The following is a 71,480-nucleotide window of genomic DNA, read 5'->3' on the forward strand; positions in this document are numbered from 1 at the left end:
CAGCGATGGACGGCTAAGGGGTAGGGTAGGCTGTGGGGTGGGCCAGGCCAGGAGCAGAGGACCCCCCCCCCAAGGTGGGATCCAGGGGCAGGCGATTGGCTGCAGGGATCCTGTCTCTCCACGGATATCAGGGAGCCCGAGGCTGGCAGGACTGTAATTAGAAAGCCCAGGGAATGGGGCAGATGGGTGGGGACCTCCAGTGTCCAAGCGCTCCTGTCCAGCAGTGGAGAAAGTGGCCAGACAGGTCCCTTCCCCAGCCTGGCTGAGTTCTGACAGAGTCTCTGATAGGCAAGAAAAGCCCCTCAAAGTGGCACGCACCCGGTGGCACGAGGCCCGGTGGGATCGGAAGCTTGCCTCGGGCCAGACCCCCATGTTAGTGCTTCCTAGGTTAGAATGAAAACTAAAAGAAAAGAAAAGAAAGCAGACTGTACGTGTCCATCCCATCACTACGAATTCGGATCTCCTTTCTTCTGATTTCAGATTAATACTTGATCCACAAGTGGTGGTAGCCTGCACAGCTTCCCTGGGGCTGTCCCTCCATTAGGAACCCGACTCTGTGACGACCACTAACAGAGGGGTTCCTTCAAGGGGCACGGTGGTCCCTCTGCAGCTGGAGGAATCCCTGTGTAACGCTGACAGTCTCACCCTCTAATGCATCTGTTTGCAAGTGGGAGTTTTGAATTGATGTCCACAACCCCATAGAACTGTTTTGCAATTCTGAAACCCTAAAAGTTCTTAAATGGTAAGCTTTTCCCCATAACTTACTTAGGGGCAAAACCTGACCCAAAATGACATGAGGCTATTTACATTTTTTATTGATCCCCATTAACCTGACTATTCACATGTTTCTCTGCAGAAATATTCACGTGCTTGACGGGGGTTGGGATGTTCCAGAATCTGTCGGGGGTGGTGGGAAGGGAGCTGGTGTGTTAGGAGATATGCAATAAATAGATCAAATTATCTTTCTCAAATCTAAAGTTTCTGAGTTCAGTGACACGTCTGGCCCCAAGGATTTCAGAAAAAGGAATATGGAACAGAATGAGGTGAAAGTCTGCCAGTGTGTGCCAGTGTCAAGGAAGTGGGAGGGGGTTACAGTCAGGGAGGGCAGGCCTGGGAGATGCCTTTGGGCACCTGTCCTGCCCCAGAGGCCTCGGCCCAGCTGGGGGCACAATGGCCTTTCCATGCTGGGCTAGGGTCTGGCCACTCTCACTCCCATCCTGATGCTGCCCCTGGAAGGCCACAGTGTAAACACTTGGGGCACTAGATTTTTGAGGCAGGGGGTGGGGACCCAGAGGAAGTGTCCACCACGGTCCTGCTCCCTTGGCGAGCCCCTGCTCACCCAGATGGGGCCCACTGGGGCCCAGTCAGGTGGCTCCAGTGTGCCCTTACAGTGGGCAGCGGGCACTGCAAGGTGGGAACCACTATGCAGGAGTGCCCCAGCCTCCCCATCAGTATCTCCATCTGTACCCCACTCCCTGCTGTGCCAGGTGCCTGTGCCTACAGTGCTTTCTGTAACAGGAGGAGGGGCTGGCAGCCCTCAGAGCCTGCTGAGAAAAGCAGATGCGTTTTCAAAATAAATAATATTTTTAAAAATATCCCCTTTCCACCCCAAATCTGGGAAACGGCAGAAGAGAACATGTAAAGGTCCTTGTGCCCGAAGCTGCCTGGTGCAGACCTCACAGGGCCCCCCCTGGACTTCCCTGGAGGCTCCCGAGGGCTCACAGCTGCTGTGGGATGCCCTGCTCCTTGTAGCCTGCGAGGAAGAAGCAGAGGAGAGATGGTTAGACACCTGCTTCCTTCAGGATTTTTCTAGCATGTGCCCCCAGACCAGAATAGACTCATGGGACCTTATTCATACTAAGGTGTAAATGACTGCTACAGTCAGGGCCCAACTTTTCCCAACGACTGTGGCTTTTTAATAGGAAACGAATGAATGACTCGAGAATTGTGGAATATTGGGTTTATTGGAAATAGGTGAGAGGAGGGTATTTGGGGACAGGGCTGGAGGACTATCCATGTGCTCCTAAATCCATACCCTGGAAGCCACCAAACGTAAGTGGCCCCAGCACACGGGCTTGGTGTGATTTCCCAATGCAGAGCTTTGGAAGTGGGTACCAGGCAGACTTTCCCAAGTGTTGGGCATCTGTTGTGGGTGGATAGAGAGGAGGAAGGAAGTAGGAAGAGATAATACAGAAGGGAGTAGCCACGTGTTTGCTCCACCAGCTGGATGGCTGTGCTGGGAACAGGTGTCTGTGACTCTGTTGGTAAGTAAGAGACCTCTGGAAGAATTTGGACACTGCTGATATTAAGAAATTGTTGCTCGTTTATTTGGGAGCGAAAGGATATTGTGTTTTTTTATTGAATTTATTTTTTTAAAGACACCCACTGAAATATTTAGGGCTGAAATTGCTCGCAGAATTTGCTGAGTGGTTACCTCCTATGAGCTAGTTGACTTAGACCAAAGAGGAGCTTCAGTGAACTTAAATTTTTTTCTCTTTATTTAGCAGATTATTCATCAATTTTAGGTACTAATAATCCAGGGCTGGGGGAGGAGAGATGTCGGGAGGAATGGATAAAAAAGGGAACAGGAATTGATAACAGCTCACGCTAGTGTGGACATTTAGGGAGTCATTGTACTAGGCACTCTGCTCTTGTCTATGTTTAAACATTTTCCAAGATAAAATGTTAATGAAAGCCTGTTGACCAAGTGGGAGACTGGGGTGTTTGTGTGCAGGGGTGGGGGTCCCAGGGGAGGGGAGGCCCGGGCAGCCACCGACAGACTCACCTCGGGAAACTGCAGCAACACAGACATGAGGCGGCAGGAGGAGGGAGAGAGAGAGAGAAACAATCTGAATGCAGAGACCACAGGGAACGCCTGGGATATACAGGAGGGCAAGCCCCTGGTGGGGCCTGGGAGGTGGCACAGGTGCTGTGCCAGCAGCTACTCAGAGCCAGGTCCTCAAAGCCAAGGCAAGTTCTGTGTTCATGGTGACCAGCCACTGTGGCCAGTGGTCACCCCGGCAGGTGTGGGCGTGCTGGGGACCGCACAGCAAGGGGCCCCCGTACTGCTGAGAAGCTCTGCCTGTGCCTATGTGGCCCTCAGCATCTCAGCCCTGCTCACCCCCAGCCCACGCTTGCCTCGAGGTGAACTCTGGAAGGACCTCAACAGGGACAGCTACAGGACTGGTTTGACTGTGACAAAAAAAAAAGATGCTGAAGTGACCCATCCTAGCCCCAGCCCAGCTCTGTCTGGGCCATGCAGTTAGCCCTTTCTATGGATGGGAGCCTCTAGTCCTTTGGGAAAGACCCAGGCCCAAGGCTGGCAAAGAGGTTTTATCTCACAGACATCTTGGATCAATTGGTGGTGACTGCCTGAAGCCCTGTGCTGAGAAAACGTGAGATCGGTGGGCAGAAAGTGTCACGATTGATTAGCAATGTCATGTAGGAAGAGCCCACCATGCTCAGACCTGCCAGGTGTTTATTGATCCACGGCCAAGACAGGCTCCGGTGGATTGTTATTTGTTATTGTTAACATAAGCAGAGCAGCCTGCTTGTAAGTTCCTCATTTTACCTTCTCCTCTCATGACCTCTGATTTATAGCTCTCTGATTCCCCTCCTAGGTCCGTGACCTCTGCTCCTGGAGGACCCGCTGCTTCCAAGCAACCTGTCTGACCAACCCACTGGCTCTGCTGGACCTCACGCTGGCTCTGGTGCCTGCATCCTCTCTGTCCTGGTGGCTAGACTGGTCACTGACCCTGGTCCTGGCATTTGTGTGTGGCCTGGGTTGTGGATCTTCACAGGATCCTGAACTCAGGCTGGGTTGGCCACAGGTCATTCTACATCATTTTAGGTCCCCTGAACCCTGGGCTTCCCCTTCGGCCACTGCTGTTCTTACATGGCACATCTTACTGCTGGCACTGACGATTGCACCTGCAAATGGTTTTTCTGGCTATAGGACACAGCGAGGGGCATGGGGTGGGGGTGGGGTGTGGAGTGAAGTCCACAGTACCTAAGGAGATGTGGTCGAGGTCATTGAGGAACCGCAACCTAACGAGAGATGCAGGGAACAGCAGAGAGTGGTTCAGGGGGGCACACAGCTGCTTCAAACAGGTGATGTGTGTTTTCAGATTTTGCGAGGTCTCTTTAAAAACGGTAATCAATCAAGTTGCCTTTGGTAAACTTGACTGTGTATCTTGGAGCCCTTCACAAAACAGTTTTGTGTCTGAATCAAGTTTGCATGAAATGATTGATGATGGTCCACTCAGTACAAACGAGGGACAGAAAGGCCTTAGCACCAACGAGCAAAGAGCTTAGTTTAAATAAAGAGGAGTTGCACTGTACGAGCTGTAAAAAAACTCAGTTGTAAGGGCCGGTCTGTGGCTCACTTGGGAGAGCGTGGTGCTGACAACACCAAGTCAAGGGTTAGGATCCCCTTACCATTCATCTTTTAAAAAAAAACCACAAAACAAAACTCAGTGGTAGGGTTTCCTAGGGGCAAATACATTAAATTTCTTCCTGGAAGCTGTGTGATGGAGAGACAGAGCGTGGTGTGCAGGGAGACAGAGCTCCCCGAAGCCACGCCCACCGCTTGTCTGTTTCCTTGGCAGAGGCAGCAACTGACATGGTTTAGCTGCACCGGGCTCCCTCCCTCTCTTATTCACACCTGGGGGCTCAGGTCTCTACGGTGTGGTGGGGAGGGTCCCCTGCAGTGGGCACTGGTGAGGCGGGCAGTCTTTAAGCACGCTAGTCCTCAGGGGCGGGCAGGACCTCAGCCAGCCATGCAGGCCTCCCGAGTCCGGCCCGGCCTCGGCCCTCCCCCACCCTGCAGATGGCCAGCAGCTACTCACTGGCGAGAATGACCATGTCCATGCCCCAGAAGATACTCATGATCCAGCCCACCATGACGATGGCCGTGAGGATCTGGATGAGGGCTGCCGCGATGTTTAGCCAGAAGACACAGCACACATGCCTGTCCGGGAGGTCAGTGCGGGCCCCGCACAGCACGGTGAAGGCCGAGACGAACGTCCCTGTGGGAGGCCAGAGAGGACAGTCTGCAGAGGGCGCGGGGAGAGGAGCAGCCCATGTCCCACACCCGGTCCTGTCTCCAAGCAGGACGACTGCTCAGACCCCAGCCTGACTCTTATTGTCTCCATACTGGAGAGGCCAGTGGACCACCTGGAGGAGGGATGGCATGGGGCAGCCAAGGGCCCAACACAGTCCTGGGGCCTTTGGGGGGATGCAGAAGTCACAGGACAAGGAGTACCTGCTGGAAGGAGCAACAGTGCCGTCACCTGCAAGCACCACAGGCAGAAGTTGGAAAGGGCACCAGGTTAATGTGGCAAAGATTCCAAGATTCACAGGTAGGAGCCAGGGTCACTGGAGTGACATGGAAGCCAAACACAGAGGCAAATTCAGGAGCTGTCAAGGGCCAGGAAATGACCGCCCCCGGCACACATGCTAATTGCTAAGGGAAAGGATCTGAGACCACAGGTGCCTTTGGAGTGGAGCAAGGCAGACCAGGACAGATCTCCTAGAACCCCTACCTGACAGGGTTCCCCCAGACACGTAGGCCTGCAAGGGGAGGAACAGGGAGCCTAAGATATTGGGCATTTACAAGGTGCCAAGCAACGCAGTGGATACATCCACGTTGCTTATCCTGGTTAAGACTTACCCCTATGGTAATGTCACTACATGTACTGAGTTTCCACTCAAGTCAGGCTCTTCTCCCACGTGGGCTTTGAGCCTTGCTACAGCCCTGCAGCGGGGCAGCACTGTCTCTGTCTGTATCAGTTTCCTATGGCTGCTGTAACAACTTACCAGGAAGGTAGTGGCTTAAAGCTATATGAATATATTCTTTTACAGTTTCGGAGGTCACAAAAGTCTGAAATGGGTCCTCAGGGCTGATTCCTTCTGCAGGCTCGAAGGGGAGATCTGTTTCCTTGCCTTTTCCAGCTTCTAGAAGCCACCTACGTTTCTTGGCTGTGGCTCCTTCTTTGACCTCTGCTTCTGTCCTTACATCTTCTCTCTATATCTGGGTCCTCCTGCCTTCCTCTTATAAGGACCTTTGTGTTTACATTCAGGACCCACCTGGATAATCCTGAATAATCTCCCCATCTCTCAAGTTCATTAATGTAATCACATCTGCAAAGTCCCTTTTACCATAATAATCATGGGTTTGGGAATTAGGACGTGGGCGTCTTTGGGGGGCATTTTTGGTGTAAACATACTATCTTACACACAGAGAGAGGGTCAGGAATTAAGCACCTTGTCCAAGGACACAGTCACAGGTGCCGCCGTCTGCCCTGCCTCACAGGTGTAGGTGGCCTGTTAAAAGCAGGCCCAGCCAGAAAGCAGGACGTTCGGGAAGTCAGCCAATAGACCAGGGCCTCTCACATTGCTGATCCTCTCAGTTCCTGCTCCTTGAGGACACTGCCTGGTGGCCCATCTGCCTCCCCCTCTGAACTATGTTTTCTGGCCCTTTCCTGCCCAACCTGCTGGCTCGTACAGGCTTCCAGGTGTGGCCTTTGCTGTTACCCACGCCTTGCACCTGAGATCAAGGTCAAAGCTCATGTCCACATGCTGATTTCTGATATTGACTCCGCCCCATCCTCCTCCTCCTTAACAACTGCCACCAACTTGAGGTCCCAGGCTCATTTCACCCATCTTATGCCATCAGCCCCCAGCATGCCACCTTATACACAGTAGGTGGCCTGTGGGCTTCCAAAGGAACACAGCCAGCATCAGGTGTATCCTCAGACCCCCTGCATCCTCCCCTGTGGAATCTATGACAAATGCAGATGCCTAGGTCTCACCCGAGATTTACTAGATGTCCAAGAATTGGCCCAGGAATCTGCATTTCTAAACAAGTTTGCTCCTGCCTCCCAAGAAATGACAATGCTCACTAAAGTGTGAGAACCACGGATTCAAGACCCATCAAACTGACCCCTGTGTGTTCCTGGCACAGAGCCCGGGTGGCCCCACGGGAGATGCAGAGAGATGAAGCTGTTCTCCCAATCTCACTGGAGGGACAGGCCAGCTGGGGGCACAGAGCATTTATGGGACCCTCCTTTCTGGGGGGATGAGGCTGAGTTGCAACTCTTGACATTTCGGCAGAGGCTCAATCAGGAACCTAAGACAGTCCCTACCCTCAGGAGCTCACAGTGTCGTGGGGAACCTTGTCCCCATTTGACAGAGGAGAAGGGGGCTCAGGCTTACCCAGGTTTGCAGAGGTAAAGGGTGAGCCTCCTCTCAGGGGGCAAGGGCAGTGCAGTGGCAGAGTGGCAGAGTCAGTGTGGATAAAGGGAGAGGACTGACTTAGCCCATTTGTGGAGGGTTTTGAGTGCCTGGATAAGGGTTTGTCTCTAACCTGCAGGAAATGGAGCTGTCACAGAGTTTTGAGCAGGACGATAACCCAACAGGAGCAGTAATTTAAGAAAATTAATTTGTCAGCAGGGTGTTGGCTGGATTTAAAGTGTCTGAGATAGGGGGGCTGGGCGGTTAGCTCTGCTGGTTAAACACCAAGGTCAAGGGTTCGGTTCCTCAGACTGGCCAGCCACCAAACTAAATATTAAATTTTTAAAAAAAATCACTAAGTGTCTGAGATGGGAAAGACGAACCAGAAGGAGAAGGCAGCAACTGAGAAATGACGTGGACGTGGACTCAGGACTTGGCAGTGGACACAGGAGGACACAGGGGACTTAGGGGCCATGAGAAAGTGTGTGCCACTGTCCTTTGCATGTGGGATAGGAGATAAACACAGGTTGTGACACTATTAGAAAAGAAGAATGCTGCAGAAGTAGAAAGACGGGACAAGATGGTCAATATGTGGGGAAAATACCAAGTAAAAATAACACAGCTGCCATTTACCGCACACCTCCAGTGTGCAAAGCACCACGCCACCCTCTCCTACCTACACTACCTCTGACTCCTGAAACTGTGGGAGGGCGTTATTATTATCTCCATCTTACAGACGGGGAAACCGAAGCTTAGAGAGGCTAAATGACTGGCCCACATAGCAGAACTCGGATTTAAACCCAATCTGTCTAGTTCAGAAGCCTGAGTTCTTTTCAGTCTAGGACGCTGCAACCTTACATTAAAAAACAAGGAAACAAACTTCATCCTTAATGACTTTCACGCGTCCTTGAACTAATCCACCCACCCCTGCCCCGGCCAGCCTCCTTCACAGAAGGCCCTAAAGCACATGGGCCCTGATCTCTGGCCTGCAGTGTTCTGACTTGGTGAGATCTGGCTGAGATCCTAGGACCCCTCTGTCTCTTTCTCTCTCTGTTTTTAAAATATTATTAAATTATCTTCTATGTTTTTGTTATCTTATTTATTTTCTTCATGGCTGGCCGGTACAAGGAACCAAACCCTTAGACCTTGGTGTTACCAGGCTGCATGCTAACCAACTGAGCTAACCAGCAGCCATGGCCCTGCCTCAGTCTTCCTGCCTAGGAGATGGGAACTGTGGTCAATACTCTGTCATGGATTTATTAGGCTGAACCACATGAACTGGCACTTTTGTGAGTCAAGAACAGCTAAATAATAGCAATTTCATATGATCCAGCCTAATATGTAAATAAAGGTTTTGAGCATAAGGAAACTCTGTCCTTGAACTCAGAGATTCTTAGAGCTAGAAAGTCATCTAGTCTGTTTCCTGTCAACCGATGGAATCTCACCAGAATTGCCAAACCGATTAGAAGCCAATGGGCCTTTTCATGCACCTGCCTGCCAGCTGCAGGGAAGGGAGGCTCGGTGAGCCCCGCACTCTGCAGACTTGCAGGGTTGGGAGAGATGAACAGCATTAGCAAAGGCTTTGGCTTATATGTTAGGAGAATGGGGTTGGTCCACACTTTCTTTAAAAGAGGAGACAACCTTAGCATGTACGTGGTATAGGCGGACCTTCTGGTGACTCTTTTTTACCGATGCCGGCATGCTTGAGACAACTCTAAGGCGTGTATAAAAATATAAACACATTATGCACGTACTGATTTGTCCAATATGTACACATATTATCTGCAGTCACATTAATTTAGATGTCACTAATTAGGAGACAGTGATCATAGTTTCCTTTTGCCATATAAGGCAACATGCACTGTAGAAGGTGAGAACTGAGCAGATTTATAATATAAAAAACATTGTTTTATTCTCCTCAACAGTAAATTTTAAAAATGATTTTAGCACATTTTTATATGAAGAGGTGTTATTTATTTTAAACGAGTCTTACCCGTTGAAGGAAACTCTCTACCGAGCTGCAAGATGTCACTTCTAACTTACGCCATTGAGTGCCAGCCACATGCTGGGGGTCTGGGGATGTGCGGCCCGGGCAGGTGAGGGGCCCTTGCCCACCCCCTGGGGAGTTCACACTCTGGTAGTGACACTGGGTCACACAAGACACAGCGACAAATTCTTCACAGAAGAACAGGTGACCAAGTGGGGGTCTGGGAAGCTGATGCGGGCTCATCAAGGGAAGAGGGAGGAGGACAGCTCCCAGAGAATGCAGGGTGTCACATGTCATGTGTCACCCAGAGCTCAGGGGTGCGAGGGGGCCTCTGGGTGGGGAGCTAGGCACGGGGTGCCTGCAGGGAGAGATGAAGCATGTGGCTGGCTCTTCAGTAAAAATTTAGTAAGTTAAAAAAATGAGTTTGGAGGTGGGCAGGGGTCTGACCAGGGAGGGCTCTGAGGACCTTGCTCTGGAGTCTGGCCTCCTCTTCCAGGCAAGGGGCAGCCCCTGGGACAGGTTTAAATAGGGAATCATAGGGTCAGGCTTGAATTTTAGTACAAATGCTGTGACCCCCCCCAAGGGGGAGGATGGGTCAGAAGGAGTGAGGCTGAAGGCTGGGGAGGAGGCCTTGCAGAGACCCCAGTGGACAAAACGTGGTGGAGTGGAGCACAGTGGTGGGGCAGGGACAGGCAGGACCTATGGAGGACAAGCAGGTAGTGTCCCTGCATTAGGTGACCTGTGGGTGTGGGGGTAAGGGAGGAGAAGAGGCCCAAATGAGTCTGGATTTCTGGTTTTCCAAGCTTCATGATGACGGTGGAGCCATTAACCAGGGTGGGAAACCTGCAGGGGGGCCATGTCCATTGACTGACTGGGGTTTGGGAGGTGTCAATTCTGGGTAGTGGAATTCACTTGGAAGTGAATGAAGTCATCTGGAAGTGAATGAGGTCATCTGGAAGTGGGTAAGGTCATCTGGAAGTGAATGAGGTCACCTGGAAGTGAATGAGGTCATCTGGAAGTGAATGAGGTCATCTGGAAGTGGGTAAGGTCACCTGGAAGTGAATGAAGTCACCTGGAAGTGAATGAGGTCATCTGGAAGTGAATGAGGTCATCTGGAAGTGGGTAAGGTCACCTGGAAGTGAATGAAGTCACCTGGAAGTGAATGAGGTCATCTGGAAGTGGGTAAGATCACCTGAAAGTGAATGATGTCACTTGGAAGTGAATGACGTCACCTGGAAGTGAATGACGTCACCTGGAACTGAATGAGGTCACCCCAGCAGGGTGTGAAATTTAAGGAAAGAAGATCAGGGAAAAACCCTGGGAGATGTCACGATCTTAGAGGTGAGCAAGGAAAGAGAAGACCACAAAGAGCACGGAGGAGAGCGATTCAGAGAGGCCAGGAGATGGCATCCCAGACTCAGGAGAAGACAGTCTCCAGGAAGAGGAAGTGGGGACAGGTCACCTGCTGCAGCCATGTTCAGTGAGACAGGACCTGGTGGATCACAGCCATGATTAGGCCGTGCATGGCCTCAGCAGCGAGTCTGAGAGAATGAAAGGCTCAGAGCAGGATGTCGGAGGTCTGTGGAGAGAAGGGAGGTGTGCGCACCTGGCCGTGGGGGGAACCACTATCTTAAGTGGGAGGAACTTTATCTGCAGAGGAGGAGCTGCCGGGGCAGGAGAGGAGGAAGATAGAACCAGATAGGGGATAAGAGGACATCAAGGTTCTTGATAAAATGAGAAGGAGGTAGAGAGGCAAATCCAAAGCAAAGTTTTCCAAACCAGTTTGTGCATCAGAATTCTCAAACTGCAGTTCTTAACAATGCAGATCCCAGGGCGCCACCTCCAGACCCCGAAGGCCCAGGGATGAGTCCAGGAGTTGCTTGTTTAAAAAAATAAACATTCCCCCAGCTGATAAGAACAGTCCAGGTTTGAGAATCCTAGCGCTGAGGGGTGGAGGAATTAGCCTCACAGAAACAGAACCAGAAAATCACACAACCTTGTGGGAAACCATGATTCTGGCCTTTCACCGCAGCCAGCATGAGTCCAGCTGACAGGAGGAGGTTATCCTCTGCCGCAGAGGCCAGGAGACGGGGCCCTCCCTGGGCACGGTGCTGCTGGAGGGGACAAGGCCTGGCCAATGCCAGTTGCCCAAGGGGAAATAGTGGTCATGAACTGTACTGCCATCTATCCAACCCGGCGTGTTATAAGACACCTGGAACTCAGTCATCTCCATTTATCTCAGTCTAGCCTTGAACTAGTGGGACCTGTGCCTTCATACGTCCTACCATGACCCTGAGGAAGATCCTCCCATGAGAGTTACAGCCAAGACACAAGCCAAGCCAGGCTTTGTGATACAGGCCCCCTGTCCCCGGCCACCATTGCTCTTGCTGAGGTCTCTGTGTCCATGGCTTCCCCAAGGAACTCAGGGCTCAGGCCAGAGACAAGGCAGTGGGGAGGGGAAAGGGTCCCTCCACTTTAGTCCTGGAAGTCCCCAAAGGGCTTCTCTGGGCTTGTCCTCTGGGAAGAGTTCCTGGAATGTGACTTCTGCTCCCCTACCCTGCTCCTGTCAGCCAGAAGTGGACTGACACAGCCTCCCATCAGGAGAGGGGTGACTCCCCTCCCATGGGATAGAGCCTGGGGGCTGGAAATGTCCTTCGAGTCCTTGTGGGGCTTAGCTGTTCACATGACAAGGGATCTTTGGAAGACACTGGGTTGGGAAAGGGGACCTCAAGTCCTCTTAGAACTCAGGGGGTGAAGGGCAGAGCCGTCTTCTGAAACAGCTGCTCCCGATGAAAGGTGCCCCTGGGACCTAGGCCAGTCAGTCAAGTCTGATCCCAAACGTCACCTGCAGCTGGCACCAGTCATTAAGATGTGCTTCTTGTCAGTGGCCGTGACTTACACCTGGACACCCTCCGCCACTCCTCCAGGGAGGTTGGTTGAACACATCCTTCTTTCGGTCCCTACTCTAAACATGAACTCCAGGGACAGCGAGGAAATGTACAAGAAGCCCTGGGCTAGACTTACAGCCAATTTGGAAGGACAAGCCACACCCTAAGAAATGGGTCCCACTGCCAAGGTTAGGTTTGCTGCCTAACCTAGTTCAGGGCTAGAATGAGATAAATAGAAGATCACATTCAGGGTCAAACTCAACCCTAGGAAATTTCAATTCTCAAACCTTGGGGTTGGGGGTTGCAGAAGAAGCAACAGAGATTGTGCTAAAGATGCACCTTCCTGGACCCCGCCACCCTGAGATTCGAATCCAGCAGGCCCAGTCATCCTCTTTACATCACTGTGCAAAATTTCAACCAGGAAGGAAAAGGAAAGGAAAGAAAATAGACTACGGTAAGTTCACAAATGCTTCTAGACACAAGTCCTAGGCACACAGAATCAGTGTCGCCTTGAAAGTGAACAGGATCATGTGGCCGTGGCCTGAGTAAGCCAGAGTAGTCTGCAGAAGGCACTGTCCCCCCTTCAGCTTGGGCACTCCAGAACAGAGTACAAGGAGACTGTGCTAAGCGGAAGAGGTCGCATCAGACCAGGGTTCAAGGCCAAGAGGGTCTGTGGGAGCTCCCGTGTCCCGCCCTGGAACTGCATCGAGGCAGTCACACAGGAAGTGTTCTGTGGACCGGGCATCTGTCTGCAGCTTCTTGTCCTGGCCAGTAAGGAACTTGCACGGTCCCAGAATATCAATCTGATGGAGAATAGTGAAAGACAGAATATGGAACCTTCTAGAATTTTCATCATCCTGACCACCCTCTAAATTCTTTGGAGTGAATCTGCCTTCAATCCCTATATCCTGGACCAGCAGTAAAAAGGGTCTGGGAATGGTTTTCAGCATTCCAAAAAGCAGACACCGAGTGAGCTCACACTGGCCACTGGAACAGCAGGGTTATCAGTGTTTGGCTGGAATCCTGTCATCTCAGTGCAGTAACCAGGGGTTCCTCTCCTGCCATCGGCGGCTCCTTATACCCACTTTTGACCAACTAGAGACGTGGGATTGCTTTTATTATGACTGAAATCTTTCCAAGCATGGGTTTCATAAGAGAAAAATAAGAAAATAAGAAAGGGAGGACCAGTGGGCCTCCTGTCCCCCCAGCAGAGAGAAGGCCCACGGCAGCCCAAACCACTCTGCCATCAGCCCCTGCTGCTCTCCCACACCCAGGCCCCTGCTCTCCCCTTCTCCTGTCCCCACTCAGAAAGTGCCAGCTTGGGGCTAACACTCTTCCTCCTGGATCTAGGCAAATGCTGAGGGGGCCGCTTGGGGATCCGAGGACTGAGGGGGAAGGTAGTGGGGTGGGAGTCTTCAGACACACAAGGGATTTGCAGGGGAGGCCTCAGGAGCCACAGGTGGGCTTTGGTTGTCAGTGTGTGCCTTTGATTTTCCAACTGAAAAGGCTCCATGGAATAAAGAAAGGACAGGGAGCCTCCCTGGCTGGCACTGATAAATCTGCCCTCCTCCCCTCCCAGGATGGAGAAAATGAGACCGGCTGCACCCTCTGTCCCTCTCGATGCCTCCACCTGACATTGGGTTGATTATCCTGCGGGAGGCTAGGTCGCTGGAACTGAGGATTAAGTTTAATGGCGCTGGGCATTGCAGCAGCCTCCCTGTGCTTGTGAGCAACTCCTCTGCCCTCAAGCTCCCCCTCCTAGATGTCTTGTCTGGAGGGACTTTGGGGGTCTGGAGAGCAGCAGAACAAACTGAATACCTGAGGTCTCTCCAGGGGTCTCCTCGGGATGGTGAGCCTCAGCAGAAATGTAACCACATGGAATTTCTCGATTCCCTGGCTCTGAGCCTTGTCAGGACAGAGTCTGGGCTTAAATGCCACAAGGTGTGATAGGAAGGGTGGCTGGCTGTGTCATGACCAGGGTAGGGGGACCCAGCGCAGTGCTGAGGCCCTGGAGGACTCAGCTTTGCCCTTCCTACCTTCCAGCAGGTCCTGCATTAAGGGCAGCCAGTCAGGTGGAAAGATGGATCAGGGCAGCACTGGTGACATTCTCAGGAGAGGACGACACAGCTTCCATCTCTTTTAGATTTTGCAACCTGACAAGATGACATTTGCATGGATGGGTAGACATGGAGATGAAAAACAGAGAGGAGCTCTGCCCAAGGTTGCCGCAGCCAGGGAGCCTTTCTGAGGTCAAAGGAAGCAAAAGCCTGCAGACAAAGAAACCCTAAGGAGCTCTGCTGGGGACACTAAGGCAACTGAGAATGGGGATCTCCAAGTCCTGCATCGCCTGTTGCCTTAATGGTATATGTGATTGACAGGTGCTGGGCTGAATCATCCAGGTTCATGGCCCATATAACAACTCACATTTATCAAGTACCTACCAGGTGCTCAGCATTGAGCTTGTTAAGGTCAAGTCCCCCTCTCCCTATTGACTCAAGGCTGCTCAGGCCTCCGGCACCTAAGCATGCCAGGCACGGGTGACCACAGGATGGCTGGGGAGCGCTGTCCCCAGGTTCCCCATGCTGTGGCCACACACAATGGGCATGTGGGAGAACAGCGTGCCCAGCATCCTGCCCTTGAGCCATCAGTAACAGAGGCCTCGTGGGTGCTGACATGTATCACAGGTAGTAAGGGGATATGTCCAATCAGGTCCCCTAGACCTGGAAGCCTGCATCCCCAGGTACACAGTTGCCCTACTATGGACCAAATGCTTGTGTCCCCGCCCCCAAATTCTTATGTTGAAGCCTTGGTCTCAACGTGATGGTATTTGGAGATAGGCCTTTGGAAGATGATAAAGTTTGAATGGGGTCATGGGGTTAGAGCCCCCATAATGGTATTAGTGCCCTTATAAGGGGATGAAGAGACCCTAGTGCGTGGTTCGCTCTCTCTCTTTCTCTCTCTTTTTTTCTCTCTCTCTCTCTCTCTCCCAACCATGGGAGAAAACCAGGAAGAGGGCCCTCACCAGAACCCAACCACGCTGGCACACTGATCTCAAAAATCATACCCAGTTCATTTCATCCATTCGTTTTCCCATGTATTCAGCTAGCATTTGTGAAGTACCTGCTGGGTACCAAGAACTAGGCCAAATCCATGTGTCCCAAAACAAAAAGACAGTGTCCTAGCTGTCCAGGATCTCACAGGGTAGTGAGAGATACCAGTGATCCACAGAGGCGGTACCACTGTGGGTACAAAGGTGGCTCTGGCATCAGAATGGCAGGGCTCGAATCCCGGCTGCACCACAGATAAGCTATGAAACTATGACCAGTGATGTGGCTTCTCTAGACCTCAGTTTCCCCATCTATGAAATTAAGGCAATGACAGCAGCTTGCCTCAAAGGGTGGCTATGAGGATTAAATTCATGTATGTAAAGGATTTAGGACACAGCCTGAACTCAACAAAGGCTGTGTGGGAGCGTGAGAAGGGCCTGTAACCAGATAGGAAGGTGGGTGACCAGGACAGTCCTCCCCAGGAGGCAGTGCTGGAGCAGAATCATGACAAAGAAGGATTTACTAACTACAAATATGAAAATGAAATTGAAGGTCTCAATGAATCCTACTCATAGCAGCTTGTGGCCAATGGCACTTTTTTAAAAACATTTATTTTAATTGCTAAGTTCATCATGTCAGCCTCATGAAGCCTGAGGCTTGGTACTCAGCCATATGCCACAGTACCAGGCAGCCAGCGAAAATTTAAATTATGCTGACTACACAGCGAAACGGGCAGGTGCTTTCAGTGAAATCACAAAAATAGTGCGTGTGCTGTGCGGGGGATTATTTTAAAATATTTATGTATGTGGACAAGGACGGGAGTGTATTAAGCAAAATGAAAATTGTTTTGCTATGGCAGAATGATAGGTGGCTTTTTCTCTTTTTGCAGAAACAAATTCTCTTCTGGGTTAAAAGAGAGTTTAAGGCACCTGTTGAGATCCCGCTCTGCAAGACATCCACCAAACAGCACCGCACTGGCTGCGGCCAAGCAAACTAGGGCACAGAAGGCACGCGGACACCTGACACAGAAAATAAATGACGCCATGGGACTATGCCAGGGCTGCGACAAAAGCCCCTGAACGCCCAGGAACGCCTCTGGAATGTGACCCCCCATCCCAGAGAGTCTTTCCCAGTTAGTCAAAGCAGGCTCTCAGCCAAATGGCAGGCTTGGGCTCACCTGCTGGAGGTGGATGAAGCTTCTGGTTTGGAAGTCAGGAAAGGACTCTAGTCCCGAGAGACCTGGAGGAGCTGCTGTAGATTCATTTAGATGGCCACAACAGCAGCAAAAGAGGACATGGCTCTGTCAAGCCGGCGCCCCAGCCTCCCAAGGGCCAGGAAGGTGGGAGGAAAGGTGGAAAGAGCCCTGTGCAGGGCTCGTGCTCAGGAGCTCCCCATCTGGCTGGTGACTCTCCATAGGCCTGGCAGACACACCTGGTCCTTCCTGGAGCCATGACCTGCAGGGTGGCCCAGGTGTGTGCTCCCGGTGCCAGGGACAACTTCCTGCCGGGGCTCAGGAGATCAGTCTCAGGATGGCTTTGTCCATGCAGAGCTGACGTGGCTCCTCATGGCCTGGGGGCAGAGCACACTTGCAGGGAGGGGCTGTCCCTGGTGGTCTTTATTTTGGAAGTGACCAACTCAAACAGACTTAAATAAGAAAGGGATTTATTGGTTCACATAACTAGAAAAGTCCAGAAAGATAGGGCGGGGCAGTGGTAAGGAGGACAGGGTCTAGGATCAGGCGGCTGACTTTACCATTTATCAGCTGGGTGAATATGAGCGAGTTACTCTGCCTCTGGAGGCCTATCTCCTCCTGAAAACTTTTTAGGCAAATTTCCTCATCTGTGAGATGCAGGCTATAATAATATCCATATCCTTGGCTGCCTGCGAGGCTTAACAGAGATTGTTCACTTGAAGTGCCTGGAACATATACTAAGTGCTTAATAACTGTTCACTTTTTTTATTATTAATAGGAATTCAGGGTTGGTTTGATTCCTCGGTTCAGTGATTCACCAGATCCAATGTCTTCCATTTCTCTGCTCTGTCTTCCATAGTGTGTGCTTTATCACGAGACCTCATGGTGCAGCGGTTTCAGGTTTTACATCCACATATCACACATCCAAAGGAGACAGAACATTTCTGTTCCAGCATTCCAAGGCAGAGTCCTGAGATTTACATGGATTGGGCTGTTTAGATACATGCCCACCCTTGAATCAATGATTTGCAAAGGAAATGGAATGTGTTGGTCGGTGGACTTAAGCAATTGAGCCCACCCTTGGAGCGAGAAGTGGAGCCAGCTTCCCCTAAAATGCCCAGGATGATAAAGGAGGCATGGACTCCTGAGTGAAAATCTGGATTTTCTCAGGAGGTAGGAATAGGGTAAATGATGCTGGGGAAGGAAGTCATCAGCAGTGTTCACTAATGGAGGAGAAACGTGTTACAAGATGACATAGAGAAATGATACATTGGATCGTCTTTTTCCAAATGGGGATATGATGGTTTTAAAACATGGCCCCAAATTCTTTGACACACTTCCATCAAAAGGTGGGTCCCTGTCCTTTCCTCTTGAAACTGTGCTCTCTGAATGAGCACCAGCAGAATACAGCAGAAGTAACACTGTGCTAGTTTCCTGGCTCAGGCCTTAATAAACTGGTGCCTTCACTTCCTGTCTCCTCGGCTGCTCACTCCTGAACCCAGCCGCCATGCTGTAAGGAAGCCCAAACTGGACCACATGAGAAACTCCATGGGGAGGCCTTGTGCAGATGGTCCAGCCATCAGCCTTGGTGAGGTCCCAGCTGATGGCCAGTATCAACCACCAGACATGTGAGTGAAGATGCTTCCAGAGGATTCCAGCCACCAACCATCAAGTCACCCTGGTCTTTGAGTCTTGCTTGCTGAGGCCCCAGACATCATGGAGATGAGGCAAGATATCCCCAGTGTGTTCTCCTGTCCAAATTCCTGACCCACAGAACTGATGAGCATAATAAAAAATTTTTTTTCACACCACTAAATTCTGGGACGGTTTGCTGTACAGCAATAGATAACTGGGACAGGGGTGTCACTGGGAAACATGTCAAGGGTGGAAAAGAAAGGGTAGCAAGAAGTGGGCCAGGCTGTTTGGTTCTTACGGCTATCATTTAGCATCAGATTAGAACCCCAGAGAGCCTGTACTGCTTGGCTTTTGGGCACAGGGATGCTCACTTTCATCCCCTCTTCCAGAGCCCTGCCCAGACCAAGCCAGGATGACCAAAGAGAGTCAGAGATCTGTTAGGATAGCACCACACTGGAGCAACGTTACAGGGAGCACTCAGTATTATCAAAAGACAGGGCTGCCAGGCCAGGTTCACTGTGACCCACGGCCCACACCACTGGAGGCAGCGGGCGTAGGAATTAGAGGCTCATCTGTCCTGTAGTGGGGTGGCTCTGACTTCTGAGCCTCCTAAGCACAGAATTTGACATCTCTTGCCTCCCTTCCCAACCTTCCATCCCACCAAAGGATGAGAGGTGAGCCAGAGGCAGAAAGGAGGACCACAGTGAACTCAGGGCCATGGGGAAAGAGAAAAAGGGAGGGGCCGATGAGGGGGGGCTCCCTAAGGACCTTTTTAGGTGGATAGGGATGGACTAATGAGCCCCAAGGAGGAAAAACACAGAACTGCTGCTTTATGATGTCCTTTGGGCTAGAGGTATGTGCTTGCTTGTCTGCAGAAAGGTATATTTCCAACCCTCCCACTGTCCAAATTATGATCATTACTCTTCTTATTAATCTAGAATGCACTAGCACTCATTAGAGATTAGCATTTTACTCCCTCACCTCACCTAATTCCCACCACAATTCCACATCTTCAACCTCACCGAACAGACAAGAACAGGCCTGGAATGGACAGTGTGTGAACCAACTGCAGTAGATTTCAGAAGTGGCCCCAGTCCTCCATCCCTGTGTCCCCCTCCTTTGCAATGTGACTTGACTGCTCCTCCCATCAAGAAGCAGTCTGTTTCCCCACCTGTAGAATCTGAGCTGACCCTGTAACTTTCATTGGCCAATACGATGTGGTAGAGGTGGCACTGTTCCAGTTCTGAGTGGAGGCCACAAGAGTCATGCATGCTTTCTCTGGCTCTCCTAGAGCTGTGTGCAGCCACCTTGTGCACAAGCCCAGGCTGGCCTGTTGGAAGATGAGAGCCCATGCCAGGCAGCCCCAGCCATCCAGCCAGCCCAGCAGAGAACCAAGCCCAGCCTGACCAAAGAACCACCCGCCTGAGCCCAGCCCCTCAAAATGGAACTAAATAGATGGCTGGTGTTTTAGGCTACTAAGTTTAGGGGAGGTTTGTTATGCAGCAAAGGCAAACTGAGACAGCCCCGTGCCTGTTTTCACAAACCTATTGGGGACCAGGAAAGGGGAGCAAGAGGCCTGAGGACTCTGCTCCACCAGAGAACAGGAGGGCAGGGTGCACTTGGGTCTCGGTAGAGAGCCTATCCTGGAACTGTAGAAAACCTTTTCAGACTGTGAGAGCCAAATGAAAGTGGTCTGGCTTCCCCCCAGTGTCCTTCACAAGAGACCAACTCTAGGGGGACACTTCGGGAGCCACCTGCTGATTTCTTAAAGGGACAAAGAGAGAAGGGATTTGAGAAGCCTACTTTTCAATAGGAAACTGATTTCAAGAATTAAAACCAGCCATCCCGATGGGCTCCTTCCCTTGGCAGCTCTTGGGAGGCTTGGAGTTGACCTTTACCAGGGCAGGTGGGGCTGGCACAGCCGTCCCAGCGCTAGCCTCCGTATTGGGGGAGCCGTGGGCAGGATCCCTGGGGCCAGAGCTTCCAGGAGGAGGCTGGGAGCAGCTTTGGTGCCAACGTGGCTGCAGGGTGACCAAGCCTAGGAGAAACCAAAGGGGAGGGGACATAAGCTGTAGCACTTGATGTGGCAGGCAGGAGTGGGAGGAGGACAGACAGGAGCTGGGTGGGCCTCAGTTAGAAATGGAATAAATTGTAGTCGAATCCCGGAGACAGCTCATCAGCTATGAAGGGGACTTACTCAGTACTCCATAGGGGACTGGCCACAGCAGGTCCTAGTAAAGGACCTGCCTGTCACTGTCTCAGCACCGGCTCCTCCCCAGCAAGCCTGGTTCCCACCCACTGCCTCTTCTCAGCCCATTTTGCTTGTTTCCATGTCATCTCCCCATCTACTAACTGGCTGCCTGTCCCCCCCACCACCATCCTGCATATCCTCCTGCCCCCCGGGCACTGCAGCTCGGAGTGCAGGTGGTTCTGCACATGCACGCAGCCCACGCCCCACCGGAGCCCCCCACACGCCTTCAGATGGCCCCTTTGTGTCATTTGCACCTAGATCTGCTCTCTCACTACAGTGCGAGGCCTTTCAAGGCCCCCGCCCTGTCTGGTTCATCATTGAGGCCCCTAATTGCCTAGAAAAAATGATTGGCACACAGAAGATGCTCATTAAGTGCCTGATGAACCTGAATAGTAAGTGTTAATACATGTTAACTAAATAAATGTATTTACTGGTTCTCAGTCGTGCCCTGGTCATTAGCTGCTGAAGAATAACTATCTTCAGGCAAAACAAAAAAAAGCGATCGGTGGTGAAATGGTTTGGGGAAATCTGACACAATCCCAAATGGATCACATTGGTCATAAAAGCCATGTCCCTGACATGGCCTTTCACAGCACGTTGTGTTGCTGATGTGACATTATTTTCACCACTAACCAAGGTATAGAAAGGAAGTATCACTAAGAAATCCTCACAAAGAATGAGGATAAACAGAAACCTAGATCTTGGGTGCTTATCTCATGAAGTCCACGAACAGACGCATGAGCAGATACAGCTCTCAGACAGGGGCTCTTTTTAGTTCTCTTAAGAAAAGAGCTAAGGTTTACTGAGCACCTGCTTAGGCACAGAATGAGCAGGGTTGTCACATAAAATACAGGGCATCCAGTTGAATCTGAATTCAGATAAACAAGCAATAATTTTTTAGTGTAAATATATCCCAAATATCATATGGGATATACTTAAGCTAAGAAAAAAATTTCTTTTCTTGTTTATCTGAAATTCAAGTTCAAATTCCATGCAAAATTTGTCTTTGTTTATCTGAAAGTTAAATTTAACTGGACATCCTTATTTGCAGACAAACTGGCAACCTTATGAGCCATTGCATATGTGTACATCTCCCAGCCCCTTCCAGGCATCCCCAGACAGCCATTACGAGGACCATCACAATTAAAAAATTTATAAAGCTGCCAGATAGGGTCTCATTCAATCTTCACCATTCTGTAAGGTTGATATAATAATCTTTATCTTCCAAATGAGAAAACCAAGGTTCAGACAGTTAATAATGGTCATATCTCAGAAGAGACAATACCATACATAACTCCAAGTACGTGTTGATTTTTTTCATATGACACCACATAGCCTGACTCATGGAAATTGTTGACATTTGAATGAAGGATAGGAATTTTGCAGAAATTTGAGCTTAATCTTGGAGAAAACAAAGAAGCGGCATCTACTAATGACCCCATTAAGGTCCCCGAGAGCAGGGTCCAGATCTCATTCGTCTTTGTGTCCCAAGCCTTGGCATGCAGCCAACCAACCAACTGTCCGTCCATTCAATAAATATTCGTCGCCCACTGACTGGGAAGACTGCTAGTTGTCACCCAAACCCCTTTTCCTCTACTCTTGGGCACTTGGCCACCCATCTAGAGACTACATTTCCCAGCCTCCTTTACAGCCAGGAGAGGCCATGGGACTAAGTTTGGACCGACAAGCTGTGAGCAGAAGGGGGTTATGTGTGAAATTTCCAGGTCATCTCCAGACTAAATCCAGCTGCTTTCTCTGAGCTTTGCTGTCTCCCTTTCTTATGGGCTGGGAAGCAGACATGCAGTGACTCGACTCCAACCATGGGGACTAGGATGGCACCCTGAGCCATAGCAGAGTCTAGGTGAAGAATATTTGCCAAGGTGATTCACGTGGATGACCTCTTAGAACAGAGTCGCCCTGCCAGCCTGGCACACCAGACTGCTTGACAAGAGAGAGAGGACATCTAACACAGTTAAGCCACTGTGTTTCTGGTCCTTTGTTACAGCAACTGAGTCTCCACTCAACTCATAGACCTACCATACTCGAGACATTGTGCTAGTCGGTGGTCCTATGGCCAAGACACAGGATCCTCAGATGAGTGGTGGATACAGACACATTGATGGATATTTGCAAGTCAGTGTGGTAAGGGTGGAGAGGGGGCAACTCAGAGCAAAAGGGACAAAGGGAGTTACTTGACACAGGCCTATGAGGACAGGGAGAGCTTCCTAGAGGAAGGGGATCCCCAAGGTGAGCAGGGCATCCAGGAAGGGGGTGAGTGCCCAAGTGGAGAGAACGGAGATACGTGCCAGAGAGACTGTGGCACACATGGGGACTGCTCTGTCCCCCTCTATCAACCATGAAAAGTTGAAGCCCTCAGGCTGAGTCCCAGACCCCTTCTCTCCCCAGCACCACCTTCTCCCGAGGTCCTCGCTGGTCCAGCCAGAGCACGTGATTGAAAACGTCTTTCTCCAAGACGGTGGCTAACTTGACACCTTTTGACAATGGCTAACTTGACATCTCCTCTTGGATTTTTTGATTTTGGGGGGGTGGGAGGCTGGCCAGTACAAGGATCCAAACCCTTGACCTTGGTATTAGGACACCAACCCACTGAGCTAACTGGCCAGCTCTTCCTCATGGATATTTCAAAACTGTCTCAAAAACATGTACAAAAACAAACCCATGACCCTGTTTCCCCCCCCATCACCCCCGTGCCCGGCCCCTGCCTTATCTCAGTGATGGACACCTCAGCTGCACCAGCCAGAACCCCAGTCACCACGGTCCCTCCTCTCCCACAGCCCTCTATGACCCATCTGCCATTTTTACTTCTAAATGCCTCTTTCCTCGATCCGCAGCTCTCTGTCTCCACTAGCACAGCCTCTGAGTTCAAGTTCCCATCAACTCTTGCCTAGACCGCTGCCTCCTAAAAACTCTCCCCACATCTGTGCTCCTACAACAGCTGCAGCAATACTAGAACCTTCGGCGGCTCCCCACCGCTCACTGCGGCTTTGCCTTCCACCCCGCCCCAGCCTGCACTGTCTCTTGGCCAAGCACAGGTTCCCAGGGGACCCTCCGCGGTCCCCCACTCATAGCTCTGAATGCCTCTCCTCCACAGAGCGTCTCATCATTGCGATTTCCCATCTGTGGGTGGGATTATCTCATTTAATGTCTGTCTCCTCCAAGAGACTTCAAGTGCAACACATGAACAAGGACCACGTAGATTTTTGCTGATATCACTGTGTCTCCAGCACCCAGCCCAGCACTGGCATAGAATTGCCTGAAGGCTGCGCCCTTGTGGGTGGAGTTGGTGTCTTACGCGTTTTCCCCACTTGTCCCCCGTCTTCCCATCACTAAGCTCATGGCTCACGGTGGCTTCTCTCCACCATGACACCAAGACGGGACATCTCCCCTCTGTCATTTGCCAAGGGAACAGTGTGAGATTAAGACACTGCCCTTTTCTCAAAGAGTCAGGAAGCAAAGTATACTTGACAGCTGCAGACCCTAGGAAAACGCACTGGGATGGGCCAGGCGAGAACCCACCATCCACACAGGCCAAGTGCTTAAGTGAGCCTGATACACTTCAGGGAAGACCAGAAGATTCCTCCTGCAGAGGAACAAGCCCCACTGGATGAGAAAGTTCCAGCTCTAGCACTCTCTTCTTGCCATTATGTACCATTAGTGTCCTAAGATTCTCTTTCAAAATGCAAATTCATTTTCAATTAAGTCGCTAACACTTCAGTGTGACAGTTTTATTTCATTGCTTGAGAGAGAAATCAGTGAGAGAAGATCTTGGAGTAGGATCAGTGACTGAGCCAGAGTTGGAGATGATGGGGGAGGCCTTCCGAGGGCCAGCTCTGCTCACAGTCCCTGCCCAGAGAGGCGGGGGCCGTGGCAGTGGCTGGAGGTTTGAACTTGACTCTCCAGAGCTGGAGAGAACTTTTGCTCTGGGACCTGTCCAGTCAGCACCTGGGAATGTGGGAAGCAGACAGGAGAACAAAACCTGCTCCTAAGCTAGACCCCACCCCACACTCCCCCCGGGTCACCGTCCCCACTCCAGGGCAGAAGGTGGGGGAAGGGGGAAAAGACATCTCGATCCCCAGCACGTGCTCAGGAAGGGCTGCCTCTTAAAAAGGGTCTAAACTGCCATGAGAGGATGAGCCTATAATTGGTAAAAGAAATTTGAGAAAGCACGTGATGGCCAGATGGTGAGACATGTTGAAATGTGGCCATCAGCCATCTGTGACTTTTGGACCTAATCATACAGACGAGGCGTCTGGGCCAGAGTCCCCAGTGGCATGGTCACTGGGCTGGGCTGCCCAAGGGCATGGCAGTCAGGTCACCTCTCCAGCCATCTCATTACAAGGATGGGGAAGGCTGAGTGGGGAAGAAGAGGCTGAGGGGGGCAGACCCACCCAAGGGCAACACAAGAGGATAGTGGTGGGGATGAGGGGGTGACCCACTCCCCTGGTCCCAGCCATCTCCCCTGCAGCCTCTGTGTCCTTCATGGTTAAATGAGTGGCCTCCACAGAATGTCCCATCCCCTGCAGAGCAGCACGCTGTCTGGGGGCAGACTGGAGGGCAACCCCGTAAATCAGAACCTGGCTAAAGCCTCTGCAAGCCACAGATGCTCTCACCACAGACGTGACAGCATGCTGGCCCCTGTCCCTTCCCGCTGCTCTTACCCCCTGAAGACAAACTGCCCTGGGGTCCCAGAGGGTTCTCAGTTTCCCCCCGGCAGCTAAAGTCACCATGAATGAAGAACTTCCAAGCATCACCCCCTCCCGGTGTGCATGTGCACACGTGTGCACATACATGTGTACTATGTAATGTGAAGAGTTGGCAGGGACAGGGGAGGACAGTGTTGCCATAGCCCTTGAGACCCCCCAAGGCTTCATTCCCAGTCTTCTCTATGGCCTTGAGCCACACCGGATTTCCAGTGCCCAGGTTACTTTTTGCTTTCCTATCATTAGAATCGTTTCACGGGGCCACAATGAGGATAACTCCCGGGTGGAGACTGGTCCCAAAAAGTGGCACTGCTTCCCCGCATGAGCTGTGACCCCTTCAAGGCAGTGCAGCTGAGAGGTAAGAACACTGACTCCGAACCCAGCCTGCCTGGGTTTGAGCCCCAGCTCTGCCACTTGCTCCCTGTGTGACCTTGGGCCAGTCACTCAACCTCTCTGGGCTTTGGTTTCCTCCTGAAAATAAGAGCAGTAACACCTACCACTCTGTGGTGCGCCATCAGGTGCACAGAACAGCAGGTAAATGCCAAGGAAATGTGTGCGTAGCTATTATAACATTAAAAAATACGGTTGCATTTTACTCCCTTTTATATTCCAGGCACCAGTGCAATCCATGGCACGTGGCAGACTTTTTATAAGGGTTTATTAAATAACTACATCACCAGAGAGGCAACAGCCCAGGCCCAGGAGATGCGTGTCTGCAGAGGTAGGCAAGTTGCCTGTGTGGGTTTCCGCTGCCCTGTCATCTGGTGGTTGCCAGGGGCTGGGGAGGGGGTAATGGGTGTTTAATGGGGACCGAGTTTCTGTTTGGGAAGATGAAAATGTTCTGGAGACAGATGGTGGTGACGGTCGCACAGCATTGTGAATACACTTCATGCCACTCGACTCTACACATAAAAATGGTTACAATGGCAAATTTCATGTTAGGTACATTTTACCACAATAGAAAAAAAAAATGCCCTTTGGATGTCTACAAACTCACTTGTCATTGGCGACCTTAGCAAAAGGTGAGTCTTGCTATGGCATTCCGCACAACAGCCACTTGGGAGCCTAGATCGAGTGTCATCTCTCCAGGCCTGGATTTTGTTTTATCACAGCTTTGGGGGAGTTCAGGGAGAATCTTTTTCATCCCTGTCGTGAATGCCACACTGATTAAAGAGACCGAACCTACAGGAAGGTAGTGTGTGGATGCCAAAATCAGGGCTACCAGCCTTTTAGCTTTTGGCTACTTTAGGCTGGGGGCCCCGGAGCACACAGCCTGCTCATGCTGGGCCCCCTGTACCAGTTCTGCTTTTGCAGCCACCCCAGCCAGCAGCTCCGGGAGACGGTGTGTCACTCTCTCTAATGAGGTGCATCTGAGACCTGGAGTAAGGACAGACCATCAATCCACCTGTCAGGGAGCAGCCAGAAGAGGTGCTGTGTTCTTTTCTGGTGATCCCCATCTGATTACTGAGCCAAGGAGAGAATTACAGAGCCAGGCAGCCACTTCTGCGGCTGATGGGTTCCTCAAAGCAGAACTTGTTAGGTGGTGGGAGACTGCACTGAGGCTTTGCAACCCCGGGGCAGTACCTTTTCTTTCCAGCCATCGAAACAAGCAGGAAAATGATGGAGGTGGCAGCCCCTGGGATGGGGAGGGTGAGACTCAGCCCTCGGCCAGATGCCAGCACAGGCTCTGGAGAGAAAGTCGCCAGCAGACATTTCCTATTAGGGCAAAAGACTGCGTATGTGAACAGCTGAATGTGTCCTCGGGTGCAGTTCCCTTTGGTATTTGAGGAGCTCAAAACTGGCCTCTGCAGGCTCCAACCCGCCTGCAAGGAGCTGAAAAATGGACAGCTGGGTAAGGCCTGCAGCTTCTGTAGAAACGATTGGATATTTTTTTCCTCCTGAAATGGGACTTCAGGAAATCTTGTCCTCTGATAGGTGTCAATCAGTGCCCTCGTGTTTTCCCCAGCAAGGACTGTTTAGGTTGCATCTTCTTGCCCACCCTGTCCCAAACTTGCCAAGTAGTCACTCCCCAGAGACCAGCCAGGTCTGGCCGCCACCACCTGCCTGCCTCTGACCTCACCTGCCCCAGGTGCTCCACGGGTGTGGGGTCTGAGAGTAGCCTGTTGGGAGCAGACCAGGCCCACTGTCTCTCTGGGAATCTTCAGCCTCTAGCTGGTAGGGGGAGTTCCCAAGGCTTCTCTGTGTCACTCTTCTGTGTCCCCACCACACTGGGTGTGATATAGGGCCCCTGACAATGCTCACCTGTGTGAAGGGCTTACTCTGTGCCAGCCCCACTCCCCGCAGGCCTCCTTTAGCCCTCACAAGTCCCTCTGAGGTGGGCATGACTCACGAAGGAGAGAACGGGGGACAGTGGCCAAGCACTGCTCCTGGTGTCTGGCTGCTGAGTCCTCGTGGCTCAGCCCTTTCTCCCCTTGGGCAGGTCAGGGGGGCTCTTTGTGCCTGCTAGATGGGGTGGCATTCATCTTCCTAGCTCACAGGCCTGGTGTGAGGGACGTGTGACAACATAAGCAGGGCTCCTGGACAGAGCCAGGCAGCCCCGACAGCAGGGAGCCCAGGCATGTGGCCCAGGCCTGGGTGTCCCCCTGACGCTGGATGCCCCCTCAGCCCTCCTTGTGGCTGATGACAGGATGGGGTCTGCACCTGCTCCGTTTCCTCGTCCCCTGTGAGTTCAGGCAGGCCTTCCCGGTGGGGGCGGTAAGACCTGCAGCCCTGGGGTCCCCTCAGCCCCGGCCCAGTGCCTGGTCCTGTTTCTCTGGCTTGTTCACTGCGGGAGCCTGACTCTCAGCCACTCTGAGCTTCAGGAGTCCTGTCACATTCCCTGCTCCATGCTGGGGATGTTTAGACTCCCTGACTCCACGAGAGATTTTAAAATGCCCCACGCCCACGTCCTTCCACCAGGGCAAAGACAGGGTTGACTGGAACCAGACCGTGGGCCAAAACATATCAACCGACGTGAAGTGCTCCCCAAACAAAGTCCTCGGTCCTGCCTGCGGGATCATATCAGGGACAGACAATCTCTCTAATACCTTGTCCATTTTCTTGGCCTGCAGACCAGTCCCAGCCCCCATGACCCCCTTGCTGGGCTCTTGCAAAGCTCGCTCCATTCTGAGTTGACAACGGAAACATCCCCCTTCAGATGCACACGTCTATGCGAGGTCCCCACATCCCTCATGGGCCTGGTCACCTGTTATTTTTGTCTACTTCTAGCAGTGCCTGTAGCTTCCTTTAGGGTCCTGCTCTCTTTCGTGCTATGGCCATGAAGCTCGGGTGGGACTGACCTTGGCCCCCCAACTCCTAAAACAGCACATGATTCAGGTCTAGCTGATCCAGGCATCCCATCCCCCTGGCCACAGTGACGGGCTCAGGGACAGGCAGGTGACTCAGGTAAAGCTGGCGAGATTCAACTCCAGGAGTTTTACTGGACAATTGGGGGAAGAGCCCTCTTTGACAGGAAGTCCTGCCATTTTTGACAACATGGAGGACATTATGCTAAGTAAAATAAGCCAGACACAGAAAGAAAAATGCTGTACGGTCTCACTTATACGTGGAATCTAAAAATTATGTCAAATAGAAACAGAGAGTAGAATGAAGGTTACAGGGGGTGGGGAGGTGGAGGAAATGGGAAGACTTAGGCCAAAGGACACAACGTTGACCTTAGGTAGGATTAACAAGTCTAGTGATCTCATGTGGATTTCACAACGTCTGCAGTTAATAATACTTTATTGACACTGGAAACCTACTGAGGGTAGATTTCAGGGGATCTCACCACACACACACACACACAAACACACACACACACAGGTAACTGTGAAGAGAGTGATGTGACCTTGCTTGACTGTATACTTATTACACTATGTATATGTACACGAAAGTCTCATGTCGTATACCTTAAATATATACAATTTTTATTTTAAAAATAAAATGGCCTCTTTTCACTGGGATTGCTAGTTTAAAAGACATTGTCACCATGGAGCACCTGGGAGCCACTATGTAGAATGAGTCCACCTAAAAAAAATCAAACCATATAGAGATTGGAAGCAGGGCCAAGAGCTGGAAAGAGAAACTGAGTCTTGAGGACATCTTTGAGCACCTGGATCCGGCAAGGCCTGAAATCCATGTGCCCTGATCTATACTGTTCTGTGAGCCAATAGATTCTGTCTCTGTTTAAACCAGCTTGAGTTGGTTTCCTGACACTTTTAACTGAAAGTGTCACGACTAACCCACTGCCATCTGTCACAAAAGCTCTGTGTATATTAACTCACAGCACTGAGCCTATGACACAGGTACTATGAATGTCAAGTTCATTCAGCCTGAAGCACAAAGCTTAAATGAGCTGGCCAAGGTTAGAAAGGGTAGAGCCAGGCATGGCAGGACTGATGCACCGTTTTGGAAACCTGCAGTGTGTAGTAATCTAGGCAGGGATCTGGATCACTAGTGTGAGAATTGCCCAGATATCGCTATTGCAGGGGCTGGACTACCTCCCCAAATAGTTGTATTGAAACAACAAGTCCTCTTTCATAACGTGCAACAGGCCCAGGACTCAGGCATGATCTCCATCCCCCTGCTCCCCTTGGTGCATCAGCCATGGCCTCCACCCTGCCTCCCCTGTGGGGCAAGTAGAGTCAAGAGAAGGAAAGCGCGGTCACCTCACACTGCTTGGGAATCAGGGTCAGGAGCCCTGGGTTCTAGCCCTGGCTCTACCGCTATGTGACCGGGGAGAGTCCCTCTTGCCTCTGACGCTTGGATAGCTGTTCCCCAGGTCCCTTCCAGCTCTAACTTTTGTGACCCTGCTCCCATTCCAGAAGAACTAGCACCATGGACCCCACGACTTTCCTGCCCAATGCCAGGGCAGAACCACTGGGGGGTGCATTTAGGTATTTGGGGCACTTTCTCTGGAGCAGCTAAAGTGCCTGAGTCCCAAGAGTGCTACCTAGTGGCCATCTCAGGGACTCTAGGAACTCAGGAAGCTTCTCTGGGCCACCTAATCCATTGGAGGCCATGCCCTCTCGAGGGAGCTTGCACAAAGCAGGCTCACCTCGGCCCGGTCTGCTCACCAGGAAACATGGTGCTGTGGATTGATTGAATTGTGTCCCCCAAAGTCCACACATTAAAACTTAATTCCCACTGTAACTGTTGACAGTGGGAAATCCTATTATGGTCATTGAAAGGTGGGGCCGTGAAGAGGTGATTGGATTGCAGGACCATGACTAATGAAAGGATTAATAATGGTGGTCGTGGGCGTGGTTCTGAGGGCTTTAACTGGAGAGCACGTGAGAATCTCTCTCTGCTCTGCCATCTCGTAATGTGATACCCTGTGTGGCTGAAATCACCACCGAGAAAGATCCCCACCAGATGTGTTTCCTGGACTTTGGACTTCCCAGCCTCAGAAACTGTAAGCAGTACATTTCATTTTTTTTTATAAAATACCCAGTTCTGTGTATTTTGTTATAAGCAACAGAAACAGACTAATACACATGACCCACTCCACTTTCACTCTCCCTAGGACTGTCAGCCTCTCCCAACTTGGGTTTCCAACTTCCACTGGAGTCCGTCTTCATGAGAGTATCACTGTAGACCCAGGATTGGGTCGAGTGCCCGCTCCATCTCAGGCACTTAATACATACTTGTTGAAAGTTGTTAAATGGGCCGAGCCCGTGGCGCACTCGGGAGAGTGCGGTGCTGGGAGCGCGGCGACACTCCCGCCGCGGGTTCGGATCCTATATAGGAATGGCCGGTGCACTCACTGGCTGAGTGCCGGTCACGAAAAAGACAAAAAAATAAAATAATAAAATAAATTAAAAATAAATAAAGAAAGAAAGTTGTTAAATGAATGTAGTAAATATTAGAAAACATACTGAAAAAAACCCAGAGAATCTCAGAGGCAAGAGCTGTTATCTACCCAATGTCAAATGACATTTCAATGACCTTGACCCGGGACACCTATGCGGTGAAAGCCCCTCTGTGGAGGAAGGTGACAACACGGGCTTCTTAGATGACGTGGGTGACAGGTTTTCACAGCAGCCTATTATTCATTGACTGTGTTTGTTCTATGGTGTCTTGCTGCTTCTGTCTGTCTGTCTATGCCAGTGTAGCAGCTCTGACAACACAGGTTTTTAAGCAACTTTCAGGGATCCATGAACTGGGACTGCGAAAAATTTCATCTTAATTGTCACTAACCTCTGTTCAATTTTAGCATTTCCTTTCATTATGAATGTAAGCAAAGACCACGATAACATTAGCAGAACCTGCTATTCATGAAATCGTAGATATTCCCGTACCCCATTGCAGCTGAGAAGCTGATTTCTCGAAACATCATGGATACTTTTCACTAATTTAAAGTTAGAGTACTTATTAGACCTGCTGCTGGATCTTACTTAAATTAATGCCTTAATCCAGAAGCATGATGTTTCTATATACAAGTTGGCATTTTCCAAAAATATTTTGATAATTTTTTCAATATCACTGAGGTATTTTTGGTAGGTCTGCATATTAAATGCATTTTAAAAAACACATTATTCTGAGAAGCGGTGTAAGCCTTCACCAAACTGCTAAAGGCTCCAAGGACACCAAGACAAGGTTAAGAACCTCTGGATTGAGGTCTCTAATATCTCCTCCCATGCTTGACCCCGCATTCCTCTACTACAAAGGACAGAAGGTCATTGGTTAGATGCTGGGACTCTGGTACCAGGGAAGGACGGAAGCATAAGGACAGAAGAGCCCTCTGTGTCATGCTCCTTGCAGGAAAGCTTGCTCTGGCCAGAAGGAAGACTCATGGAGGTAGGAACTATTCTCCCCCAGTGCTCTCTCATCTGAGCCAGTGGTGACTACATCTGTTCAGGATTCTGAGTTTTTCCACCTGTGGCATAAGCTATGCTCAGGTTCCTCTCTCCTACTCTGTAGATTTCTTTTCTCTGCACGGTGCTTGGGGGCATCGGGTATCCTTGGATGTTCTGACACTGCCAGTGTGCTCTGGATAAGCCCTGTTGCTAAGAAACAGCTCCCAGATGTATCTTTAAACACACAGCTCCATAAAAGCACATTCTTTCCCCACTCAACTCCAGTGTGTCTTTTCTTGGGCGCAAGTTATACTAACAGCTGTTTTCCAAAGGCCGGATCTTCAGCACCAAGGAAAATCCAATGAACTGCTCTGATTACCCAAACAAGGAGCCACATTCAGAGCTCTGGGTGATGGCCTTGGGCAGAAAGGAGGGCACTGTTGCAGCCAAAGCCGCCTGCAAACACCAAGGGCCTCCTGGGAGGAGCAGGGCTCAGGCTGGGGCCAGCCAAGAAGACGGGAGGGACCCTGATGTGCAGCAGACCCCCTGAGGACCCAGTGAGCTGTGGCCATGTCCTGGGGGCTCCTTTTAGCATTTTTTAAAAAAATTTTTATTGAATCAAAGTTGATTATACATATTTTGGGGGTTCAACATTGAGATATGTTGATCAAATCAATATTACTAGCATATATATTGTTACAAATCATAATTATTCTTTATGCCCCTTGCCCAATCTCACCCCATCCCCTTCTTCCTCCTCCCTACCACCTCTGTTAACCCTAGATTTCTTCTCTCCCTCTAAAGTAGTGATGGTTACTCTACTGACTTGTTGCCTAGATGATCTGTCCAATGCTGAGAGGTGTGATCAGGTCCCCCAATATTATCATAGAGCAGATGCTTCTTCTGTCACTCTGACCTCCCCTACCTTGGGTTTCCAACTTCCACTGAAGTCCGTCTTCATGAGAGTTATCACTGTAGACCCAGGATTGGACCGAGTGCCCACTCCATCTCAAGCACTTAATACATCCTTGTCCAAAGTTGTTAAATGAGTGTAATGGATACTAGAAAAACAGACTGGAAAATAGCCCCGAGAATCTCAGAGGCAAGGACTGTTATCTATTCAAGGTCAAATTACATTTAAGTGACCTCGACTCAGGACATCTTTGCTGTGACCTCACCATTTCCTGTGGAGCGGCTCCAAGTTAAATATGCTTTCAATCAACCCAACCACAATTTCTCTCCCTGGAAGGCTCTAGTTTTCCTCGGTGTTTCTACGAGAGAGTGCAGACCCATGTGAGACCCCATTCCACCTCCCACCCCAGTTCTGAAGGCAGAAGAGGGCCACGCCACCACATGCTGGTTCTCCATAGTACCCCCCAACCCCAGGCCTTGGGGGCACCTTACACGGAGGCTCCCCAGGAGTGAGTGGCTCTCAAATGGGGTGCTTTTCAAACAGTGCAAGCTCCCCAGCCCCACCCCACTCCTACTGATACTAAATCAGATTCTCTGAGGGTAGGAGCTGGGACTTTACCTTGTCACCAACCTTCCCAGGGGATTCTGATGCACCCTGGGGTTGGAGAACCACAGTGGAGGACCACACATCAGCCATGTCCCTGATGGGTTACTCTGTTCCAGAATTACTGAGCTCCTGCTACATGGCAGGCCTTGTAGGTACAGAACCAAGTGAGGACCCGTCGTCCTGCATTCCTGTGCTTGACAGGCCCATGGTTTAGTGGCCCTGCTGTTTCACACAGCACTAGACCTCTCAGAGCCAGAATGGGAGGGGTTGGCTTCACCCCAGTACAGATTCTAAGGACAGTGACAATAATATTTAACCCTCACTAGGCGCAAAGAACTCTTCTAAGACTTCAAGAGAGTCCTATGAGGTGGGTAGCATCGTTAGCCCCATTTTGCAGACGAAGAAACTGAGGCACAGAGAGTTTAAGTCACTTGTCCAAGGTCACACAGCTATCCTGTAGTAGAGTGGGACCCGGGAGGTATTTCTTCCAAAAAAAAAAAAAAAGTCGTACCCAGAAGAGGGTCACCAGGATTTGAAGCAAAGCGTGTGCACACACACGTACACACACATCCCAGCATTCTGGGTCCCTGCCTCCATCATCAAATGCCCTTTTGCTGGGGACCCCACAGGGGACCTCAACCTCCCACGCCCCTGGGCTGCATGGCAGATGTTTCTGCTTCTCAGAGGATGAAACGGGCCCTCCGCATTCCTGGTGGGGGCACCAAGGACTGGCCCTGCCCTTCCTGCATGGGGGGCACTGAGGTGTCTCTCAGAGGGCTGTGCCGCTGGGGCAAAGCTCCCCAGTGCATTTCACGAGGGACAAGGGACGTGCTGCTCCTCCTAGCAGCCGGGACAGCGGGCAGCCAGGCACAAGCAGGTTCACTCCCTGCCCTCCTGCCGCCCACCAGCCTGAGCCAAGCTGCCTGCTACTGATGCTTAACAAAAATTTTTTTTTAAATTAAATGTGCATTGAAGGAAGAAGCTGGAGCTGCACTGCAGGCAGCGTTCTGGTTCCAATTCCCACTCTGGACGGGGCGGTGAGCTGTGTCCCCGTGGCTGTCCCTGCCAAATTCCTCTGGGCTATTTCAGGGCAAACAAAAATGCTTGGGAAGCCCTCTGAGCACCCTGAACAAGTCGCCCCTCCCAGGGGTGACAGTGGGGAGGGCAGACAAGGCAGGCAGGCAGGTCCCCAGGTCCCAGGCAGGGAAGCCACCGCCTGCAGAGGTGCTGGCCTCCCTGCCCTGAACCTGCGGTGGGACTCAAACCCCGAGCACTCTCAGAAAAAACCTTACTCCAAATCTCACTCTTTTTCTTTTTCAATAAAAACACTCAACAAGTCACAAGTCAGCTGGAGCTGCCAGCTGTCGCCATAGAGTCTGCAGACTGGACGGTCCCCTGACCTCTCCCACTAGTGTGAGATTGTCGGAAAGGGGCCGGCGCTCTGGGTCTTTCCGATTGCACAGACTTCCAAACATGCATGTGTCTGAACGTGCACATTCAAGGCCCCGGTGTGCAGACTCCCGTGTGCACACGCTGGGCACACACATGACCTCTCCCAGGCATCCCCATCCTCCTCTGGGTGGTCCTGTTTGCATTTCTGGCACTACATAAATAATAACATCCAACACAATGGCTTTCTAGTAATTCATAATTCCTTATGATTCATAATTCTGAGTGATTCAAACCCCTCGGCTGTGCCCAGGTGCTCAATTAGGCAGCGCCCGGCACCAAATGCCCAACCTGCTCGCTAGAGAGCCCCAGAAGGAAACATCTCATGGTGACACACTTCTGCCCTTAACTCCTTTCACTAGTCATTTGTTCTCCAAAGTGTTGTTAGTTATTAGAAAATTCTCTCTCTTATTTGTTCTGCTCTTCCCTCGATATTTTCATAAATCCATTCTCTGGGAAATAAAGTTTAATGGTAACCCCTCTGCGAGCCAAAACAAATGTCTGGCCTAATTGATAACAGTGATGCCATTTGGTGCCATTAGGACCATCTACCTCTTCTTCTAATTAAATCTGCTTTTCCTCAATCACTGGCATTCAAGATAAAATATGAAACTATTTCTTAGTCAATGTTTTTGTGTTGTAGCAGCTAATATTGTTGTGTTTTTACTTTGTTATTTTCCATTGCAAATATTTGGCCTTTTAGCAGCATTGTGCATTAAATGGGAGTTTTGGACAAATCTGATAAAAGGAAAAAAAGAGCCTTTGGGCTCCTCACCACCCCTTGGGTTGCTCCAAGACATCTAATCCTTGACGGCTTCTTGAGCCTTTGGTATGGGGAGATGTTTCAGGTCAGTATGACCTGGACAGGACCACTGATCAGCAGAGCAGTGGGTTTCATTCCAGAAACAGGCTGGTCTTCTCCCCTGACCAGGTCCACTTTCCAGAAGATTCTTATGTCAATCATATTGTTGAGAGATCCAGGTCTCTGCCAGAACATGGATTCTCGGAATCTTATTTGCAGCATTTGATGGAAGCAGGAATGGGGTGGCTGCCAAATTCACCACCTACTTTCCCCCCGACTCTGCATATCAACCCCAGCCTTCAATGTGCAAAACTCCACACAAAAATCATGTTTATGGAAATCATATCGCCATGGCAACTGTAAAGGTCTCACAAGTATTTTTAAAATAGCAAATTAACAAAACCCACTTATAAAAATCTAAAATCTGTTCCATTATGGGCATTAGTGAACATACAGATTCTAACAAATACAAAAATGTGTTTTGTGACACGAGGGCAAAAAGTCAGGAAAAGGGCTCTTGACCCTGGATTAATTGGGGGCAGAGGGTTGAATTTGTGAAAGCAAAGTTTGATTTTTCTAATAAGAGGTTGCACTTTGGATTTATCCTGGAAAATAACACCAGGGTCTTCTGGTGCAGAACAATGTGGGTAAGAGACCTGAATTGCTGAAATACTAATTTCTTACTTTCTATTTTCTCATCGCTGATATTATTACCTTCCCTACTCTGCAAGACTATTCCATTTTTAACTCATAGGTTTTTAGCAGTTGCATAAGCTTCTGCTGCTGTGATTTAGCCTGACTGAATCTCTATTATAAAACCTGCTTCTCAGAAGTCTGCACTCAAATCACACAGGAGGGGGAAAAAAAAAACAGATTCAGAATTACCCACCTAGAACCTTTTTGCTTTTTTAAAAAAAAATGCAATTGGTATGGCGATCAAATGGGATCCTTTTAAGTAGATGATACTAATTTTTGGTGTCTTCTGTAGAGACTTAAAATGTAATAGGCATATTTTGATGGCTCTTTTCATAACAAGTAATCATTGGGGGCTTTGACTATTCAGAAAGTGGAGGTTCTTTTTGGGAGTGGAGGAAGAAAAATCAAACCACGCAACTGATGATTTCATTTTTTAGCTGGTCTCAGTCTCCAAAGGATGGGGGAACAGAAGGAAAGAAGGGACAAAAAAAGGAGAGCGATGGGTCCTCGGGAATGGAAGGAACACTGGACTGAGTAGTGATTTGCTTTCAGTATTTTCTGTTTGTCGCATGAAGCTTAAGAAGGAATGGCTGTTAAGTCGAAGCACAAACCACAAGCTGGGCAGATGCATCCTCCAAAGTGAAGGCTCCAGATGAAGGTGGAAATGTCATTGAGGGGTGGGGAGGGGGCCGCAATGTCTCCAGCCATCTGGGCTTCCTGAGAGGACAGCAGGCAGAACCCTGAATTGTGCCCCCAGGAAAGCCCCTGCACAGGAGGGGCAGCCCGGAGGTCTCTGAGCCAAGCGCCAGGGGCCTGAAGTCCCCCTCATCACCTTCTCAAGCCCCCACCTCGCCCCCTCCCCCAGCCCACTTGGGACTATGGCATCTCCTGAGCACCACGAGCCATTTGGAAGCTGGACACCCACGCTTTTCAGAAGGCAGGAAGCTCTGGCTCCACGTCCTCGCTGTTTCAGAGCTTCCAGGAGGAAGACTGTGAGAAATCAGCTTCTCTAGGAAAACCAGGTGGAGGCGGTGGCAGTGGAGGGGCGGGTGGGGGAGCAGTCGTGGTGCCCAGTCTTTGGGTTCAGGATCCCACGGTCCCCTCAGGGGCGCTAGAAACAAACTTCTCTGTGCAAGTGAGGGTCCCCACAGGAAGCAAAGGCTGTCACCCCCAGGGTCTGCAGGAGGAGACGAGGGTCTGTCTGGGCAGGACCAGGAGAACCAAGGAGAGAGATGGGCGTGTAGAGACCAGCTAGAGCAGGAAACCATGCCCACCCATGGGCCTGCGTGAGAGGCAGCAGGCAGGGCAGTGTTGTCTGAGTCTGCAGAATGGAAGCTGTGGTCATAGACAGGAAGCTGGAGGAATGGGGGAGCCAGAGCCCCAACCTCACTCTCCCTTTCTCCCCTCCCTGCCTTAAAGAAGGGGCACGTTTCCCAGCTGGGATCCCACTGGGTGCTCTGCACTGGGCCACACACTGGGCAAGACAGACACTGAAGGTGAAGTTGAAGAGACCAGACTAACCCACACGATAAGTGAGAAAACTCAACATTAGACTGGCAGGTAGACCAGGTATTCCAGAATAGATGCCTGGTTTTAATGCATGTTCTGCCTGCACCATCTGGCTGCCTAGCCTCGTCAGGATTAACTGCTTCAGATGCAAGTTAAGAATCACATGCATTTCCCTCTGATTGGTGGCAGTGCCAACCCCCTGATGTTCGGAGATGGTGGGCAGGGATTCCCATGCAGGACCTGAAATGGGGGAATCAAAACAGCCTGGGGGAACATAACCACTCCCCACCCTCTCCTCTGGGTCCACCTCCAAGGAGTACTTTGATCCATCTCCAAGCACATCCTGAGTACCAGTCTTGACACAGGTAGCCCCAGCTCCCACGTCCTCAGGGGACCCGCACAGGGAGATCTAGAACACTCTGCAACATGAGTTGTATTGGACCCAGAGGAGAAACTAGCTGGGAAAATAAACCATGCAGTGGTCCCTTCCCAAGCAGTCGGGTTTGTTGCCAGACCCATGGCTTTTCTGTGTTTGCTTTCCCAAACAAATTGATTCAGCCCGAATCGATTCCCAAGCACCGAGGCCCCTCTTTCAGCATAGATCAGCTTCAGAGTCCAGCCCTGGGCAGTTAGACCCAAGACCACCCAAGCCTTTTGGCCAAGCCCCACTTGTGATCGAGGCTGTATCTGTCCCCCACCCCCACCCCACTTCTCCTTTGATCTTCAGAACCCCGGCTCTTTGGGCCTAAGATGGTTATGTTTACTTTTTTCCCTTCTGAGTCAGGCCGCAGGGTGATTCCTGGAAAGCTTCCACTTGCGTGTTCAACCCCCATGAGCCCACAGAGCAGCCAAGGCTGAGGGGCAGCTGTCCCAGGCCCTGTTGGTGTGGTGCAGCCATCAGTTGATGCTTTGAGTTGGTTTCTTTGAGGTCCGTGCATGATTCTTGGACTCCACACTGAGATGTCAAAAAGAGGAATAACCAAGAAAATAAAGACTTCTCCAAAATAGCTCTGCAGCGTTGGGATCTGCTCCAGCTCTGGCAGAGGCATTTAGACTTCTGGTCGGCCCCAAAGGAACACAGCCTCTTCAGATCTGACAGGCACTGAAAGGAATCGGGCTGTGTGCACTGGCCCAGCCTTCTGGGAAACTCACTTTAGTATAATCAAGCCAGTGCCAATATAGCAGAGAAACACCCCATACTCTCCAATAGCTGCAACCAATGTTTGTGCGCCCATGGGGTTTTAATAGGAGAGGTGCCTAGGAAAAGCTCCTCTGAAGGCCTGCGTCTTGCAAGCTAATGCCACCTCATGCCAGGACGTTCTTCCCACGGTCCCCAGATGGCCCCTGATTTAGTTAGAGCTGCCAGATCTTAAGTGATAGGACAGAAGATGTGACTTACTCAGGGTACAGGACTTTGGATTTAGGTACAATTGCCCTGTCTGCCCTGTCTGAACTGAGTATGTTTGGCTTTTAGCCATCTCATTTTTTAAACTTTTTACTTTAAAATACTTTCAAACTAGCAGAAAAGTTGCAAAAGTAATATAGAGAGCTCCTCTCTACCCTTTACCCAGATGAACATTTTACTACATCTTTCTTGTTATTGTATTTCTCTCTTGATATTCTTATTTATTCTCTCTGAGCCATTTGTAAATAGGGTGCGTACGTTATGGCCCTTTACTCCTTAAAGCTTCACAGAGTGTTTCCAAAGAAATACATATTGTCTTATATATTCATAGTATAGCTATCAAACTTGGAAAGCTTATTGTTGATACAATAACTTTTTATCTAATCTACAGTCCAGATCCCAATTTTGTAAATTGTCTCAATAATGTCCTTACTGGTATTTCTTTTTTTTCCTCCAGCACAGAATCCAATCCAAGATCATGCTTTGCATACAGTTGTTACATTTTTTTAGTCTCCTTTAATCTTTCATGACAATGATATTTTTAAAGAACACAGGTCAGGTATTTTGTACAATGCACCTCGATCTGGGTTTGTCTGATGTTTCCTCATGAATAAATTCAAGTTATGCACCCCTGGCCAGAACAATACAAAAGTGATAGTGTGTCCCTCTCCTATCAGAAGAGGCATGTGATGTCGGTCTGTCCCTTGTTGCTGATGTTAATTTTTTAACAGCTTTATTGAGATAGAATTCACATACCATACAATTCACCCGTTTAACAATTCAGTGGCTTTTGGTTTATTCACAGAGTTGCACAACTATCCCCACAACCAATTTTAGAACATTTAGAACAGTTTCACCTCCCCCAAAAGAAACCCCATACACATTAGCAGTCACCCACCTCCACTCCTAACCTCCCCCTCCCCACGCTCTACTATCTGTCTCTATGGATTTGCCCATTGTGGACATTTCCTATCAATGGAGTCATACCATGTGCGGTCTTTTGTGGCTGGCTCCTTCCACCTAGCATAACTAAGGTTCAGGTGAGGTTAACTGACCCAGTCAAGATGCTGTCTGGTTTCTCCACTCCCTGATTTTCCCCCCCTGGCAAGTTATGAGCATTCTGAGGGCAGACACTTTGAGATCACACAAATAAATATCCTGCTCCTCATCAAACTTTCCCCATTAGATTTTGGGGCTGGCTGGTTAGCTCACTTGGTTAGAGCATGGTGTGGGTCACACCATAGGTCAAGGTCCCCAGCTGCCAAAAAAAACCTCCCCAAAACAAACAAACAAAAAAAACTTTCCCCACTAGATTTGGGTTGAGTGGTTATTGCCCAAATCAATCTTCATTAAGAAGTTTACTAAGATCGATCACTTCTGCCACTCCCCTGACACTTGTCAGTCATTAGCTACGCAATTCGAAAGGATACGGGGTAATTATGGACGGTGATCCTGCTTTTCTCAGTAACATCATAACTGCTCCATTGAGTCCCCCACACAGCATGCCATCTGTCCCCAGCCGTGGGGTAGCTAACAGCTCTCATCTGCTCCATGTCCCTCTTAAATGATCAGGGAACCAAGGGCTCCTCAGAGACACATGTGCTGGGGTGTGGGGACACCTCTCCCACCTCTCCCACCCTGCGTGGGGCCCTGAGAACTCTACCCCTTACTTCCCTCTGAGCTAGGAAGGCTGAGAAGTGACATGAAGGCCTGTGTTCCTTGGGTTAAAGGGACAAGGACCTGCTCCAGGTTCCACCTTTCCAGCTGGTAGTTAGTATGCTTATGTATCTTCACTGCAACAAATACCTACTGTAACAGCACTAGGTGCTATGGGAGATAGAAGATCAAATATAGCCCCTACCCTCAAGGAGATGATTCACATAAGAGGATTAAGAAAACAACGAAAGATCCAGAATTTCAGGCACAGTGAGAAAAATGTCCTAAGTGACCCGACCATTCTGAATCAGGAGGACCCCACCTCGCTGGAGTCGTCAAGAAAGGCTATCAGATGAGGGCATTGGAGATGGGCTTTGAAGCCTGGGTAGGAGTTAGGCAGTCATGGTGCAAGAGGGTGATCTAGACAGGGGGTGCACCAGGGGCAACATTGCTCCTAAATAAATTGAGGGAAAGAGAAAGTGAAACTCACTACAGCCTCGTAGGTCCAGTGTGGAAGACGAGCTTAGTTCAATGGGCAGTAGGGAGCTACTGAAGGCTGCAGAGCATCACAGTATCAGGCAATGACCAGAGCCGAGACATGAGCAGAGACGCATTTAATCTGCTATCATAGAAATTCTATTGGAATGGTAACGGAATGCCACAGCCATAGCCGGATGCGACCCAGGAAGACCAGTGCAGCTCCCCCAACTGGAGCCAGAGCCCCCCTGTCCCAGAGGGACTGGCTCCCTCTACCATGGACATGCCCCACGTTTCAACTTGTGCCACTGGTGCCAGGCTATTCCATTTTCATTGAGAAAGTTTTCTGCTGGGTGAGATGCTTCTTTTTAAAGGAAAACAGAAAATAAAACGTGACAACCTCCCCAACAGTGTCGCATGGACTCCAGGCTGCTTGCTTCCTGCCAGAAAGTTGGACCGTTTTCTTTGTTGAGGTTTCAGGACAGGTCCTTTTCCATAAACGCCAAATTATTCTTGGCCTCAGGGTCAAATTTCTCAGCCAACAAAAACCAAAGCTAATTAGTGCTCAGCTCAGTAGGGACGCCCATGGCCCCCACTCATTCCAAGTTCAAGGACAGCCCTGGTCTCATGTCATTTTACTCCTTTCAAGAAAAGCAACTTCTTTGATGTAATTTAAGATCTTTCATAAAACAAATGCATAATTAATCCCCGTGCTCTGCCTTTTGAGTAGGAAAATATCGTCCCCTTACCATCACCTCCACTTTCCCATAGAAACGTCATTCCTAGTTAACGTGGCTTTGAGAAAATGTACTCAGCCCAGGCCAATGAGATGCAGCACCTGGTTGTCACTGGGAAGTTCCCACACTGCAGGTACAACTGCCGCCCCACCTTGCTGCAGGTGACGTGACTTGAAGGCTCTAAACCACCAAGTGCGTGTCTCGAGCATGGATAAACGCTGGGATGTTCAAACACAGACCTAGGAACAATCCTCTGATTTTTATAGCAACATAACTACAGGTGAAGTTGTACACATACAGCATAACTACAGGTGAAGGTGTACACATACAGCACACACACACACACACTCATTCACCACTTACATGTCCCCACAGCCTTTTACCAAACTGTAAAGTTAGCCTCAGAGGCACATCCCTCGCCCAGGCCCAGGGTTTGGAAGCAGAGCGGAGACACCCTCCACTTGGTGTGTTAAACCAGGCTCTAGAGAACGTGGGCTCTTCACCTCACCCCAGCATGTCAGGTGCGTGGGGTTTGGTCGGGTGCCCAGCAGGAGTGCCCAGGTCTCAGCTCCCAGGATGCTGGGAGAGCTGGAAGCGCTCATTGGCCACCCTCAGGTGTCACTCTGAGAAATACTCCATGAGTGATCTTGAGAACAAAGGGCATGTTGCTACTAATTGTGCATTGATTCTGTATCCTGAAACTTGACTGTATTCACTTATTAATTCTAACAGTTTTTTGGTGGAGTCTGTAGGGGGGTCTATATATGAGATCATGTCATCTGCAAACAGTGATGATTTCACTTTTTCCTTTCCTATCTGGGTGCCTTTTATTTCTCTCTCTTGCCTAATTATTACAGCAGGGATTTCCAATACCACGTTGCATGGAAGTGGTAAGATTGGGCATCCTTGTCCTGTTCCAGATCTTAAAGGAAAGGTTTTCAGTTTTTCACTATTGAGTATAAACTTAGCTGTGAGCTTCTTATACGTGACCTTAATTGTGATGAGATAAATTGCTTCTACACCTAATTTGGTGAGAGTTTTTATCACGCAAGGTTGTCGAATTTCATCAAATGCTTTTTCTACATCTAATGAGGTGATCCTATAGTTTTTGTCATTCGTTCTGTTAGTCAATATGATGTATCACATTTATTGATTTACATATATTGAACCGTCCTTGCGTCCCAGGGATAAATTCTACTTGATCGTGGTGGAGGATCCATTTAGTGTGTTGCTGAATTTGGTTTGGGAGTATCTTGTTGAGATATTTCACATCTGTGTTCATCAAGGACATGGGTCTGTAATTTTCTTCTCTTGGACCTGTCATATGGCTTTTATCAAAAAGACAAAAGATAACAACTGTTAGCCAGGTTGTGGAGAAAAGGAAATCCTGGTGCACTGTTGGTGGAATGTAAATTAGTACAGCATGATCGAAAACAGTATGGAGGTTCCTCAAAATACTAAAAATAGAATCACCATATGATCCAGCAATCCCATTTCTGGGTATTTATCCAAAAGATTTAAAATGAGTTTGTTGAAGAGGTGTCTGCACCCCCATGGTCACTGCAGCACTATTCACAACAGTAAAGTTATGGAATCAAACTTAGTGTCCATTAACAGATGAACGGATAAAGAAAATATGGTATGTATATATATATATATATACACAATAGTATATTCTTCAGCCTCAAAAAGAAGGAAATTCTGTCATTTGCAACAATGTGGATGGAATTGGAGAACATTATGCTAAGTGAAATAAGCCAGGCACAGAAAGACAAGTACTGCGTCTTGTTACTTATATATAGAATCTAAAACAATCCAACTCACAAAAGCAGAGAGTAGAATATGGTTACAGAGGCTGGGGAGTTGGGGGAACGGAGAGGTGACGGTCACAATGCACAACATCTCGGAGAGGAGGAATATGATTTTTTTTTTTTAGTTCTATTGCACAGCATGGCGAATATAGTTAATAACAGAGTGTTGTACATTTCAAAATTGCTAAGAGAATAACTTTTGAATGTTCTCACCATAAAAAGTGTTAAATATTTGAGGTGATGGATATGTTCACTAGCTTGTTTTAATTATTCCACATTGTATTAATAAATTATAACATCACTTTGTACCCCATAAATTTATATAATTATACATTGTCCATTTACAATAAAGATGGGGGGATTTTGCTAATGTGAATTGATAACAATAACTCTTTCTAACCATGGCGTGATCTATGGTTAGAGCATAATAACTTCGTGAGGTAGCCAAGCAGGGATTATTATTTCCATTTTACGGGTAGAGAGACTGAGGGTCAGAGGGACTGAGTGACCTGTTCAAGGTTCCATGCTACAGAGGAACCAGCTCTGTTTACAATAGCTAAAAGTTGGAACTGACCTCAATTTCTATTGACAGACGACTGGATAAGGAAAATATGGTATATGTACACAATGGAATACTACTCTGCCATAAAAAAACGAATGAAATTCTGCCATTTGCAGCAACAGGGATGAACTCAGAGAAAATTATGTAAAGTGAAATAAGCCAGGCACAGAAAGAGAAACATGTATGTCCTCACTTATAAGTGGGAGCTTAAAAAAATAAACAAATAAAAAAAAGAAAGACACAACAATCACAATAACTCCCTGAACTTTCAAAAGGAGAAAACAAAACTGAGGTCACCAGAGGAGGGGAAGGGGGGGGTGTGGTTAGCAAGAAATTGGTGAAGGACCACAAAAAGCAAATAGATTGTGTAATGATAAATACAGTAATCCTGGTTTGAACATCGCATATTGCCCACAGGTGTTGATATTCAACGCTGTACCCTACAGATATCTACAATCAACTATATTTAATTAAAAAAAAAAAGGAACCAGAATTAGGTCTGAAGCCTCCAGACTTCAACTTCCCCTCCCCTGCGGTGATGTTTTGTGGCATCATGAATCTGACGTCGAGCCAGAAATGCTATTTAGTTTGGTGCCCCCCCAGGTCATTCTGTGCAACCTGTTGCTCCTTTCCCAAGTCACCAAGTCTGCCAGGAAAGCATTCCCTCCCAGCTGCAGACTGGATTAGATGGGCCCCAGCAGCCCCCCTCTCTCTTGCATGAAAGCACACGCCCTGTCTGCATGAGACTGGAAGCTCCTTGAGGGCAGGGACCACATCATGTTTGACTTTGTGGCCCAGCTCCGAGCACAAGCCTAGCACAGAGTAGGAACACAAGGCACATCTGGAGAGTGAAAAGCTGCTGTAGGCACTCAGAAGTCAGCTCTCCCCTGCTTAGCACACTGTCTGTGCTTTATTATAACACAAACTTTCTCTGCATCATCTGCTAACTGGCCACATCCACTCCTGGCAGCAGCTAAGTCCTTGCCACATCTCAGAAGAAATGTGGATGCTGTTTACACATCCGTTTGAAATTACACTTGAAGTGTCCAACTGAGATGTGCTGTAAGTGTAAAATACACACAGGATTTTCAAAACTTAGTACACCAAAAAAGGAATATAGACTATCTCGTTAATAATTTTTATAATGATATGTTAAAAAGACAATGCTTTACACATATTGAGTTAAATAAATATATTATTAAGGTTAATTTCACCTATTCCTTTTTTTGCTTTTATAATACAGGTACTGGAAAATTTTAAATCCCATATGTGATTCATATTTCTCTTGGAAAATTCTGGTCTAGGGCTTTACAGATCATAACAAGGACTTAAGCTTTTACTCTGAGTGACATGGGAACCATTAGAGGGTTTTGAGCTCAAAAGTGACATGTTCTGATTCACTCGTGTTTTAAAATGATCACTCTGGTTGCCACGTCGAGGGCAGACTGCAAGGGGCATCGGTGAAGGACATTTAAGAAGCTACTGCAACAATTCAGGAGAAGATGGAAGTCTTGGACTAGAGAGTGGCAAGAGGTGGTCAGACACTGAATAGATTTTAAAAGCAGAGACAAGAGTGTTTCCTGACAGATTGAACGTGGGGTGTGAGAAAAGGAGGAATAGAGGATGAGTCCCAGTTTGGGGCCTAAGCAACAAGAAGAATGCCATTTACTGAGAGGGGGAAAGATGAGAGAGAAGGTCTGGGGAAGAAGACCAGGAGTTTGGTTTGGGTTAAGGTAAGTCTGGGGTGTTTTGGCTTCCAAGTGTAGAAGTTGAGAAGGCAATTAGATCAAGACTCTGGAATTCAGGGCAGAAGTCTGAGCTGGGGATCTGAATTCGGGATGCAAAGGATCCCAAATTACAAGGATGCAAAGGATCTCAAATTCAGAGGATGCAAAGGATCCCAAATTCAGAGGATGCAAAGGATCCCAAATTCAGAGGATGCAAAGGATCCCAAATTCAGAGGATGCAAAGGATCTCAAATTCAGAGGATGCAAAGGATCCCAAATTCAGAGGATGCAAAGGATCCCAAATTCAGAGGATGCAATTTAAAGCCTGAGACTGGGAGAGATCACGAAGGGAGTGAGCGTAGGTGGAAAAGAGAAGATCAAGCTCAAGACGGTCAAGTGCCCTGGGGAACTCCCAAGTTTAGAGGTTGCCTGGAAGAGCAAAGGGAGCAAGGATCTGTGGGATATAAGAAAAGCCAGGGGAGTGTGGTGTTCCAGAAGCCACGTGAAGAAAGGGTTTCAAGGAGGGAGTGAGCAGCTGCGTCCAATGTTGCTGAGGTCCAGGAGGACGGACAGAGGGAATTGGCCACTGGATTTAGCAACCTGGAGGAGACCCGTGACCCCAACAAGTGCAATTTAGGTGAATGATGGAAGCAAAAACATGATTCGAGTGCCTTCATGAGAAAATGAGAGAGAAGGGATTGGAGACAGCAAATACAGGCAACTCTTGAAGAGAATTTTGCAAAGGGGAGCAAAGAAATGGCCAGAGGGGGGTATAGGATCAGGAGAGGCTATTTTTAAATGATGGGAGACAGTTTCAGCACGTACGGATGCTGCTGGGAAAAGCCAGTAGACAGAGAAAAATTGATGATGCCAGAAAGAGTGGGAATTCTTCTGATATTTTTCCGATCTCCAAAGAATCTGCTTATACTGCTGTTTTCTGTTTTCTCAACTCTGCACATCATTTTTTGACTTGCTGCTGTGATATGTAAAAATAAGCTTGCTCATATCACTGTCAACTCCTTTCTACTCTTGTTCCAACACTGAGCCAGCATATTACTACTGTCCCAACATACATATCCCACTGCCCCAACATCTCACTCTCTCGGTTTATCTATGGGTCATCCTTTATTTCTTAGTCTATCAGCCATAGCTAGCATGTCTTGATTCCCTGCTCTATGTGATGAGGTTATTCACACCTCCACCCTACCCTCTAAGTTTTAGTCAACTTTGGTACGTAATGTTTGGACAGTAACAATGCTAATAACAACAAAATCTCTGCAACTCAGGCTTATTTCTCACTCCCGTGATGTTCCATGTCCTGCTTCTGATGTGCTCTTTATTTCGGGAACCAGGTTGAAAAGCAGCCTCCTTCTGAGATCTGCCATCCATAAGAGAGGGAAAATATCAATGGCAGAACCTCACACTACCTCTGACAGTGTCTGGCATGGCATATGTCACCTCCACTCACACTTAATTGGCCAAAGCAAGCCATGTGGCCAAGGCCATTATGGGTATGGGAGGAAGTATCCTTCCACAAGAGGCAGGCAAGTCATGTGGCAGCAGGAAGGGAAGTGCTACCCTCTTTCAGGGAGGACAGTGAACAGCTGGGAATAATAATTTAATCTATCACAATTCCATTTCTCTCTCTTCTATTCTCCAACTTCTGCAAGCTGTGTTTTGCATTGTATATCAAGAAGGAAAATCTTTATGTGCTCCTGGATTGCTATTCTTAAGTAGTCTTCAGTGCTGTGTTGTTGCTTTGAGAAGCTGAAAATCACTAAGCAGCATTTGCATTCTTATGACTAAGCAAATAGCCCTCAGTGCAGAACCAGAGGGCCCATATTGTGCACCACGGTTCCAATGACACAGACCTTAGGTACTTGCAAGAGCCTTTCTTACATTCCACTGCTTGCTCAAAATCAAGCCACATTTTGGATTGCTTCATATTTGGGCTTTGCCTTTCACAAAAATGTTTTGTTTTTCCTGCAGTTTCTGATCCACCTTTCTTTTTTCCTGTTGATAGAAGAAACACATGCCTAATACACCATATCCCTAAAAGTCTCCAACTTCTTTCTCTCTCCATTTACTGTTTAATCTTTCTATTCTTCTTTTTGAGGACTGCTGACCTTCTGATCTAATTGGGCAGTTGCTTCATCTTTTGATCTTAATACTTGGCTTTTTATTTTTACAGCAGTTACTAATTGCCTTCCGTTTTTCTTGCTTGCTTTCTGTTTTTTATTATAATATGATTTCTTTTTTTTTTTTTTTTTTTTGCAGTATCCCAAGAATACTCTCTACTGTGGAATGTCCCCTTCTCATGCTATCCTCAGAGATCCCTTTCCTGGAGCCCTGCATCCTCTCACCCTAATGAAAACTGGCTGCTCTCAGCACTGCTGAACAATTTCATCCTGGGGCTGCTTTTCATGTCTGCCCTGAATAAGATCCATTGTTTCCTGGATTTCATACCTTCTTTCTCAGTTCATTCCTTTATTTTGTTGAAATATAGCGAGTAACTTTCTTAAAAAGTCAATTAGGGTGTAGACTTCCTTGGTCCTTGCATCTTCAGGCCTACCTCATTTATATATAAAATGAAGGCATTGGACCAAATGACCTCTAGTGCCTATTCTGGGAGTATAATTCTAGTCAATATGTATTCATTTATAACATATTATTTCAAGGAGAAATTTAAAACAGTTGCTGCTCTCAAAGAATTTACTATCTCTTTAGATAGACAAAGAATAAACTCTCAAAACAGTAACAAAAAAGTCAACAATGCAAAGATGCCACAAGGTTGGGCAGGATTAATCATCAGTTTGATCATTGAGCCTACAGGAAAGAGAGAGAGAAAAAAAGCTGAGCCAGCCTGTGGTGCTCTTACTGGGGAAGTAAGACTTTCATAGTGTCAAAAAGTAGGCAGTGTATTAGGGATAAATTAAATGTAAATTAATGACCAATATTAGTCTGATGGAGTGGTTAATGCTCAGTCCCTTCCCTTCCACTGTCCCTTCCACTGTCCCTGTCACTACCTGAGACATCAATGTTTTCATTTCACCAAATCAAGATATATCGAGATAAATATAATTTTTAAATATGAAAGTTTTTTTTTTTTTTTTTTTACTTTTTTTTTAAAGATGACCAGTAAGGAGATCTTAACCCTTGGCTTGGTGTTGTCAGCACCACACTCACCCAGTGAGCTAACCGGCCATCCCTATATGGGATCCGAACCCGTGGCCTTGGTGTTATCAGCACCACACTCTCCTGAGTGAGCCACAGGCCAGCCCCAAATATGAAAGTTTAATTATACCCCTAACCAATGGACAAAGTCTCCAGCCATTTGGGTACATGCCAATTAACTTTCATTACTTGTACAAATAATTGGGAATATACTTATAAAATGCCCTACTTGTTGGAACATAAGGTACTGACAGTGGCCTTTATTAGTAGAATTTCCCTGAATAGGACTGGAGGGTGACTCTCTCTACCACCATGCACTTTTTAAAATTGTTTTTCTTTGTTTCAGTGGGGAGTCAGAGTGATCATAAACCATTTCTCCTTCCCATATACTCCTCAGGAGAGGAAACAGCTCTCTTATGGTGTATGTGCTATCCTGATGGCACTGTTGCTTGAATGGAGAAAGCACTGGAGAATATCAAGGTCCTGCAGACTGGATGGACCTGAAATACCTAAATCAGAGGAAAAAGTAAGCCTCCACTGAGCCCAATGTCTGTCCTCTCACCCAATTTGCAAACAAGGAGAAGACTTACAGGGAAGGAAGTTTCCAGAAAAAAGAAGGGATCTTTGAGACAGTGGTCTGAGCAGTTTCCAGAGAGCGGGAGGGTAGTGATGATGGCAGGTGCTTGGGGACACCTGATTGATTTTCTCAGCAAAGTCTAACCTAACATTACACCCTCTGGGAGGCTTTCTCTGAACCTCTCCTCTCCCACCCCTCAGGAAAAATTAACTGCTGCAAAAACACTCTGTTTCTGCTGCCATCATAGCACGAATCAAACTCAAACAAAGTTCACATCAATTTCCCTCGACAGTCTATGACATCTTGACTGATTTATTCATCATTATATCCCCAGGGCCTGGCATGTGGTGGGTGCCTATGTTGGTCAAATAAATGAGTGAATGAATTGAAAGAAGCTGCATTTCATCCAAGGGCAGAACCAGACATGAATATTCAGAAGCTTCAGATAAGCCAGGAGGACTTGGAGAAGTGGATCTGGGCCAAGGGGAGGATTGCCAAAAGCTGGGGCCATTCAAACCACTCCTAGGATGGGGGGTGTAGGGGGCAAACACCCACTGGGTTTGCCTGGGCTGCTTTGTCATCCAGGACTCCACTGCAGGAGCAGAGTTCAATAAGCACTCAGAAGAAGCCTTTGCTTCTGAGTGGTGCCAGAGGACAGTGCCTCCCTGCTGCAGTGACCCCCACCCAGAGATGGGACCAGTGCTCAGCTCTGCAGAAGAGTGGAGAGCAAGACAACCACCATCCCCAGAGAGCTTCCCACGTGCCAGACCCAAGGCTTTATGCAATCACATTCCATCCGCTCTGCAACCTGGAGAGGTAGACAGCATGTCCCTGACTTAGAGATGAGAAACAGTACCAAGTGTCAGGAATCCCCAATCTGAGCGAAGCAGGGGCGTGTGCACCCAGTAAACTGTACAATAACAACCAACACAAAATGGGGAAAAAATGCCCGAATTAGGTCACTGAAAATTCAGAAGTCTGTACACCCACGGCTCACCTGTTTCCTTACTTTGTAGTTTGTTTATTTTCCCTGTATTTTCTCCTGGTTTCTTAGAAAGGTCTCTTACCAGAATCCCATAGAATTCCGATCTGCAAAGGGAGCTGGGAAGGGGGACCCTGGGGGGATGGAGGGGAAGGGTCAGCAGAATGGATGCTGCTTTGGCTAAGCGTGGGAAAGACACCTGGCCAGGTGAGCCCAGGAGCAGCAGGGGTGCGCAGCTGCCACCTCCTGGGGCCGCTGTCCCGCAGGGGTGGTTCCCTCACCCAGCAGCGATGCAGGGCAGCCCCTCCCACCTGGCACCAGTGCATTTGTTTCCTCAAAAGACCATAGGGTGGCATTTACTTCACCACGTTTTAAAAAATGGAATCGAGATGCATTCTGTTCGTGGTCCTCACATCCTGCAGAGAGAGGGACAGGCGGTCTCTCTTTACTCCAGCAGGTGGGAATTTCTGACACAACTAAATTCACAGCAGCTCGCAGCCTCGCAGTGTCTACATGTGCAAGGACAGCGGGCCAGATGACACCAACCAGGGAGGCTGGCGCTGGAGGCACCCCCGAAGGGTGTGCCCAGCTAAAGACCCCCCAACCTCCTGCTTAGACAGATTGGCCGCTCTGGCCACCGCAGCCCCGGGGGTGCAGAAAGACAGTCAGCGCCAAGGGGCGAGCGAGAGCGTCCTGCGTGGGTGGGTGTGGCCCTGGCTGTCGCCACCGCAGAGGCCCCTGCTAAGCTGGCGTAGACCGAGGCCGTGAGAAAGGCCACAATAAAGCGGAAAACCACTTCCAGCTGGCCTCTGCTCTTGGGAACCTGGAGCCATAAGCTGGCCACTGGCTCGTTGAGAGGCGCAGGCTTCCTCCTGGAGAGGGCACAGGGGTCCCCGCCCGCCCAGCCCCGCAGGGGAGGGGTGGCACCTCTCAGCACCAGAGGACAGCGGTGCCAAGAAGGCGAGTGGGGTGCGGGGAGGGGCGTCGGGCAGAGATTGGGGGGTAGGGCTAGACGAGGGAGGGTCAGGAAAAGTCTTTCCCTACCTCTGCTCACCTCTCCGCCCCATCCTGGGGCCTCTGTTTTAAAATTGGGGACAAGATGCCCCTCCAGGCAGCCAGAGTCCGACGCAGAAGTGCATTGGCTCTTCACTTTCTCAGGAACGGAAGGGATCAGGGGGACTTAGGGGTCACCTCTGGCCAGATGCTGTCCAAACCCACAAGCATCCAAACTAATAAAATCATCCCCGTCCCCTCGGCGCCCTGCGGGGACCCGGGAAGGAGACGGAGGACACCCTGGCTAAGGAGCTGTCGCCCCCACACGGTCCGCACCCCGCGGGCGCACGGGGAGTGCAGGGTGTCCCCTAAGCCCGCCTTGGACCCCTTTCCCCAGCTCACCCGGCTTCTCGGACGCCCAGGAGCTCGGTCACGGCCACCGCGGCCCCAGCCCCACGTCCCCGGGCGAGCAGGGCTCGGGGAAGGGCGCGCGCGACGGAGAGAAGCAGCAGGATTCGGGGCGCCTGGACGGGAGCTGTCCCGGGGAGCCGTCTCGGCCGCCACCCGCACGCCCCACCATCCCCCGCAAAGTTTCCGGCTCCTCGGGGACCGGCCACCTCGCCAGCGGGTCCCAGACCTGGGCGCGGCACGTCCCCTCCGGGGCGCGCACCCCACGCACTTCTGCCACCTGCCAGGGCACCCCGGGGGCGCAGCGCTGGCCGCCCGAGGGTCTCCTGCCGCGCCCACCATCCCTCCCCCCCCCCCACGCCACCGCGGTGCCCGGGTGACAAGGGTCGCGGTCGCTGCGCCTTACCCAGTCCCGGCACGAAGGTGTTGAGAAAGAGGCAGATGACGGCCACCGGGAAGGGCATGTAGGGGATGGCGGCGCGCAGGGGACCCTTCTTCTCGCGGACCTGCACCACCACCCCGCTGGACGAGGACGCCCCCCGAGGGTCCGCCGCCGCCACCGCTGCCGCCGCCGCCGTCTCGGCGTCTTTGTGCGAAGGCTCCATGGCGGGGCGCGCTCTCCGGGAGCCGGGCGGCCGCTGCCGGGGCTGGCGCCCAGCGCGCGGGGACAGGCGACAGCCGGCTCCGGGCTCCGGGCTCCGGGCTCCGAGCGCGGCGCGGCGCGGCTGGCGGAGAGTGTCGCCCTCCTGCGTCCCCACGCGCCCGGCCTCTGCCGCGCGCTCAGCTGCGCTCCCACTCCCCGGCGGAGGGGCGGGCAGGGCAGCGTGACACTCGGCGACAGCGCTCCGACGCCCCTCCCCGCCGGGCCCCTTCCCCGCCTCCTGTCCGACCCCCCGCCCCCCACCAAACACACACACACGCGCGCGCGCGCGCACACACACACACACACACACACAACCCCGTCACTCCTGAGGAATGGAAATCGGGGCGCAGGGAAGAAAGCAGGAAAGGGAGGCAAGGGCGCAGGGTGTCCGGGGACTGGGAGGGAGGGACACCCCGAGCCCTCTCCAGACAGGTGAACGGGGACACCTGTCCCGCACACCGCCACCTGGGCGTGTGCGCTCGGCCGGCACCGTCAGGGAAACCTCGAGGTCGCGTCCCTTAATCTGGAGGGTGCATTCAACCCTCGGGGAGACGGGGGACAGGGGACGCCTGATTTAAACCAATTTGTTTCGAGTCACGGAGAAAAAACAATCCTGGGATCGATAGCAGAGCTGGAGCAGGAGACACAGCTTTTCCAACACCAGGCCAGGTCTCTGCAAGAATGGTTGAAATGGAGCAATTAATTCCCTACACACAGACACACACACACACAGACACACAGACACACACACACACAGACACACAGACACACACACACACAGACACACACACACACACACACACACACACACACACACACACACACACACACACGCTCACACGCTCACATGGACGAATAAAGGGACACGCCTGCTGCAAGAAAGGGCAGATGCTGTGCAGCCTGAGCTGCACCGGGGAGAACCTGGGCCTGTTCTGGGCTCGACGTGGTGGTTAAAGAGCCAGTGAGCGCACAGCGCCCTCTGGTGTTGATGCGGCAGTGGTAGGAGCCAGAGGATTGGCCCTGTCGGAACCCGCCGCTTGAGGCCCCAAATTGAATTAGATTTTTTTTTAAATTGAATTAGATTTTCTGAATAATGCCCCCTTCCCCTCTGCACCTGGGAAAAGTAAATGAATGAAAGTATCCGCCTCTTACGTTTGGGAGGATTCAAGGTTTTGGAATTATCCAGATATTCAGCGAATCGTCTGAATAATTGCAAAGGTACAAATCTACTTCCTTACCAGTAATCCTCTTTCTCCAGAAACAATAGTGATTGACCCTAAAACAGCCCAGGGGCTCAGAAGAAGGATACTACAAGAACGTGACTTGTTTTATGCATATCTGAATAAGATCGTTTAAAAAGCAAATCTCTGTTCAGCCACGTGTTACCTGTATGATTTAGAAGAACTTGTTTAGCCATTTCTGGGCTTGAGTTACAGTGTTTGTAAAACCAAGCAAGGTTTCAATTTAATACACATTTTTTGAAAGCCCGCTATGACTCAGGGCCTGGGGAGAGAGACAGGAGTAAAATCCAGCCCCTGCCTTCAAGAATCTAATAGATGAACTGGGGAATACTGACAATGACAATGGTAGAATCACAGAGATGGTGACAAATGTTATAGCTGTGGTATGCTGAAGGTGACAGCATGACAACATGAGCCTGTCTGTGAAACAGCTAGCGTGGGGTAGGCAGCAGGGGCGGGGGTCTCCCAAAGAAGGTGACACTCAGTGAAACTGGAGCAATAACTAGACTTAACTGCTTACAAGAGATTTGTTTCATTTTAAACAAACACTTATCTAACCACCCTCTGCCAGGCACCATTCTAAACATTTTAACTTGTTTTTTTTTTTTTTTTTTTTTTTTGTCGTTTTTTCGTGACCGGCACTCAGCCAGTGAGTGCACGGGTCAGTCCTATATAGGATCCGAACCCGTGGCGGGAGCGTCGCCGCGCTGCCAGCGCAGCACTCTACCAAGTGCGCCACAGGCTCGGCCCAACATTTTAACTTGTTTAATGTTTACCATAACTCTATGAAGTACAATGTATTATTACCCCATTTTACAGCTGGGGAAATCGAAGCACAGACAGGTTAAGTAACCTGCACAAAGTCGCCTACTATTAAGTGGTGGAGCTGGGATTCCAATGCAGGCAACCTGGCTCCAGAATCCACCTGTAGAACCATTATTTTATACAGAGACCTAGAAAATAACCCATATTATTTTAATACTCTTTTGCAGAGCACCTGGACTGTTTCAGGGCCACTCAATCATTTTTGCTTCTGGAGGAAAATAATTTCAAGGAAGAAAGTAGATTTACCTCCTCCAGTTTTCCAGGTGATTTGCTGAATGTCTGGACGTCGGGAAGACATCCAGGCAGAGAAACAGCATGCACAAAGGCATGGGAGCCTAAGAAAATAGGGAACATTCCAGAAACTGCAGTAAGGCTGGGACTAGGGCTCATGTGGTAGAGGCAGGAGATGGATCTGGTGAGGTGGGCTGGAAACTGGCACTGAAAGTCAAAAGAATTTGGACTTCCTTTGGTGAATTTGGTGACAATGCAGAATCACTGAAACATTTTAACCAGGAGTGTGACATGAGTGTTCCGGTTACTGTGACCGTGTAACAAATTACCCCCAGATTTAGCAGCTTTAACACAACCATTTTATTATGATCACAAATCCCGTGGTCAGGAGATTGAACAGAGCACAGCTGAGATGACTCTTCTGGTGTCTAGAACCTCAGCTGAGCAGATTCAAATGGCTGGCGGCTGCAACAGCTGGAGTTAGAAGATCTGCTTCTAAAAGGATTCCCAGGCCTGGTCTCTGAACTAGGACAACTTGAAAGCTGGCTCAACTGGGACAGTTCACCAGAGCACCTACACGTGGCCTCTCCATGTGACTTGGACTTTTCACAATACGGTGGCTGGGTTCTGAAAAGGGGCTTCCTGAGAGGAGGCCTCCTGAGGATGAGCATTGCAGGACTGGGGGAAGCTGCATGGACTTTTCTGCCCTAACCTTGGAAGTTGCACAGTGTCATTTCTGTAGGTTCTATTGCTCGAAGCAGTCACAAGCCTGCCTAGATTTAAATGAAGGACACCCCACTTCTCAAGGGAAGAGCATCAGAGAATCTGGGCTTTAAAACCACCATTGTGAGATATGTTTGTCAGGAAGACCATTCGGTCAGTGGTGTGGAGGACGGGTTAGGGGGTATAAAATTGAGTCACATGCCCCTATGGAGTCTGGGTGGGCAGAAGACTCTTCCTAACCTACAAGGACTGAGAAAGGGGGAAGGATGGTTCCTAAATGAAAACTGGGTATCATGAGTATTAGACAAGAGGAAATGTTGAGCTTAAGGGGTCTGAGGACATCCAAGGGGTGGCGAGGTGGGCACTTGTTGATTAAATGGCCAGCACAGATAAGCGTACAGACAGAAGTTAGATATTTAGTGAAACTGAGGCTCAGTGAAGCAATTTGGGATACAGATTTGGGAGCCAGGAGTATATGAGGGTACTTCAAAATGTTTGTGGAAAAATTAAAGGTAATATGAACCTTTCCATGAACTTTTTGAAGACCCTGCTTGCAAATGGTAGTTAAAGCCTTGTGTGCAGCTGTGGACTAGGAAGAGTATAGGGCCAGGGAGAGTCACTAGAGGGTACTGTAACTAAGCAGAGAGGAAGAGGAAGGCAAAGTAGGTTTAAATGGAGAAACACTAAGAGCGTTTCATAGAAGTCAAAAGAGGAAGATTCTAAGAGGGATGTGGTCCGCAGTGTCGAATGCCACAGAAGGATCAAGTGAAACCCCGAAAGTGTCCATTGGATGTGGCAATTAGGAGGTTCAGCTCTCTAGGGTCCCAGCTCGAAAGTCTCAACCCCTGTGTCCATTTGCAAAGAATGTGTCCATTTCATCAAAGATGTTGAATTTGTTGGCATAAGATTTCTACTATCCTCTTATTACCTATTTAACATCTGTCAGATCTGTAATGATGCCTCCTCTTTCTTTCCTGACATTGTGCGTTCATACTTTCCTTTTTTCTTGATCACTCTTGCAAGGGATTACACAGTGTCGGTTTGACATTGTGACTGCAGCTGGTGTTTGTAGGAGATCTAAGCTATTTCGGTTAAGAGGAGGCATCCAAATAAAACTTAGAATTTTAAATAATCTCGAAAGATTTAGACACAAACACAACAGGAGAAACAGATCAAACGTTTGCTTATATCAGCCTAATAATACATCTAGGCCAGGCATTGGGTCATGAAGATAAAAATTTACTTACTTATTTATTTGTTGACCTTGTTCTGTCATCAGCTGAATAAAGAACACCAGCTTTGGAGCTCCATTTAGCTGAAAAAACAAATTGGCCAAAGTCAGCTTCCAAACTGCATGAAGAATTTGAATTTGAATCTAACTGGATGGCTCCTTTTTGGCAAAGACTGGTATTGTGGCATTGTCAGTGGAAAGACAGACTTTGTTTGAAGCTCTGTGTCTTTGAAAAAGTGTCTTAACCTCTCTGAGCCTCAGTCTTCAAGATTGTATATAATACCTGTCCCATTTGTGTATGTGTGAGGGTCAAGTGAGATAATATGGATTGCTCAGTAAATAAACGGTAACTGAGTCAGAAGTTTTTTCATCCCAAGTGATGGAAATCCAACTCAAATTTAGCTTATGGGGAAAAAAAGAAATTTATGGATGTGATGGCTTTTTGATGTATCAGCTTGGCTAGGCTGAATTACGGGCCTGAGAATTCCCTTTCTAGTTTGTTTGCATTTAGGATGGGTTAAAGGGAATATTCTTTAATATCTAATATGCCATGAGGCAGGTATGACCCTTGAAAGAGGTTGAATAAGCTTGTGCTCTCCCATTACACCATGTGGCCTCCACAGTCATTTGTCATGTGCTACTCATTCTGCTTCCTAAATATCTCTCCAGCCTGGTGTCCTCAGCTTCTCCCACACCCCTGCTATTCAGGCCCTTCCCATCTTTTGCCTGGAATTTTGCATGATCTCTTCTCACTAGGCTTTCTGGCCTCTAACCTCTACCTTTACAATCTATTCCCTGCATTGTCATGAGAGTTTCTTTCTAAAAACTTTTACGACTTGTTGCTTCTATGGAGTGGGGCAGAAGTTTCTCCAAGGGGATAGGAAAACATGCCAGGTGGTCAAGCATTACACTTCACAACAGGAGGGGGAAATTCTGCAGTACTGTGTTTGGGAGAGGCCTCATGTAAGTGTATTCGGGTAGTTATTACTGGGACCACAGTCTAAGAAGTTTCAAAAAAACCTTACCATTTATCAATCACATACCTCATGTCTGGTGTTTTGCCTACACTACTTTATCGAATTCTCAAAATAATTTTTTCAGGCAGGCAATTCTGGTTTCATTTTACAGATAAGTACACTAAGGCTCAGAGAGGTTTAGGAAGGTACCTAAGGTCACACAGCTAGTGAATATTGGAGTTACAGAGTCCCCACTGCTGTATCACCCCTGGTCTTTCTGGCTCCAAATCTCCTAATCACAAACAAGTGCACCCCGAAGAACATGTTCATGGCACTTGGGGACACATTAGAGGATGGGTGCTGGCTGGACCTGGAAAAGAAAGGTGGAGAAAGACCTTCTAATAGTGAAGAACACAGTGCAGAAGTTGGTGAATGGCCTGTGATTTCACAGCCAACTCTTTTCTACCTCTTTCTTTGCTATTTGTTTCTGAGCTACTCAATTCTACTTAGCACTTCCGCTGGATAGAGGGAGGTGAGGAAGGGCTGGGAGAGGGGACAGCAGTGGTTAGAAAAACAAATTAAGTTACCTAAGGCCAGATAACTAGTTTAGCTATGAGTAAAGGGGCAGAGTTACTGAAGTGACTGTCACTGGGAGATGGGAACCAGTGGGGTCTGGTCCCAGCTCTGCTGTAGGCTATGTGGTCTTAGGGGTGGCTCTCATCCCTGCATGCCCTTGTCACCTGCAGGATGCGGGGTTCAGGTCAGATGCTTGGTCCTTCCCCAGATCTTCAATGGGTCTATGAGAAATGAAAATAGGTAACTGTTCAATGTTCCTATATGATGTTCATTGCAGTCTCATTTCCAAGAACAAAATATTGGGGGGAAGTTTAACTCAAATTTTGGGGGTTTTGGGGTTTTTTTTGTTTTTCTTTCTTTCTTTCTTTCTTTTTTTAGTAAAAATGATTATAAACTTCCTGGGGCTGGCACTTGGAAGGGGGAATGATTGCAAATGGACACAAGGGATTTGGGGGATGACGGGAGTGTTCTGCGATTGGATTGTGCTGGTGGTTGTACCAGCCTGTACATTTATTAAAAACTCTTGGATCCTACGTAAATTACACCTCAGTAAAACAGTTAAAAATAATTATAAATATGGGGAAAAAATATACTTCAAATCACAGTGGTGCATGCAGATAACTCACTTTGTGGAAGGTGTTCTGGGGAGGTGGTGACGAGCCATGCTCCAGGGTTTTACAGAGCCACTAAATTAGCCCCGTGAGGAGAGGGGCGTGCATACAGATTGCCGTATCCCATGAGAGCATGTGGTTAAATGGCATTGCAGAGAGAGAAACTGGAATCAGGAGGAGGGGACTTAGGAGGGCTTGAGGAGATGCCAATAGAGATGAGGATTGAGGTAGAATCTGGGAGAGGCTAAAGACAGAAAAAGAAATGCTGTGCCGCTCATGCCTACCTCCCTGGGAATTAGGAAAGGGAGGTGGGGACAGAGACTGGAGGTAAGGTGGCACCTCTTTCTAGGCACCTAGTGACAAGTTGGTCCAGGAGCAGCCCAGGGTGACCACAGGGAGGACAAGCTGCTTGCTACCATGGTCATTTGCCCATGTGGTTACATGGAATGGCCAAGGCTGGGCTCAAGAACAGGGCAGTTTGTAGTCCCTGGCAAGAAAGTGGCAAAACCAGGATTCAGACTCCAGAAGCATGATGCCAGCACTTGGCCCCCAACCACAACTTAGGTTGACCGCCTTGCTGAAAAGGAAATCGAGACCCAGAGAGGCTGAGTGAGCCACCCAAGGTCACGCAGCAGAAAGTGGCAGGGCTGGGATTCAAACCAGGGTCTTCTCGTGCCAAGACTGAGGCTGATCCCACAAGTCCTGCCTTTCTGGTGCCAAGGAGGGCCTGAGGACTCGGCTCGTCCTGCTTTCATCCTGCCGGGAGTCTGACTGCCTGGAGAGGGACCGAGGCACAGAGGGAGGCAGGGGCAAGGACATTCTTTTATGTAGTCATACGGTTGGGGAGGGGACAAGTAGGCTCTTCTCAATCTGGCTCTCTGCAAAGGGGAGCCTTGACACTCCCCTAAACACTCCTTTTGGGATGCTTGTTATCCATCCTAGCAGTAAATGGCTTGACGAGAGGCCTGCTCAGAGTCCACAAAGGCTGCCAGCTGTGCAGGACCAAGGACAGAGCACTTTGCCACGTGCACCCAAGGGCAAGAGGACCAAGCTCTCAACTCCTCCTTTGCAGCCTGCCTTTCTCTCATGATTTGCGTTGAGTCCTCCTTCTTTCACATAATGTGACAAGGCGCATTGAGTACATACTAGAAGCAATGTGCAATCATGCTCAGTATCCAAATTTATCCCCGAGCTGGCGAGGGTCCCAAGCCAGGTGTGTGTGCATCCCACGCAATGCTTGACGCTCTCCCAAGGGATCTTGAGTGGTAAACCAGGGACAGTGTGGAGAGGAAGGAGGGGGACTCTATGTGTCCTGGGCATTATTACCCCTGCTTATTAAGGAGGGAACCTGGGCAAGGAAGGTCCTACAACAGGTGGAAACCTCCTTACCTCCGCAAGTGCTGTGACTTACACTCCTGGTCAGCCATCCCCAGGGCACACCCTGGACCCTGCCTTTATTTCCTCTTCCAAAATCTTTACTTCCGATGCTCCACTCTCTGAGCACAGCCTCCACAATATGTCTTCTTAGCCATACCTGTGGGAGAAGTATCACACGGCCTGTCGATGGGCCCATGTTCCAGCCTCAGGTGGCTTTTGGTGCCATCCAGCCACTGCATGGACTGATTCCCCTCAACAACTGTCCAAATCATCACCACTTATTTCAAGCCCCTCACCTCTCCATTGCCCCCTCTATCACCTACTTTACTGAGCAAATTGCACTGGGTCAGGTGCTCCATGCACTTGCCACGTGGTTTTATAGAGATTTATTTACATATTTTGTTTCCCCAACTCGACCGTGCCCTTCTTTGGGGTCAGGGCCTGTCTCTTACCCGTCTTTCCTGCCACCTCCTACTGCTTAAGAAGTGTTGCTGAGTAAGTAAGACAGATCTGAGTGGCCAAGGCTAGGCATTCTTGCATCAGCCAAGGCTAAGGGCAGAGGCTGGCTCCAGGAGGCGACCCACATGCTAGTTCCTGTGCACCAGCAGGAGCTCACGAGTGGCCTCCTGCCATCTTCAGGCTGCTCAGCTGGCACTTAAGATCCGTAATCACTGCATTCTAAAGACCTGTGTTGGGAGATGAAATGCAAAGTCTGAGTCCATTCGGTCATTTACAATGAGGTTTCCATGGGGACCATGGCCAAGGCCTGATGGGTGCAGCCATGCCTCACGGGGCCGGGAGGAGTCCCAGCTGTGTGTATAAGAAGGGTGCCCTTAGCTCTCCTGCACCAAGCAGGTGTACATAGGTTTCCAAGTTTCTTCTCTCCACTTTGCACACTGAACAGCAGTCAAGGCCGTGAACTTCCCCACAGAGTTGAGCACTTAGGAAAGGGGGCAGTAGAGTCCTAAGCCTGAAGCGCCACTATCCAAACTCACCTGACCTGGGTGGAGCAGGGGTCTTTCAGCCTCTTTCTTCTGGGAGGTGGGGTCTCAGGCAGTTGTGTAAACACAATTTTTTGCATGTTTCTCATCTCTGCGAGGCAACTGGGCTTTGTGGCCAAGAACATGCTCTTCTGGGTCTCAGTTTCCTCATTTGGACAATGAAAGTGTCCAATATTAGGAAGTTCTAAGTCTGCCACATGTCTGCATCCGACAGCTCCCACCCCCTTCTCTCCAGGCCCCGCTCCTCCCTTTCTTTGTCCCTCCAATTCCTCACCTACCTCCCCAGCTCCTTTTCTCCAGCCCTGTCCTGTGTCCTCCCCACCCCACCCCCATACCCCTTCCATGCCCCCACCTGGCTCCTGGTGGCCCAGACCTTCCAGCTCTGCCCACCGACCTCTTGGTCTGTCTGGAACAAGCTCCTGGGAGTCTCCTCGTCTCTCTCAGGCCTTTGGACTCTGCCCCGGGCCATCCTTGAATGAAGTTGGGGGTAAGAGAATTGAACAGCCCAGGCATGGCCACCAACCAGATTATGGAGCAGAAGTCTCCCGTTCTGTCTGGCTGATTCTAGAACACTTCGCTGCTCTTTTTCCACTGTTACTATCCCATTTTACAGCTGAGGAAAATAAGGCACAGAAAAACTAAGCAATTTCCCCAAAGTCATGAGCTAGTGATTGGCAGCGCTGGGATTCAAGCTGGGGCAGTCTGATTCCAGAATCGATGCTGTCAACCACTACAGTATTTTGCTTCGAGTAAAGAAAGAAAAAAAAAAGCCTAAGCAGAGAAGCTCCTTTGTCTGCTGCCTCCCCAAGTTTAAGTCCCTTTTCCTCCCTTCCTCTGTCCACCTCTGGGCAGTTCGGTTCCACCTTTCCCTCCTTAAGACTCTGCAGTTTGGTGAAAAACCCAGACTTCCCAGAATTGGCTCCCTTGAAGGGCGTTCGATGTCCACAAATGCCAGACTCAATGGCTTTGCCCTACCCTCGTCATGCCCCTGAAGACAGTGTCGCGTTCTCAGCACCCAACATCACAGAGGATCGTTTGCTGGACTCTGGGAAGATGCCCAAGTGCTTTCTGGAGTGTGTTTGCTACTATCCCATCCCAAAGGCGTCCCGTTCTTGTCTGCTTGTGGTTTCCAGCAGGACATTTCCTCTGGTGGCCTAAACCCTGGGAAACCCTGCTCTGGGTGTGGGGACACCTCCCACTGCCCACCAAGGCTCACAGCAAGGCCTGTTGTTCCCCAGTGCATCATTACAATGTGCTGCTTTTGCTCTTTCCGCGATCTTAGAGTCATTTCAAGCTCAACTTTTTCTTCTTCTTTTTTTATTTTTTTTTTAACATCTTGGGATATATTTACTCAGGACAAAGTGGTTTCTTTCTGTCCTTATCTCTTGCTTGATTCTTTTATGTGTTAGTTGTCAAAATAATGAATTAGTTCATTAGCATCCTTGACTGATAGCCAGTTCATTTCTTTTTCTTTTTCTTTTTTTTTTAACTATCACTACAGACTCATAGATTTAAATATATTTGACCTGTTTCCACTTAATGCCATTATTATCTTTACCGATACCCACATCTCTGGCCATGGGAGCCTCTCTGCCCTGGCTCCTGAGTCCTTTTACCTGACCCTAGATGTCTTTGATTTCTTCCTAGCTAAGCTGCTCCAGAATGTATCATTTTCAGGGGCCTCTTCCACCAGTGATGGTGGAGAGGGTTTAATTAAATTTTTTAAAACGGTTCCTTACAACATCCCTTTCCCATGGAAGGGAGAAGGGACAGGAAGGTGGAAGGTGAAATCTTTTTTGTGTTTCAGGCTGATTCAGGAGATTTGAGCTGCATTCCTTTGGGGTTGAGGAGGGGACAGGGCTGAGCTGGGAGGGACCCAGAAGGGGATGAGAAGGGGTTTCCCCAAGAAAAGTGAAGAGCTGAGTTTGAGGGTTTTTGAGAGTGGCAGAGAGCAAGCCATGCTCACCTGCAGAGTCTGAGAGCTGTCACACCTCTGCTGGGGTGGCCCGCAGATGCAGAGGCCACTCACAGTGAGCCAAGGACTTGGGCTCCTCAAGGGGGATCTCCGTTCCCAGGCTCCACTGGGCAGAGACAAACCTGCCCCTGGAACACACCAGCCTGGGCAGCAGGCAACTGAGAAATGACCTCATGATGGAAGGCTGGGGATCCTTCCTGGTTTTCTGTGAATTCTGCTCTCCCATCTCACGCAGCCCTTTGGAGGCTGCTGAATTTGACACCCAAGAAAGTAGGACTCAGAGCAGATTTAATATAGTTTTAAAAAAGTCTTGAGGCAGTTCTCACATCTTAGGACAGTTGTCTGTGGCTGGGTCCCCAATTTTGAGACACACTCTTTCACTTAGGATGTTTTGTTCCTTAGTCCTAAGTCTCTGGGGGAATAGAAGGTTGCTCATCACCCAGATGTGGAGAAAAGGAAGGAGAGAAGCTATTCTTTAGAAACCTTCATAAATGCCAGCAACTATGACTCCCCTCTGAGCCCTACTGTCCCAAGAACTCCAATCTCGACCCTGCTTCCACCTCCAGCCCGCTCTCCACCCCCGCATCTGTCACACACCACTGAGCTATGGCCACTTGGGACCACGGGCAGACTGAGGAATATGCCATGTGCTCTCTCACCTCTGGGCCTTGGCACTTGTAGGTGTATCAGGTAGGATTAGGGTCAGCTCGGGCCGGCCCGTGGCTCACTCGGGAGAGTGTGGTGCTGGTAATACCAAGGCCATGGGTTCGGATCCCATATAGGGATGGCCGGTTAGCTCACTTGGGAGAGTGTGGTGCTGACAACACCAAGTCAAGGGTTAAGATCCCCTTACCGGTCATCTTAAAAAAAAAAAAAAAAAGGATTAGGGTCAGCTGCATATTACAATTAAAAAAATAGTTTAAATATGACATTCTGGGAGAGCGTAGTGCTGGGAACATCAAGGTCACAGGTTCAGATCCTCATAGGGGCCAGCTGCCATAAATAAATAAATGAATAAATAAACACAACATTTATTTCTTTGACAGGTGAAGAAAGCTGAAAGGGGGGTTCTCCAGGGCTAGTATAGCAGCGCCACAGTTGTCAGCACCCGAGCTCCTTTTAACTTTCTCTTCCACCACTCTTCATAGATAGCATTTGTCCTTAAGGTTGCTTTATGGTACAAAATGGCTGCTGGCACTCCAGCCATAAGGTCTGCATTCCAGGCAGGAAAGTGGAGGAACTAGGCTATATCTTGTAGTTGAGACAGAACCCCCCCTGGAAACCTTACACACTTGGCTTCTTCTAGATGCTTCCTCAGCCTCAGACCTCCCCGTTATCATACCATATCACACTTGCTCTGTCTGTCTCTTCTTTGAAGACTGAGCTGCTGGGAGGTAGAAACTGTAGGTGCTCAATAAATGCTCATGGGGGGATGCTTGAAGGAGGCTTGGGCAGCCTTTGTCCTAGAACATTTCACACCAATTCTTCCCATTGCTAATGCTGTTATAATCCCTAATTAATCTTGCTGTTTTCTCATGTCATTACACAAACATTTACCCAAACCTCTTTTTGAAAGAAAAACATCTCTCCCCAAACCACTGGGGATGGTACATGATTCGTACCTTCATAGCTTTGGAAAACAACTGGTGTATGCAAAACGGCATCTGAGCCTGTCTGGATGCAGTTTGTAGAGTAATAAAATCAAAAGTAATTTATAAGTGGCAAGGAATTTGAACTGAAGCATAATCCCATTTTGTGCAGAAAGCCAAGCTGTTCTGAACAATTTGTCATCCAGCCAGGGCTCTCTGACTTGCTTGAGCCAAAGTCTCCTACCTCCTTCCCATTTCTGACTGGCTCCTTCTAATTTAATTCCAAGTGGCAGGGCTCCCAGTATCTCCAGTAAAGATGCTAGGTCACTCCTGTGGTTGCCTTCAGCTGGGAGACTGCCTGTGGCTGGAACCTCCAAAATGCTCTCCAGCCTCTGAGACCTCTCTCCACATGGCCTGTACCTGGCTCAGTCACCTAACAAGCTTCCTTCAGTGTAGCAGCTGGCCTCCAAGGGGAACTTCTAAGAGCTCAAGCCCCAATCTGCAAGTATTTGCTAATATCACATTGGTCCAAGCAAGTTACAAGGATAACCCCAGAGTCAGTGAGAGGTGAGAACACGCAGGTGCAAATACTGTTCTGGCCATCAACAGAATAGTCTACACAAGTGGCCTGTGAGCAGAATGGAGCGGGAGAGAGCCAGCTGGCCTCGGGGGAGCTGCATTCCTCTTAGTGTAGGTTGCATGACTTATTCTTTGAGCCCCAGAGCCCCAGCAGGTGACGGCTATAGCAGGCAGATCAGGGTTTTAACTAGAGCTGCCCAACAGGAAGACCCCTGCTTTGTGGGGTAGTGAGTTCCCCATCATGGAAGGTGTTCAAAGAGAGACTGGACCTCTCTTAGGTGGGCATGTATAAGGAAGGAATTCTTGCCTGAGTTGGGAGCTGAACTAAATAATGGATAAGCTTCCTTTCAACTCGGAGGCTATTTAAGGCTCTCCTTGGCGGGCCAAGAACATTTGTGTCACATACAGCAAATTCACATGCCAGGCCACCTGCGAGGAGGGGCGGGAAGGTAGTCTTGCAGGTGGAAAGTATCTCAGCGGCTGAATGTTTAGGGATCCAGCCTCTATGGACTGGGAACGTTCTTGCACTCTTCTTGGCTGACAGCTGCCTTGGGGGATGAGAGGGTGGAACTTCCAGAGGAAAGCAAACAGGACGTCCTGACTGGGCCCTGGACAGGAGCCCAACAGCCTTCCAAGAAGCACTTTGGCTCCATACAGCCCCTCAGGGGCTGCCAGAGGTGGGGGGAGGGGGGCAAGGGGACAGGGAGAGGTCACTCATCTCCCCCACTCCATCAGAGCAGTTCCACTTCTGTGTTCTTGCAGACTGAGTCTTCTTGTATGATCTTTGTTTGAAGGAAACGTTCTAAGGCTAAAAATGAAAAGCTTAAAGATCACCCAGAGAGATTCCATCCACAAGAAATACGAAGTCAGCCCAAGTGTCCTGCAGCATGGAGGGACTAAGGGTGGCAGTAGGGGCGGGGGCAGGGTTCAGAGTCAGCTCCTACACCAAGACCCAAGTCTGCACCCCCTGGTCTGAGGGTATAGTCTCAGGGTGGATGGCCTCCTTACTCAGGGCTGACCCCAGGTCTACCTAAAGGTGGCGAGAGGCCTGTAGATGACAGAGCCAGGGCCAGGGACACGAGGATGACCACTCGCTGGGAACACTGAGGGAGAAAGGGTGCTGGTCCTGCACCAGATCTGCCTGGAAAATCTGATGCTTGCTCTGCAGCTCCCAAAGCTCCCTCTCGGTGTGAGCCTGGGAGCCTGGGTCCTACTCCAGAGCAGCTGGCTCTCCCTCAGGGTGTGAGACGTCTTGGCAACATGACCCAGGGAGGACACCCTCCTTACCTCAGTTTCAGGCAAGCACTCTTAGGACAGCAGGTCCCACACACGACCCCTTTCCATCTCAAGACAAAAATGGAGTGGGGGGCAGCCAGGTGGCCAGTGTCGAATATTTTGGACGAAGCCAATGCCTTCTGCAGCGCAAAGCCCACGCATGTGCTAGACGTGGGGCCTCGCTTCAGCACCTCCCACCCCTGTCCCAGGACATTTCCCGCCTTGTATTAGTTTTCTGTTGTCACACAACAGATGACCGCAAGTTTGGCAACTGGAAACAACACACGTTATTCTATTGCAGTGTTTGTGGTCAGGAGTCCGGCCTAGTTGGGTCCTTTGCTCAGGGCCTCCCAGGCTGCAACCCAGCTGTCACCCAGCCTGCATTCTCCTCTGCAGGCTCAGCCAAGTCCAAGTTCACTCAGGTTGTGGGCAGTGCTCATTTCCTGTACAACCGAGGGTTCCTGGGGTTAGCTGGCTTTCACTGGAGGCCCCAGAATGGCACTCTAGCCCGTGTGACGTTGCCTCTTCCTGTCCTCCGTTTCGGGTGTGCATGTACCCTGTGCACCTCCCTGAAGCACAGCTGCGGCTGGGGCTCTCTGAGTCAGCCCCTGAGTGACCTGGGAGAGAGAGGTGTGGGGACAGGGCAGAGAAGCTGCCCCTGGACACAGGCCTGAGGGCCTTCTGGGGAGCCCTTGGCAGCCCGGCACCGTCTGGAGTCTCAGAGGTACTGACATAAGGGCTGAGCGGTTGAGAGAGAAACAAACCAACCCACAGCCAGGAACTAAACACTCAGAGAGATCAGTCTGTGGTGCCTGCCAGAATAACAGAGCTGCATGTCCCCACGTGTCATTGCAGGAAACATGAGACATGCAACTAACCAGTGCTGCCTCGTGCAGGGGGGAGGAGGCTGGGGAGCTGACAGCTGGGAGCCAGGACGCTGGGTCAGGGGCCACAGGACTGGGCCTCCTGCTTTCAGGGCCCGGGGGAGTGCAGCTGATGGAAATGGAAAAAGATCGCTGAGAAGACCTGGGGTCTCTGCTATGACCCATGTCTGGTGATTTGGGGATGCCCAGGACTGACAGCACCTGCTTTCTTGGTTGGTTGGGGATTGTTGTGGCTTTTCTGTGTTTTGTTTTTCAGCACGTTGCTTTCTTAAATACTAGAGTAGTGATTATAACACATAGGATCCACCTGTGTGGCCTGGCAAAGATGACATTTAAGGTCAAAGGCGACCTCTCTCTGTCTCTCTTTCTCTCTTCTTCTCTGCCTCTTTTGATTCCCCCTGGCTTCTCCCATTCTCTAGCAAGTCATCAGTGCTGGGACTCCCACTGCTTCTGAAAAGACACCCATGACTTGGGGGATATCTGGGACAGTTGAATAATAAAAATTGCATGTGGAGATACAGGGATTGATTGATTGATGCCTGAATGAGTAGGCGAGTTCGATTCACATCGATCGAACACCTGGGATGTGCCAGCCTCTGTGCTCAGCCCTGGGTGTGGGAGTGCGATGCATGGAAGAAGAGGAGTTGGGGGCTGGGGGGAGAAGGCTACAGAAGCCCAAGCTTGACTTAAGGATTCTCAGAGGAGGGCGAGAGGAATGGTCCACATCCCTGCCTCGGTCAAGGGCCCTGGCTCCAGCTCCACTTGTGTCCCTGGACCGTTTCTAGAGCATCTCCATCATCTGTCAATCTCAGCAAACCCCCCTGACACCCCAATAATTTTTGGTCCCCAGCCCCTTTTGGTCCCCTCCATCATGTCCACTGCTGCCTCCAGTCCCCTTGTGTTTCTATCAGAAATAGCCCAAGTCAAAGGCAGTTTCCAGACCAGTTAGGGGACTGACACCTCTCAGAAAGCCCCCTGCTTCTGTAGCCCCATGGAGGGGAACAAATGTCATGAAACCGAAGGAAGAGGTATTATTACCCAAAACCCAGAGCAGGAGGACTCTTGCCCACCTTGGGGACACCTTTCTCTGGGACCATCAGGATCTTGATCTCTGTTCTGACCCCCCACACCTTGAAGCTGAGGAGTTTGTCTGCGGGGACCCAGGCATCTGTGGTCAGGGCCTGGCCAGATGGACCACGGGGGGAGAACAGGGAGGCTGTTTTAAGGTAACCCTATTTTTTCCTGCCAGTCAATTTGATTTATTGTTCACACCTTCAGCTGTAACTACAGGGAAGCTCAAACCTAATCCCCACCAGGTTGAATCAGGAGGGCTGATTTAGAGATTGATTACAACTTAACCGTGGCTCACTCGGGAGAGTGCGGTGCTGATAACACCAAGGCCATGGGTTCGGATCCCATACAGGGATGGCCGGTTGGCTCACTTGGGAGAGCCTGGTGCTGACAACACCAAGTCAAGGGTTAAGACCCCCTTACCGGTCAGGTCATCTTAAAAAAAAAAAAAAAGGATTTATTTGGAGCTGAGTGGGACCAGCAAGTAACAGGCCAGATGAGGCTGCCCTGTTGCCCTGGGAGATAGAAGAGAATGAAATTCAAAAGCTGGGAGATAAGGAGGGGGATCAAGAGGTGATAAGAGAGAGAAAATCCAAGGAGATGGAGAGATGGGCCAGACCAGCGGAAAGGAAGAAGCAGGTGGGACGGAGGGAATATGGGGAAAGAGTTTTGGGGCCCAATCTTTCCAGCAACTCTTAGAAATTAATCAGGGCTCATTATTTAACTTTTTTGAGCCATAGTGTCTTCATCTGTAAAACGGGCATAATTCACACCTACTTCACAGGGTGGTTGAGGAGATAAAATGAGATTCTGTTCATGAAAGATCTGAGCGTGGTGCCTGATGCCTAGCAGTGGTCAGTGGGATAAAAGCAGGAGGGAGGAAACAGGAAAGCAGAAGGACAGAGAGCAGAGGGAAAGATTGCAAGAAAGAGAATCATACCGGCAGAGATTGGTCTGAGCGCTCTATACAACTGCCATGGGAGAGAATGCAACAGGCCCCCAACATTCGTTCTCTCCTTCCATAGTAATGAACTTTAATTTTGACCAGAATAAAGTTTCCCAGCCTCCCTTGTAGTTACATGAGTCCATGCAATAAATTCTGGCCAATGGATGTAAGAGGAAGAGACCTATGTGGGTCTGGATGACACCTTTGAAAGGAAGGGGTATGCTCCTTCCGTCCCTCTTTCCACTGGCCGGTGCGCCATCTTGGACCACGCACACAAGGAAACACCCTAGGCATGTCAGCGTCAAGATGGAAAGAACCTGGGTCCCTGACTCTCTGGACGCCAGCCCTGATGACATTGGGGAATTGAACTAGAGTCTTATGAAAGAGAAAAATAAACCAATATCTTGTTTAGGCCACTTTGGTGTTACATCGTTTTAATATGCAGCCCGACCTGTCCAATCAAACTTTCTGAGATGCTGAAAATGTTCTCTATCTACACTGTCAAATATGGCAGCCGCTAGACACACATGGCCATTGAGCACTTGAAATGTGGCTAGTGCAACTGAGGAACTGAATTTTAAGTTTTACTGAATATTAATTAATATAACTTTAAAATTAAGTAGCCACATGTGGCTAATGGCTATGATATTGAGCAGCATAATGACTACTAATACATTCCAGGTGCATGCCAGGCTACCTGTTTGCTATGGTTAGGACATCGTTTGTCCTCACCAAAACTCATGTTGAAATTTGATCCCCAATGTGGCAATGTTGGGAGGTGGGACCTGGTGGGAGGTGTTTGAGTAACGGAGACTGATTACTCATAAATAGATTAACGCCCTTTCTTGGGGGTGAGTGAGTTATCACTTGATATGGATTGTGTCCTCCAAGTTTTATGTATTAGGAGCTTGACCTCCACTGTGACTGTTAAGAGGGTGGGAAATACTATTGTACTAATTGAAAGGTGGGGCCTTGAAGAGGTGATTATATCCTGAGAACCATGCCCTAATGAATGGATTAATAATGGTTGTCATAGGCATGGTTCTGAGGGTTTTAAGTGGAGAGTGCATGAGGAGCTATCTTCTGCTCTGTCGTTGTCTGCCATGTGACACCCCTGCATTGCTGTAAAGCCACCACCAAAGAAGACCCTCACCAGATGTGTTCACTGGACTTTGGACTTCCCAGCCTCCAAAACTGCAAGCAATAAATTTCATTTTCTTATAAATTATCCAGTTCCAGGAATTTTGACATCACTCTTGAGGGAATGAATTGGTTCCTGCCAGAGCAGGTTGTTAAAAAGTCTGGCTTCCTTGGTTTCTTTCTTGCTTCCTCTCTTGCCATGTGATCTCTTTGCACACACCAGCTCCCTTTCCACTCTCTGCTATGAGCTGAAACATCACAAGACCTTCCCCCAGACGCAGCTGCTCGATCTTAGACTTTCCAGCCACCAGAATCGTGAGCCAAGTAAATCTCTTTTCTTTACAAATGACCCAGTCTCAGGCATTCTGTTA

General features: G+C 49.4%; 1 protein-coding gene across 2 annotated transcripts; it reads right to left on the reverse strand.

The window, feature by feature from the left end:
• Nucleotides 1-1,718: 1,718 nt before the first annotated feature.
• Nucleotides 1,719-52,840, reverse strand: STUM (stum, mechanosensory transduction mediator homolog). Of its 2 annotated transcripts, XM_063082683.1 has the most exons (4): nt 52,642-52,840; nt 4,848-5,027; nt 2,786-2,794; nt 1,719-1,753 (listed from the first exon to the last, which is right to left on the reverse strand). In XM_063082683.1, the coding sequence occupies exons 1-4, from the start codon at nt 52,838-52,840 to the stop codon at nt 1,719-1,721; spliced, it is 423 nt and encodes a 140-aa protein (XP_062938753.1). The 2 variants fall into 2 exon arrangements, with proteins under 2 accessions (XP_062938753.1, XP_062938754.1); XM_063082684.1 differs by lacking the exon at nt 2,786-2,794.
• Between the last annotated feature and the right edge of the window lie 18,640 nt (nt 52,841-71,480).

The sequence above is a fragment of the Cynocephalus volans genome, chromosome 18 (assembly GCF_027409185.1).
Source record: "Cynocephalus volans isolate mCynVol1 chromosome 18, mCynVol1.pri, whole genome shotgun sequence".
Taxonomy (NCBI): Eukaryota; Metazoa; Chordata; class Mammalia; order Dermoptera; family Cynocephalidae; genus Cynocephalus; species Cynocephalus volans.

Excerpts from the sequence above, each read along its gene's own strand:
- STUM (XM_063082683.1), bottom strand. The coding sequence starts at position 52,840 with ATGGAGCCTTCGCACAAAGACGCCGAGACGGCGGCGGCGGCAGCGGTG. Across the intron at positions 5,028-52,641 it reads CACCTTCGTGCCGGGACTGG|GGACGTTCGTCTCGGCCTTC; the intron begins GTAAGGCGCAGC and ends GGCCTCCCACAG.